Raw genomic sequence first — 72,089 nt, forward strand, 5'->3', positions numbered from 1 at the left:
ATTTAGTTTAGTCTAGTTGCAATTTTAGTTATTAAGTTGTGATATAGAACATATAGATTAATTAGTTTAGTTTACCCTTTTAGCATACGATAACTTGGATTAATTGAAAATAAAAAGAGTAAACTAGAAACTTTAATATAACAGAATCACAACAATCCACACACTGTATATATATAGCAATAAATGATTGGTTAATTTACACAATATTTTTTAAGGAAGAACACTAAGATTTTAAGAGCCACCCTAATATTCACATTGAGAATAATGGGAACCCTTGATTTCCACTTGCATGACATACATAACTGATATATGGTTTTTGAGCCAGAGAACACACAACCTGTGAGTTTTTGAGCCTATTTGTATGGTTACATTATTTAACCATAATTATTTCATTCTTGTGTGTTTGTCCTTCTTTTTTATTCTGATAATCTTTACTTTGTTTTAATCTATATGTCCAATATAGAATGTAGATACATACCAATATATGATTGAGGCCATTATTTAAATTGCTCACTTATCCCAAATTAGCCTACCTTTTACATCACTCCTGTTAGCCCCCTTGAGCCTTTTAAATCCCCTTCTGTTCTATAACCACATTACTAGCCTTAAGCAGAAAAACAAAATATGAACCCCAAGTTGAATCCTTGGTTAGCTTAAGATAGAAATTGTGATACACACTAAGTGTGGGAAAATGTAGAAACATGGGTTGATAGGAAAGAATTAAGGTAATAAAATAATTAGGATTTTGGGAGCATGCTCATGTAAAATCAATTTAAACCCAAACACCATGTGCATTGATATATGCTTATGTTTCAAAAAAAAAATTTATATCCTTTTTATAATATGAATAGATCAATAAGGGGACAAAATTACCCCAATAATAAGTTTAGTAGAGAGATCAATGCACATGGAAGTAAAAGAAAAAATAATTTTGGCACATGAGTATGTAACACAAAAGTGGAAAAATTGGGAAGACCAGGATAGTTTGGAATTTTTATGTATATGTTAGGTGAGACCTTAGCCTAATTAAGGATTCAACTTATAGCTCACTTAGCCTTATATATATACCCCTACCTTTACCTTGGCCCCATTACAACCTTTAAAAGACCTCATGATGTTTGTATGTACACATTGTATATTTGTTGATTGGTTAGATGAAGAACAAAGTCTTAGAAAGAAAGAATAGAAAAGAATAGAGTGATTAACCCCAAACACTGAGTGACTAGAGAGTAAACACAAAATCCAGTGAGGGTTCAATAGCTCATCGCCATATATCTCTGCTTAATTGTTTAATTGTCATGCAAGCTTATGAAATATTTTAACCCAACTCAATTGTGACAGTGCTTTAACATGAATTATGTTTGGCTACACATATATGATTCCTTGAAAATATGAAACAAATTAACCACATGTAAGCTCTATATATATAAGTGGATGATAATTAAAATTGCATGATTCATATAGGTAGTTTGCATTTAGAATAAATTGCATTGCATGAGATTCCACCATTCTAACTTTACCCTTTCTCTTGGATTTAGCATGAGGACATGCTATTGTTTAAGTGTGGGGAGGTTGATAAACCCATATTTTATGATATAATTTGTGCTCAAATTGAGTGTTTCTATCAATTCTTCACCCACTTATTCATGTAAATTGCATGATTTTACTATTCCTTCCTTATTTTATGATATATGTGAAAAACATGTTTCCTATGCTTTAAAAATATTAATTTTAATTACCCTTTACTATCATTCGATGTCGTGATTTGTGTGTTCAGTACTTTCAGTTCTTATAGGGTAGGAATGGCTTAAGGGACAAAAAGGAAACATACAAAAATAAAAGGAAAACAGAAAAATAGAGTTTTAAAGGAAAGGCAGCGACGCGAACGCATGGACGATGTGAACGCGTGCCTAGCGCGAAATGGCAGTGACGAGAACGCGTGGATGACGTAGACGCGTGCCTTGAGCAGAACGCAATTGACGCGAACGCGTGACAGACGCCACGTACAAAAATCTGCAGAAAATGCCCCCAGCGATTTCTGGACCCTTTTTCGGCCCAGATCCAAGCCAGAAACACAGAATATAAGCCAGAGAATGGAGGAATCAAAGACATACATAGAACAACTTCATAATACATAAATTTTAGGTTTTAGATGTAGTTTTAAGAGAGAGGGGTTCTCTCCTCTCTCTTAGGTTTTAGGATTAGGATTTCTTTTATTTTTATTGCTTCAATACCAGGTTCAATATTTTCCCTTAATTAATGTTTCTCTTCTATTTTTATTTATTCCAATGCTTTTACTTGTTAATGTTCCAAATTTAGCTTATGAACCTTTTCATATAAAGATTCGAATATTTTATTTAATATTATTTAAGGTATTTCAAATTAATGATTATTTTATTTTATTTATGAATGCTTTTAATTTAATTTAAGATATTTTCCCTTTTTGGCTTTGGTCAAGTAATTGGCAACACTTGAGTTATCAAACTCAGCTGTTGATTGAAATTGGAATTCTTTACTGATTAATTTGTACTCCAATAACTCTAGTATTTTCATAGGAATTGACTAGGACCTGAGGATCAAATTAATTTTTCCACTTGACTTTCCTTTGTTTAGCAAGAGTTAATTTAAGTGGGAGCAGAATCCAATTCTCTTCACACTTGATAAGGATAACTAGGATAGGACTTCAATTTCTCATATCTTACCAAGAGTTTTATTATTTATTTAAATTAATTCCTACAGTTTACTTTCTTGCCATTTACTATTCTTGCTTTTTATCTTATACATTAAAAAACCCAAAAATATACAATTTTCCCATAACCAATAATAAATCATACTACCCTGCAACTCCTTGAGAGACAACCCGAGGTTTAAATACTTCGGTTATAAATTTTATTGGGTTTTGTTACTTGTGACAACCAAACTTTTGTACGAAAGGATTTTCTGTTGGTTTAGAAGCTATACTACCAACGCAATATATTTTTATAAAATTCTAAATTAGCAGAAATCTAATCGTCAAAAATCAATCATAAAGTTTTCAAAAATATGAAGGAAAAAATGAAAAAGATTTTATTTTTGAAAAAGATTTGAAAAAGATAGAATTTTGAAATTGAAATTGATGAGTAAAGCAAGGAAAGATATACTTTTGATTTTTGAGTTTTTAATGAGGAGAGAGAAAAACATAAAATTGATGCAAAACACAAGAAATTATGAATCAAAACAACTAATGCATGCAAGAACACTTTGAATGTCAAGATGAACACCAAGAACACTTTGAAGATTAAGATGAACATCAAGACTTATTTTTGAAAATTTTTAAGAAAAGAAAAACATGCAAGACACCAAACTTAAAATTTTTTAAACTTTAGACACTAATAATTCAAAAATGCATATGAAAAACAAGAAAAGACACAAAACATAAAAATGCAAAGATCAAACAAAGAAGATCATCAAGAACAACTTGAAGATCATGAGGAACATCATGCATGAGTTTTCAAAAATGTTAAGAAAAATTAAAAAGATGCAATTAACACCAAACTTAAAATTTGACACGAGACTCAAACAGGAAACACAAAATATTTTTGGTTTTTATAATTTTATTAATTTTTTTTGTAATTTTTCAAAAATTATTTTGAAAAAGTAAAATAAGGATTTCAAAATTTTTAATAAGAATTCCAGGAATCATGCAATGTTAGTCTAAAGCTTCAATCCAAAATTTTAGACATGACTTAATAGCCAGCCAAGCTTTACATGAAAGTTTTGGTCCAAAAGACTAGACATGACCAATGGCTAGCCAAGTTTCAGCAGATCATTACATTCAACAGCAAGATTGATAGAAATCAACAAGCTCTTGTGATGATAAGTTGAAACCTTAGTCCAAAAGGTTAGACATGGCTTCACAGCCAGCCAGACTTCAAGAGATCATCATGAAACTCTAGAATTCATTCTAAAAAATTTTGAAGTCATAGAATTATTTATTTTCATTTTGAAAATATTTTTTTTCGAAAATAAAAATAATAAAAACAAAAAGCTTAAAATTAAAATAAAATTACCTAATCTGAGCAACAAGATGAACCGTCAGTTGTCCAAACTCGAACAATCCCCGGCAACAGCGCCAAAAACTTGGTGCACAAAATTGTGATCTTCAATGGCGCCAACAACTTGGTACGCACAATTATAATCTCAATTCCTTTTTACAATTCCATGCAACTAACCAGCAAGTACACTGGGTCGTCCAAGTAATAAACCTTACGTGAGTAAGGGTCGATCCCACGGAGATTGTCGGCTTGAAGCAAGCTATGGTCATCCTTGTAAATCTCAGTCAGGCAGATTCAAATGGTTATGGGATGTTGATAATTAAAATATAATTAAAATGGAAAATAAGATAGAAATACTTATGTAATTCATTGGTGGAAATTTCAGATAAGCGTGTGGAGATGCTTTGTTCCTTCTGAACCTCTGCTTTCCTATTGCTTTCATCCAATCAGTCATACTCCTTTCCATGGCAAGCTGTATGTTGGGGGATCACCGTTGTCAATGGCTACCGTCCGTCCTCTCAGTGAAAATGGTCCAAGTGTGCTGTCACCGCACGGCTAATCGTCTGTCGGTTCTCACTCATGTTGGAATAGGATCTATTGATCCTTTTGCGTTTGTCACTACGCCCAACACTCGCAAGTTTGAAACTCGTCACAGTCATACCATCCTAGATCCTACTCGGAATACCACAGACAAGGTTTAGACTTTCCGGATCTCAAGAATGCTTCCAATTGATTCTAGCTTATACCACGAAGACTCCGATCTTTCAGAATAGAGGCTAAGAGATACACGCTCAAGCTATTGCAAGTAGAACGGAAGTGGTTGTCAGGCACGCGTTCATAAGTGAGAATGATGATGAGTGTCATAGATCATCACATTCATCAGGTTGAAGTGCGAGTGAATATCTTGGAATAAGAATAAGCTTGAATTGAATAGAAAAACAATAGTACTTCGCATTAATTCATGAGAAACAGCAGAGCTCCACACCTTAATCTATGGGGTGTAGAAACTCCACCGTTGAAAATACATAAGTGAAAATTCTAGGCATGGCCGTGAGGCCAGCCTCCAAACGTGTACAATGGTCTCAGCTTCAAAATATGAAAACTGGATACAAAATAAATCTCTAAAAGTAGTTTTTATACTAAACTAGTAACTAGGGTTACAGAAAATGAGTAATTGATGCAAAAATCCACTTCCGGGCCCACTTGGTGTGTGCTTGGGATGAGCATTGAAGCTTTCATGTGTAGAGACTTCTCTTGGAGTTAAACGCCAGGTTGCAGCCTGTTTGTGGCGTTTAACACTGGTTTGTGACCTGTTTCTGGCGTTTAACTTCAGAATAGGGCAGGAAGTTGGCGTTTGAACGCCAGTTTGCATCATCAAAACTCAGGCAAAGTATGGACTATTATATATTTCTAGAAAGCCCTGGATGTCTACTTTCCAACTCAATTGAGAACGCGCCAATTGGGTTTTTGTAGCTCCAGAAAATTCATTTCGAGTGCAGGGAGGTTAGAATCCAACAGCATCTGCAGTCCTTTTTTAGCCTCTGAATCAGATTTTTGCTCAGGTCCCTCAATTTCAGCCAGAATATACCTGAAATCATAGAAAAACACACAAACGCATAGTAAAGTCCAGAAATGTGATTTTTATTTAAAAACTAATAAAAAAATAATAAAAAAATCCACCAAAACATACTAAAAGCTACTTAAAAACAATGCCAAAAAGCATATAAATTATCCGCTCATCACAAACCCTTGGGAACTCCCATGCACCCTAATTCAAAATTAGATAAGGGAGAAACTTAGAAAGATGTAGATGAGACTAGTTATAGAGGAATGATTGGTTCTCTTATGTACTTAACTTCCTCTAGACCCGATATTGTGCAAAGTGTTGGATTGTGTTCAAGGTTTCAATCCAAACCTAAAGAGTCGCATCTTTCTGCAGTTAAGAGGATCATTAGATATGTTCATGGCACATCCAACTTTGGTCTTTGGTATCCTAAGATTGATTATTTTTCTGCAGTTAGTTATTGTGATACAGATTTTGCCGGTGATAGAGTTGATAGAAGGAGCACTTCAGGCCTATGTTGCTTCCTTGGAAAGTCTTTGAATGTTTGGTCAAGTAAGAAACAGCTAACAGTGGCTTTATCCACTGTAGAGGCTGAGTATATAGCTGCTTCCTCATGTTGTTCTCAACTTATGTGGTTAAAAACACAGCTTGCTGATTACAAGTTAAATGCTGAAAATATTCCCCTGTTGTGTGATAATTTGAGTGCCATTAATATTTCAAAAAATCCAGTTTTTTACTCTAGGACTAAACACATTGAAGTAAAATTTCATACAATAAGAGAACATGTTCAAAAGGGGGATATTAGCATTCAATTTGTTAAATCGGAAGAGCAATTGGTAGACATTTTCACTAAGCCACTGCCTGAGGACAGATTCTGCATGCTTAGGACTAGTCTAGGAATTTTGAGTTATGATTCTTTGTTTAAAAATTGCTGATGTGCTTGCTGGAGCATTTTGTCTCATAAACAGGTATGAGACAATTCTGGGCATATGAAGGCCGTTCCCTTCAATCAGCGTGCTCTGAGCTTGTCACAAGTAAAGATTGATCTGGGCCAACCTCAGAAATTCAGATCATGGGTGGTCCAATGCGTTTCCTTAAATCCAACCATCTCTGGGCTCAAATATGAATGTTACATTTTTGTTTGGTTGATATTTTTGTTGGCTTGTGTGTTTATTTTTTTTAAAAAGGGTTTTTATTAAAAGTTTTCTGGTCCAAAAGGATTTTCAGTTTGATTTAAATTTTATTCAAAAAGGGTTTTGAAATTTAAAATTAATTTTTAAATCAAATCAAATATTTCTTTTATGAGGTCATGTCTTTTCAATTCATGTCAAAAGATGAAGCAGTTGCATGGTTTATGAAAAACTTCTTTTGGGTACGGTTACCAATACTCCCTCTCTTCCCTCCATTAACTTCTCTTCAACTCCTCGGTTACCTCCACTCTCTTTACTGCTTCTTTTCCCTCAAAAGCCTGAATCTTACCAAATGAGGAAGAAAGCCATTGCTAAAAAGCCTCCTCGTAAAAAAATCTACAAGCCTCCCACAAAGCCTTCAACTCGCTCTCACGACCGAACATTCACACCCTTACCTTCTCCTCCTACCTCTTCTCCAAGAACTGTCCCCATGGCACGGACCAAGAACACTCCTAGGTATCCTGCCTCTGCCAAGTCAACACCACCACCAAAGGCAACGCCTTCCAAACCAAGCTCCTCGAAACCTAGCTCATCCAAGGGCAAGCACCCTACTACTGAAGAACCTGTTCCTGAGACAACAAAACCTAAGCCAAGGTCTGTTCCATTGCGTTCACAAAGAGGTAACCCTCATCTCCCTCTCAAATCAGTTAGAGAACCAGACATTGATCCTTTTGCTCACAAATCTCACTTCATGACATCTCACTCCAACTATAACCCCCATCGATTCAAATATGCCATGAATCACGATTTTTTTGAAGGAGTTATTCAATACCGTACTCTGTGTCCCTCTTTTCTTGCTGATTTACCTGCTTTGAAAAAGAAAGGTTTTCCTTTTGTTGAAAGTCTGGAATCTTTAGACTGGAATCACCTTTTTAAAATAAAAAAACCTGTGTATCCTCTGCTGGTCAAAGAGTTTTATGCAAATATGACTTACCATGAAGGAAGTGTGCATTCTTATGTTAAGGGCAGAGACATTATTTTAAATAATGAAACAATCAGTGATTCTTTGAAGTACACTGATGTTGGGCCGTGTGCTTGTACATAGGGGTGGCAAGCGGGGAAGCCCGCCCCGCCCCGCCCCGCCCCGCCAGAAGCCCGCCATTTGGCGGGCTGGCCCGCCCCGCCCCGCCTAGTGAGGCGGTCCCAGAATCCTAGCCCGCCCCGCCTAACGGCGGGCTGGCGGGCCGGCGGGCTAAGCCCGCCAAATATCCTCTTTTTTTTTTTTTTTTTTACTTTTAACTATTAAATAATATATATAAAGATATAAAAAAATCTCTTTTGTTTTTTACTTTTAACTATTATAATTTCTAAAAGTATAAACAAATTATAATTTTTGTATTCACAAACATTAAAGTCTTTGTAATTATAAATATTGTTTCCAAAGCAAAATAAACATAATCCAAAACATAATTAACAATATTGTCTCTAAAACAAAACAAACATAATCTAAAACACCCAATTTTCATCTTCATTCTCTTGTAAATTGGGTTGGGGAAGTTGGGTTTTGGTAAAAAAAATTATAAAAATACCCCTTGCTAAAAAAAGACTAAGCCCGGCGGGGAAGCCCGCCCCGCCCCGCCAAAGCCCGCCAAAACCAGCGGTTTAAGCGGTGCGGGTTAAGCGGGCTTTTGCTATTTGGCGGTCCCAATTTTCCAGCCCGGCCCGCCTTTTTTGGCGGGTTACGCGGGCCAGCCCGGCGGGTTTAGGCCCGTTTGCCACCCCTACTTGTACATCTGTAAAGTGGGATGAAGGAGTTGGTATCTCTTACCATGATGCTTTGGCTCACATTTGTGAACATGTTTCCTTAATTGATGGCATCACACCCACTAACAAAGCCCTAGGATATGAACGTGCTCAATTGCACCGAATTGTCGACCACATTTTACTTCCTCAAAGTGGTTCATATCAAAGGGTTTCTTACACAGACACACTTATTTTGTATGCCCTAATCACGAAAACAGAAATTTCTTTTGCCTATTTGATGGCTAGATACATGTTTAATTTTGTTAGAAGTGAGAAAGATAAAGCACTTCCGTATGGCATGTTTCTAACTTGCATATTTGAGCATTTTGGCATTGACCTGTCAAATGAGGATTATGAAAATAGACATTCATATCTAAAAGGGGGTGGTTCAGTGAAACAGCAAAAAGGACCCACTAGATCTGAAAGGGTGGTCTTAGATGATGAAGATGATGAATTTGTCCCTGAGAAATCTCCTACTCCTTCCACCGAGTGTACTTCCATATCTACTGGAAAGAAATCTGCTCTGCTGAATGTTGTCAAGGATGTTGTTCAGGAGTTTGTCTCCCAATCTAATCACTTGATTGCTATGAGCAAAGAGCAAAGGAAGCTAGCAAGCAAGCATGAGAATTTCCTCCGTAAGTCAAGAGATAGAGTGGCTGTATTCATGACTTTCATTGGTAACCTTCAAAAGGATGAAGACCCTACCACTGATGCTGATGAAGAAGTTGATTCAGAGGGAAATGGTTCAGATGCCTAGGATTGCTACATAAAGCTGCTGCTAACTGCTGTTTTTGTCTCATGAATTTTGTTCATTTTGCTGCTTTGGGACTTATGTTTCTTATTTCTGGATGACTATAATACCTTAACAACTACTGCAATTACTTTTAATTTATTAGATATTTTGAACTGTGTTCTAACACCTTCTTGCAGGTTTAAGTTTATGTTTTTGTTGATCTTGCTTATTATCCACCCTTGATGACAAAAGGGGGAGTAATAGGTGCAATAGCTGGAATGAATGCTTGGATTTTGATAGATTTTGATTACTATTTTTTTTTTGTATTTTGACTGCTGCAGATTTTAATAATCTTGATTTGCAAATGTTGTGAACTGTTGGAAATTTGCTTTATGATATGTTGCTGTATTGACCCTGACCCTGATGTGTTAATGCTCTGTTTTGGCTATTAAAATCATCACTGTTTGCTGCATCTTTGGTTAGTATATAGTATCTGTTTGGTTCCAAATAAGCATATGTAAACAGGAAAGAAGAGAAGAGCATAAATCCAGGGGGAGCTAATCTTGAAAAGGAAAGGGGGAGCAACATAAAAGCAAATGACAAAAATCAAAGGGAGTTTCTAAACCTTACTCAAATTCATTTTCTTTTGATCATTGCTTAAATCATGTTTGTCATCAAGGGGGAGATTGTTGAGTTAAAAAATTAATTAATATAATTGATGATGACAAACATTTGATTAGTGGGCTAATCACCAAATTAGTTTTGATTGTTTTGGATAAGTGATGCAGGCCAAAATTAAGAGTTGTAGCAGCCCAACATTAAACAAAAGATATCTCCTGGTGGGCTGAATAGTAAATGAAAATAAAACAAGCCTAAGTCATTCATCTCAAGCTCAATTCTTCAAAGAAGCAAAGGCAAGGCACCAACGGGCTGAACTTGAACAGAACCCGATCCAATCCCGAATTGATTTCAAGTCCCTCTCACTTGTTTTCACCAAATCAACGTTCTCCTTCTCTGTCTCAGTCAAATCACAGAACTCAGAAAAAGTAAGAAAGAGAGCTTAGTTCCTAAGCTAGTCATGAGAGAAGAAAGAAAGAGAAAGACCAAGCTTGAAAGGCAGAAGTCTAATCATCCATTTCAAACCAAATCAAGCTTAGGTAAAGGTTAAAGGTAACTCATTTCCTTTCTCATGCATCAGATCTTCTTCACTTCTTCCCAACTCTCTGCAAGTCCAAAAATGACATACAAGGGAAAGTTGTTTTCTGCCCTAATCTGCTGTATATCTACGCTCACAAGTAAGTCTTAGGGACCAAGTAGCTTTTCAATGGCTCAGATTCGGTTGACCATTGGAAGACTCTTGTGGTTACTGCTTTATGGCTTTTGGTCAAGATAGAGAAGTTAGAAGCAAAGTTTCTATTTTGAAGATTACTGAGAAAAAGGTGATCGGTTGGGTTGGTGAAGCTCAAAACTCAAGAAGTTGACCTAGGAAGATGAACCCAGCAACATGCAAGGAGATAAAAGAGGTTTGTTGTTCATTCAGAAGCCAAGGAGAGAAAACCAGAGCTTGGTGAGTTGTGTTCTGTGAAGAAGTTCCTCTACTTGGATAATGCTTTCTTTCAAAGAGGCATTCAGCCAATACTGAAGAACTAAATCTGAGGCTTGCAAAGCTGGTTTATCACATAGCAAAGAGGCTGTTGATGAAGTCAATCTCCTTCATGTTTTACAGATTGTAATTTACTTTTCAATGTTTATATTTCTGTAATTTCTTGAGGGAAAAGGCATATTGAGAGAGCTCAAGTAAAAGCCAAAAGTGGAAAAAGGCTGAGTGAAACACTTGAGAGAAAAGCCTAGAGTTATTTTCAGATTTCTTTAGGTATGTTCATGTCTTGTATCTTGTACCTGTGAGGTATCCCTTTCTTAGTTGGGTTAGCACTAAGAGTGAATAGTTAGGTATTAGCATAGCCAATGTCGAGTTAGGTTAGACCTTGAGTGTGAAAGGATTGTGTCAATCCTGTGGAATTGGTGTATGTAATACTGTTAACTATAATGGAAATTCCTCCATTGTTGTGGAGGAGACTGGACGTAGGTTGCATAGCACAAGGCAACCAAACCAGGATATATGTTGGTGTTAGCTTTTTTCTTCTCTGCACTATTCTGTTTTCTGATATTCATGAAACAAAAATAAATTGTCTCATAAATTTCTGCTGCTGAGTTCAAACAGAATCATAATTCAAATATTGTTTGAAAGGGTTAGTTCAGAAACTTAAAAGATAGGCATAGATTCAACCCCCTCTTCTCTAAGCTTACCACAACCTTCAAACACAAATACAACAATTGAATGATAGTACGAAAATATTGATATTTTATCTCATGTAAAAAATATACTATACAAATTGTGCTCGAGATTTTCAAGAGAATACAATAGTACTTCAAACTACACTATCTACTCCAAGGACATGTACCCACTGTAATGCACGTCTATTTCACCATGAAACATTTGACATGTGTCGCAATGGGGAAAAAGTCTCTTTACCACAAGTAAATGCTCCTCAAGAATTACTTGAAATCTTCTTAGACCCTTTTGCAGAAAGGAACCATTTCAGGAAACACATTCGTGGTTACAATCATATTTTATCTTTTACTTCGTGCGGTGTACACATAGACGAACAATTAGCTACAGCAAATCATGGTATATATACATTCCGTGCTCAAGGATCAATGTACAACAGTATAGGAGGATTTCATCTCGATCAAGGGACGTGGCCATGCTTCTTGCAACTGTATATATACGATACTGAGCACGATTTATAAAATAGGATGCTGGAGAACACACAACTACATGAAAGTTTGGTTGTGAAGCTACAACAATTGTTGTACCGATATAATTCTTTTATCCATGTATTTCACCAGCTTGCACAATGACTAGATGTACAAGAGTGTAGCTTGGTGATTAGAGAGCGATCTGCTAATCAACCATAATACAGTCTCCCAACTGCTTCACAAGTAGCAGTCATAATAATCAGTGATGACATTGAAACAATGGTGTGTGGACGAGATTTCAAGGTTCAAACTTATGCTGGTAATCTTAGAAGGATTCAGGAATTTGTTGGCTATTATGATCCACTACAATATCCTCTTCTTTTTCCATTTGGAACGCATGGATGGGATATGAATACTCGAACTCAAAGTGGGAACAAAGTATCATGCCGGACATATTATAGCTATATGTTCCAGGTACAAACTCATATTTGCTACATAATTTATAGACTTCCTTAGATGATAGTTTGAACCAATACATCGTTTCACAATTTCTAACCATTTTTTAATATCCTCAAAATTTGCAGATCCGCCCCGATGATCACTCAATAATTTTCCAAGTGGGACGACTTCTTCAACAATATGTTGTTGACAACTATGTGAAAATAGAAACATGCAAGTTAAAATGGATTCGATAAAGACAACAGAAACTTCGAGCTGAACTATATCAAGGCTTACAAGATGCTTTGCACACAGAAGAGACTAATGCTGGTAAATATTTTTCGATTTAATAGCTACACGATTGATCATTATGTGTTCCTGAAGTTAAAATTTCAAACTAATAATACTTTTCTCTATAATTGGTTTCAGAAAATGTTGGCAGAAGAACGATATTATCATCGTTGTTCGTGGGCAGTCTTCGAGACATGACCCAACGGTACGAGGATGGAATGGCTATTGTTCATAAAGAAGCAGAACCACACTTACATGAGGCAATGCTAAGGCAAATGTCCATGGTCCTTACGAAACACTTAATCAATCTTCATCGTGCATGAAAAATTATCAATGTAAACGCAATTACCCAAAAGAGTTCGTAGCAGAGACACGACGAGGTGATGACTCATATCTCAATATAGGAGGAGATTTGATTCTCCAATCCCTATAAACCAAAATGTCATATAAATAAAGCTACATTAATTTTAAAATGATGAAAAAAATACTTATCTGACAAATTTAAAGGGTGAATGATATATTAACACCACTAAAATATGATATAAATAAGGTCACGTCAATATTAAAATAAAAAATAATAGTGATCTAACAAATTTAAAAAGCGAATAATATATTAAGAAAAAATAAAATTAATTTCTTAAAATATATTATTCGCTCTTCAAATTTATTAGATCACCTTTTTTATTTTAATATTGACGTGATCTTATTTATATCATATGTTAGTGTTAGTGTTAATATATCATTCACCCTTTAAATTTGTCAGATAAGTATTTTTTTCATCATTTTAAAATTAACATATCCTTATTTATATAATATCTTGTTGAGAGTAAAATTACTATAAAAACTTTTAAAATGCTAAATTATAAAAGCACATAATAAAGATACATGTATAAATTATCAGAAAAAGGTATAATTAAAAAAAAACGACAAAAATGTTATCCTAATTTATTTCTTTAAAACAATAGAAAAGTGGCTCACTACTAGAAAACTAGTTATTACAGACGGATATTTCTAACGGATTTTATCCCATTGAAATACAGACGGAATTTCAGAGGGATTTTTTGTCGGAAAACAAAAAAAAATGAATTAGCATAAATTACAGACGGAAGAGAAAATCCGTCTATAATTCTGTCAGAAAAATTAATTTTTTTCGTGAAAAATAGTTACAGACGGAAAATCCGTCTGTAATTCAATAGACGAAAATACTGTATTTTATTAAATTATTACAGACGAAAAATCCGTCTGTAATTTAAAATTTTCTGCCGAAAAAATATTATACCTAATCTACCCCGTCTCTCTCTCTCGAGCTCCCTTCACAAATAACTTTAACCTAATCTACCCCCCTCTCTCTCTCGACTCAATTTACAAAGCACTCCATGAAGATGAACACCGTCTTCATTGTGCCTCAGGAAGACGATTAACCTAGCTAACCCTAACCTGTCTTCATTGTGCCTCACTGTACCCTAACCGTCTCTTCATTGTGCCTCATGAAAAACCCCTAACTACCACGAAGAACCCCTAACCGCGACGAAGAGCCCCTAACAGCACTCTACGAAGATTGTTGCCGGTCACCGGCGCTCGCACTGCCTCCGTCGAAGAACCCCTAACCCTTCTTTGAGTTTCTTCGCTCTTCTCTCGCCACTCTCACCCTCAAGCTCACTGAGTCTCACCTCTCTCATGGCTGGTCTCGCCGTCGACCTCTCTCTATCTCTCCGGTATATCGCTTCTCTCGCGGGCGTTTCAGACTCAAGGTCATCGCGCTCTGTTTCTGTCGCTGCTCTGTCACCGTCGTTGCTCTATCGCGCTCTGTCGCAAGCGAATCAATGGAATTCGACCCAATCCCAATCGGTTCCTGCTCCAAAGAGAACCAGAGCATCTACCAGCAGTTGTTTAAATTACGCTGATTCAGGTATGCATTGTTTAAATTACGCCGATAAACCTTAGGGCTCAATTTTTCTACGCCAGTTTTAGCTAGGTTTATCATACTCTGCTTTTGTGGTTCAATTGTTTAATGGTTCCAACTATTGCCATGCTTGTTGGTTCTGATGCTCCCATTGTTCTATTGTTTCGGTAATTTGCAAGATAGAATCAGTTATAAACTATACACTAAAAGAGTTTTGATTTCAATGCTTAAACTACTTTAACTGTAGTAGGTAGATAGAATTTCTCTTCCTCTTTTGAATATTATCCGAATCTGGAAAGTGGAAGCTTGGTTCTTTTACTTGTCATAAGAAACATATCAGAGACTCAAGCTAGTTCTTTCTTTTTGCTGTTTTCAAAGATTATATCTCTGAATGTGCAAAGCAGGACAAGATGGAAAGTAGAGGGAGCAAAGCAATGGCTGCACAGAAAAATGGGCGTTGATCGAATCAAGAAAGAAAAATGGCTTTGATACAAGATGTATGTGATAATTTATTAGTGAAATAAATTTTCAGTACATAGAGTAAATTAATGTTTTCAAACTTGACAAGTTGATAAATTGAAGAGAAAGCTGAGACATGAAGAGAATGTGCATAGTATACTTAATACTTGCTTTCTTTCTTGTCAGGTCTTAAAAAAACAAACTCACTCTTACGAAGAAAGTATAATTAGGAATTTAGGATGGATGAATTAAGTTTTAACTAAAAAAATAATTTTGTGCGGTTACTAGGATCAATACAGGGTGTTTATTATTATTCTATCAAATATTCAGGAACAAAGTCGAAGTGGCTGCGCTAGAACAGAAAAGGCTAGGCATTGGCGATGGATCAGTTGGGATGTTCTCTTCACTTATTGTTCGCGCATGCAGGTAATTCGCTAGTCGATAGTCAATTCCATTCACTTTTCTCATTGCATCCCCTTTCCTTGTTCTCTTTGCTTTCCTTTTCCTTTCTCTTTTTTGTTCTGATTAAGCTCTGAATGTCAAATTGAAACATGATACTATTTTATTTCTGTAAGAAGAATACTGTTTCCTTCTTTGATTTTAGAATTTGCTTGATTGAAAATAGAAGGATTCATGAATAGAAGGATTCATGAACCTTTATGCTTGCTCTTTACTTCCTTTCTAATTCATGTAGTGCAATAACCAAATTGTGCTTTTGCTTCTGCTTGTGGGAGTGATATAATATGACATTAGGCTTTATATCAAAGTCCCTAATGAAATTATCCTTGGTTTTTGATGAATCTGATGATGATATTTGTTGATCCTCAACAACAAGAATCTCTTTGATTGCTTCAGGCATGCTTTGCCCTTTTATCATCTTCTTCCAATATTCTCCCACCAACTGGTACTATATATATAGATTAATGTTACAAGTTTACTTGTTCAGGCTTTAGTGAAGTTCCCTTTTGAAGTTTTAAACAATCTAATTGAATCTCCATTTTGATATGTTGATGCTATTTGACGTGATCAGGCAGGTGATGCATGGTTTCTAAATACTCCTGAACAATCATTGAGCTTCATCCTTGTAGATCAAGGTTTTGATGTATGGGTAGGAAATGTGCGTGGAACACGCTAGAGCCATGGTCATAGGTTTTATTCAGTGAAGAATAAGGTGTGTGGCTCTTCTTTGACCTATAGAGATGCTGACGGCATATGTGATTAAACTGAAAATAATATCAGTGCATAAAGTTCAGTGCTAAATAATTATGAGTCAAAACTAAGAACCAAATGTTCATTTATTCTGAATTTGAATTGGGGGAAAACATTTGCAATTGATATGAATAAGGTCACACTTTAGTAGGTTTTATCATTCAATTATTTAATAGTAAAAGGGTTTGTGCCGAATACTATCAAGCCTTTTCTATTTACTTTGATATGTTTGAAATAAGAATTATTAAATTGTTCTCAGTGCTGAAGCTACTTATATTCAGCACCAAATTGAGTTCCACAGCACTGTTGATGATCACTGATCTTGAGAAAATATTCTAAATTGTCATGATACTTATATTTTCATTTCACTGTCATTTTCAGTGTATATTATTTTTATTGGAATTGTTAGAGCCAGAGTTTGTACAGTGCATCATGTGATTGATTCAACTTTGGTCCCTTGATAGAAATTCTGGGATTGGAGCTGGCAGGAATTAGCCCTGTATGATATGGCAGAAATGATCAATTACATATATTCAGTAACAAATTCAAAGCTATTCATAGTTGGGCATTCACAGGTAGTTATGATTCTGGACATCATCATTTTCACTTGCTATTTGGTGGTTGTTGTAGTATGTATTTTATTCATTTCTCTTATTTCTGGGGAACAATTATGTCTGTTTGGAAATACCTATTTACCTTTTGATTTTCTTTTTTATTACACAATAGAAAAATGGTTGGTATGGTTAAGTGTGGATCTGTTGTGCTGTAGCGTGTTCATCATCCTTGCAATTTGGTTTCTTTTAGTTTTATTTGCTAGTTCATTCATTATTTATCCTGTTTTATTTATGCACACAAAAGGAATTATTTTGTCCGATGTCTTATCATTCTCTCTGCTCTCATTTATGCTCTAAATTTGTTTGTTTGATGTAATATATTTATTTTTGGTCAGTATCATGGTGGGACTAACTTTGATAGAACTGCTGGTGGACCATACATTGCCACTTCATATGATTATGATGCTCCTCTTGATGAATATGGTAAAATTACATTGATCAAGAAGAATCTCTATTTCTAATATTTTTCCATAAATGATCCTTGAGTAATTAATTAATTATTATATGTAGGCAACAAAGCTCAACCAAAATGGGGTCACCTCAAAGAACTCCACAGGGTTTTGAAGTCAATGGAAGAGAGTCTTACAAACGGGAACGTTTCCCAAATTGATTTTGGCAACTCTATCACGGTACCAAAATACATGAAAACAAAATTACAACTCTGCATTATTTTTTCCCTCTAATTGAATTAGAGCAATAATGAATAATTACTTTTCAAAAATAATTATTTCAGGTCACTGTGTATGCCTCAAACAAATCATCAAGTTGCTTCTTGACCAATGCCAACACTACCACCGATGCTACTGTCTCGTTTAGAGGAAGAACCTATGCAGTTCCAGCATGATCTGTTTAGCTTGGCTTGGCTTGGCAAATATACACGCCAAGAGATTTTTTATTCCATAAGATTTGACTACATACTCTTTTAATTAAATATTTGTTTGTGATGAATTATAGTTGATGTATCAACACACTTTGATGTATGGTTGTTACTTAATATTATAGTTGATGTATTAATACACTTTGTTTATATTTTGAATTATATTAATTTGCTTGTTTATAGTACTTTTTTTTAGTTTGATAATACGATGAATTTGTTTATTTTTTGAAATATTATAAATATTCGAATACAAAATAGATAAAAAAAATTATATTTATTAAATTTATATTTATTTTGTATGAAAATAGGTTTATTTTTGTAATAGAAAAATTAAAAAAAAATTATTTTACCTTACCGACGGATTTTCTGTTTGTAATCAGAGTGTAGATGATTTTCCAAAGTTCAAATTACAGACGGAAAATATGTCGAAAAATTCGTCTGTAATTACAGACGAAAAATCCGTCTAAAAATCCGTCTGTAATTACAGACGAAAAATCCGTCGAAAAGTTTGTCGCCTTCAAAAAAATGGATGTAGAATTTACAGAGGAAAAATCCGTCGGTAACTGGTAAAAATCTGTCTGTAATTTTCCGACGAAAAAAAAATTCGTTGGTAAATAATTTCCGACGGGACTTTTACAGAGGGACAAAATCCGTCGGTAATTTCGTCGGTAACCAAAAATCCGTCTGTAATAAAGACTAAATCCGTCTGTAAATCTGTCTGTATTAATCCATTTTCTAGTTGTGGGCTAAACAGGCACGTTAATACCTATTGAGTCGCTAATATATATAATTTAAATAAATAAAAATAAATTATTATTTTCAACAATACACAACTATAAAGAGTTGTTTGAATAGACAATTGTATCAACTTTCCAATGCGTACGTAATTTAAGGTCTATTTTGCAATAGGATATAGAAAATTGAATTTAATTATTGAACCAAGCCAGCAAATTTAGGATAAGGGTGTTGATAAGCTATAATTTTATGATTTATCTTGTATTGAAATGAGTAGATTTTATCAATTTATTTTGTATTTATTCACTGAAATAGCATGGTTTCGTGATTTTTTGTTAAATTGTTCTTAAGAGTAAAAACATATTTTTTAGGCTCTTAAAATGCTAAATTTAATTTACTTTAATTCTATTCGATACCTTGATGTGTTTGTTGAGTGATTTCAGGCTTATAAAGTAAGGATGGATTGAAGAAGTGAGAAAAAAGCATGTAAAAATGGAGAATTCATGAAGAAATGGAGTTTGGAACATTTCATGGTCATGCGTATACACAAGCCTTGTGTACGCATGAATTTCATGTTACGCGTACGCATGGTTCATACATATGCATGTTTTGGGAATTCACAAATTTGCACGTACACATGTCTCATGTGTACGCGACTATCAGCACGTGATCATTTAAGTGAACACGTGGGTCACGATTTCAAGGCTTTTTTGGGCCCAATCCAACTTATTTCTGAAGTATTTCAAGCCAAACTCAAGAAGGAACAAGGGAGGAGCAATTAGAGTAGCTTAGGAATATGTTTTAGGGTATTTTTCTAGAGAGAGAAGCTCTCTCTTCTCTCTAGAATTTAGAGTTTTTAGTTTAAATTCTTCTTAGATTTAGGTTTTGATTCTTGTTTTGATTTTTTTTTTTTTTACTTTTTATTGTTCTAATATCTCAATTCTCTTAGTTTTACTTGTTAATCTCTCTATTTTATTATTTCTAGCTTCATGAACTCTTATTGATTTTAATTTCATTTAATGCAATTTGATGTTTTATGTTATCTTGATGCTTGTTTGAGTTATTGTTATTAATTTCTTATTGATAGTTATAGATTTTACTAATTCTTGTAATTTATGATACTTTTATGTTTATACACTATAGGTGTTTGATAAAATGTTTGAATTAGTTTTAGAGTAAATTTTTGCATTCTTAACTTGTAATAGAGAAATTAGGCGATCGTGAGTCATTAATATCTAATTTGGATCGATAATTTAGAGTTATTAGTTGATCTTGTATTCATTAACGTTAACCTCTTACTAAGTTCAATTAGTAAAATCGTTATAATTTGTGAATTGAAATCAATTATACCTACTTGACCTTCTCCTTAATTTTAAATATTTTTTTTTTATTTATAAAAATAAATTAGACAATTTAGACACTACAATAAAAAAAATCATAAAATTCATCTTATCTTTTACTGGAATTCTATTGTAAAAAATTATGCAATAGATTCATTCTTTAAAAGATAAAAAATTATCTTAAAAAAAGAAATTAAACATTAATTAATACTTTAATCGAAGGGTTAATATTAAAGAATTTGTGGACTTTTAGAACTCTTCCACGGTAATAATTCACTATAGAAAAATCGCTTATCACCGTTTAAAAATCTGTCAAATTTATCATTGGGTTTTATGTAATGCTTGATGATAATTATTATTTAAAATAAATATAAAAATATTAGGTGGATATTATAATAAAAATTTATAATTTTCATGTGAAAATATTTTTTTTTTTATCCTTAAATGATGGATTGTATGGTTAGATTTTGATATTTGTAAAAGTATTGTTTTTGTTTAAAGTGTAGCTAAATAAACAAGTCACACTTTTAAACAAAGCATCTTCATAAAAAGATGTTTTTACCATCTTCATTTGAGTAGTTGTCAAAATATTATTACCATTGAATTAGTCCATATTAAATTCGATGGTAATATAAGATCATTATTTAAAAATATTTTACAAATTTTTAAATATATTATATATTGAGTAAATAGTCAAATTGGTCTCCGAAAGATAGCCCATTCTTCAAACGAGTCCCCGTAAGAAAAAGATAATAAAATTTGTCCCCGAAAAATTTAAAATTGGTAAAGTTAGTCCTTCCGTCAGTTGGATGATGACGTGTCACGTTAAGTGCCACGTGGCATATGATGACGTGGAGGGCTAATGCCACGTGTCACAATATGATTGGTTGACATGTCAGATCGGTGACACGTGGCATGCCACGTGTCAGGTCAGTGACACGTGGCATGCCGCGTGGCACTTGACATGTAAAAAAGTTATTTATAATCAAAATAGTCCTTGAAAGTTCAGACGTAAGTCATTTTCATCCCTAAAATTTTAAAAATTAATCAAATTAGTCCTTATATAATTTTTTTTATTTTTTTTTGATAATATTAAATTTAAAATATTTTTTGATACTACTAATTTTAATAGAAATGTAATTGACAATCAAAAAATTAGTAATTGTATCTTTTCTTCTTAAAATTTTGTTCAATAAAATTATATCTCTCCTTTAATTCTTGTCAAAATTTCTCTATTATTTTCTATTATAAAACATTTTTCTTACATTATTACATTTTGTTGGAATATATATATATATATATATATATATATATATATATATATATATATATATATATATATAACCTAAACAAAGTTATATGCTCAAAATCAAAATTTATGTATGTTAATCTAAATGAAAGTAATAACGTAATGAAAAAAAAGATGTATAAATTTTTATTAAATTTGTTTAGGTTAACATACATAAATTTTTATTTTGAGCATATAACTTTATTTAGGGTAACAAATACATACATTTCAATTTTGAGTATATATATATATATATATATATATATATATATATATATATATATATTCCAGCAAAATGTAATAATGTAAGAAAAAGGTTTTAGAATAAAAAAGAATAAGAGAGATTTTGACAAGAATTAGAGGAGAGAGATAATTTTATTGAACAAATTTTTAAGAAGAAAAGATACAATTACTAATTTTTTTATTGTCAATTACATTTCTATTAAAATTAGTAGTATCAAAAAATATTTTAAATTTAATATTATCAAGAAAAAATAAAAAAAATTATATAAGGACTAATTTGATTAATTTTTAAAATTCAAGGGATGAAAATGACTTACGTCTGAACTTTCAAGGATTATTTTGATTATAAATAACTTTTTTACATGTCAAGTGCCACGTGGCATGCCACGTGTCACTGACCTGACACGTGGCATGCCACGTGTCACCGATCTGACATGTCAACCAATCATATTGTGACACGTGGCATTAGCCCTCCACGTCATCATCCAACTGACGGAAGGACTAACGTTACCAATTTTAAATTTTTCGGGGATAAATTTTATTATCTTTTTCTTACGGGGACTCGTTTGAAGAATGGGCTATCTTTCGGGGACCAATTTGGCTATTTACTCTATTATATATTCATAATCTTGTGATCAAAATTTATTTATAAATTACAATTAAATAAATATGAATCTTTTCATAATAATAAATTATGGTAAATTTATGTGTCAGATCAAATTGTTCTACTAGGGTTTTTTTTAAATAGAGTTCATGTGCTATCTAGATCAATGTTTGATTTTTGTCAATTTTTTTTTATTCCTTTTTTTATGCTCTTCTCTATTTCTTTCCTTTAATTCGCTATGAGAATTCTTTAATAGAATTGTCGGGGTTTGCAAAGACCTCTGACAGTCCATAACTTTAAAGAGATATGCCAATTTCACTCCCCCGAGATTGTATTTATATGTGAAACAAAAAACTAATCTTACCTGATGGAAAGTAAGTTGAGATCTTGTCATTTTACAAATGGAAGGATTGTTAGTACGACGGGTATAGCCAGTGAATTGGCTTTAGCATGGAAGGAGGGCACAGCGGTTGAGGTTCTTGCTCAAAAAGAGTTTTTCATAGCTCTCAAGGTAACTGATCCTGCTTTGAACTGTTCTTGGGGGCTAATTGGGGTACATTTAAATAGCTTGGATAGGATTCGTTCTACCCAATACACAGAACTTTCCTCTTTTGTACAATGTTTCCTTAGAAAGGTTGTAATTATGGGTGATTTTAATTCTATAGTGAGCCTCGATGAGAAGGAAGGAGATGGTAAAATCAGCTTCATCTATTTCTAAATTTGTGAATTTTATTGATGGTGGTGGATTGAAGTACTTGAGTATGATTGGGAGAAGGTTCACCTGGACTAATAGGTGACGAGGACAGGACCAGATCAGGGAGCGGCTTGACCGTGCACTTGCAAACGGTGAGTGGATGGATCATTTTCCATCAGCCTCACTGTCTCGGCTCGCAGAAAACAGTTCAGATCATGTGACTATCCTCCTTGATACAAATCCAGTCATGAAAAAATCTAAACAAAGGTTTAAGTTTTAGGAAATGTGGTGTGGTTTAGAAGAAATTAGGGTAATTATCACCAAAGCTTGAAAGGAATTGATGAATGGCTCGACAATATTTGTTTTGGCTCAAAAATTAAAGCATTGTAAGCACCTTGTTGTTCAATGACAACAACAGAACAAATTTAATTCGAATAAGGACATTGGTGAACTCAATTCTCAGCTTGAAATCTTTAGAGAGGAGGGTATTACAGGGGGAGAACAGATTAAAGTCTTGAAAAATAAACTTGAGGATGCTTACTTTAAGGAGAAAAGTTATTGGAGGAAAAAATCTCGTATAAAGTGGCTAAAAGAAGGGGGACAGAAATACATGTTTTTTTCACCAATCATTCCAATCCAGAATTCGGAGAAATAAAATTTGGAAACTAGAAAAGAATGATGGTACGTATGGTACTACCTGTGAGAAAATTGCACAAGTAGCTGCAACATACTTCAAGGATATCTTCACATCGATTGGCCAAGTTAATCCGAAAAATGCATTCGAAGATTTTGAAATCAAAGTTTCAACAATTATGAACAGAAAATTAACTAGACCAATCAATTTTGATGAGGTAAAACGTGCAGTTTTTGTGTTCACCCCTAGAGCGCCCCTGGTGATGATGCATTTACGGCTAAATTTTTTCAATTCTATTAGAGTTTAGTAGAGGATGATGTTTTAAAGGTTGTCCGTAATTTCTTTGTCAGTGGTAGACTACTCAAGAGCTTCAACCATATACAAATCTGTTTCATTCCTAAGATTTCTAATGCAAAGGATATGACACAAGTTAAACCCATCAACCTTTCCTCAGTTGTGTATAAGATTATTTCTAAAGTACTAGTCCATCAGCTACAGAAATTTATGACTTCGCTGATCAGCCCTAATCAGAGTGCCTTCATTAAGGGTAGATTGATTTCAGACAATGTCCTAGTTGCTCATGAATGTATGCACTATCTAAAGACAAAGAAGAGGGGCCTATCAACTGAAATGGCTGTTAAATTGAATATGAGCAAAGCCTATGATTGTGTAGAGTGGCATTTTCTTTGGTTCATTTTGGAGAAACTAGGATTTGGATCTAGATGGATTTGTTGGATACAGGAGGTGGTGACTACAGTTTCTTACTCTATCGTTGTTGAAGGTCAACCTTTTAGTTTTTTTAAACCAAATAGAAGTATCCATCAAGGAGACCCTCTATCCCCTGCCTTTTTCTTTTTTGTGCAAAAGGATTATCCTTTTTGCTAAACAAGACAGAGCGAAATAGCCTCATTGAAAGTATTCAGTTCAACCGAAAATATTCTACTATTAATCATTTATTGTTTACAGATGACTCAATCCTTTTTTGCAAAGCGTAAAAAATAGTTATGAAAATGTTCTCAGTATTCTTCAGTCATACGAGGGATTTAGTGGCCAAAAAGTTAATTTGTATAAATCAGCTCTATTATTTAGTAATAATACTCCTCGTGCTGCTCGATTACTACCATCTCAAAAATTGAAAATTGTTCATATTAGTGCACAGGATAAATAGTGGGTCTTCCATCTACAGTCCAAAAATTGAAAAAAGGCCTCCTTCAGAGAAATCAAGGACAAGGTGAAGAAGCGAGTTCAAGGGTGGAGGAAACTTCTCCCCTCTGCAGGCAGGCATGTTCTAATTAAAGCTATTGGAGAGGCTATCCCAATTTATTCATTATCATATTTTCATCTTCCTGAAACTTTAATTCGGGAGATTCACAACATACACTCCCAATTTTGGAGGGTCAAAAAGGTACAGAGCAAAAAATAGCATGGGTTAGTTGAGATACTATGACAAGACCGAAATTGGAAGGTGGACTAGGTTTTAAGGACCTAGGGGCTCAAAATTTGGCGCTATTAGCAAAACAATGTTAGAAAATTGTCTCTCAGCCACAATCACTCCTATTTAGACTCCTCAAAGGTAAATATTTTCGATACAATTCTATAATGAATGTAGAGATTGGAGCAGTACCTTCGTGGGGGTGGCGTAACATATTGGAAGGGCATAAGATTGTTGAAAAGGGGCTGGTTTGGCGAGTTGGTCATGGGTCCAGTATCCAAATCTTTAGCGATCCTTGGCTTGCTCCTCCACATCTTTGTGTTGTCCCTTCATCTGAGGTTTTCAATCTGCAAAATCAACCACTATTGATAGTCAAGGACTTAATACTTTCTAATGGTTTGTTGAGTCAAACTCTAATTAGAAGTATTTTTTCTGAGGGCACTAGTCAGCATGTGCTAGCAACAACAATTGGGAGTGGAAAAGATAAAATTTATTGGGCTCTCAATAAAAATGGTTTATATGAAGTGATTACGGGGTACCATGTGGCTTATAGGTTATCGCATCCTCCCACTGAATTTTGCCCAGAGATTATGAGACAGCGAAACTTGTGGCGAGAACTGTGGAAGCTGAAAATCTCAGCAAAGATTAAGATTTTTCTTTGGAGGGGCTTTCATAAAAAGCTTCCAGTGCTGCAAAAGCTTCATCATTGCATTCCATTGATTCAACCCACCTGCCAAAGATGCTTACAATTCCCAGAAACAATCAATTATTACATCTTCTATTATGAGAAATCAATGAAGATTTGATCAAAAATGGGTTTACTGGCTGCTAGAAGGGACACCGAAGACTCTGATTTTTATATTGAGTGAAACTTGAGAATGAGGATCTTATGTACCCAACCCAATAGCTTCTCTCAAAGGATGGTGATGGTAATTTTGAGCTGGTCCTTATGAAAGACTAGAAACAGATTCATCTTTGATAATGTATCAACTAGTATGGAAGAGATAATAGCGTTGAATTTGATGCTGCAAAAGGAGCTTCAATAAATCCCCAATTCCTAATTAATGAGCATTTTATTTCCTTTTATTTCTCTTATTATATTATTATATGATGTTATCTCTATAGCAGAGCGTTGGGAGTCTTCCATTTCTTTTACTTGTCCTATATATGGACACTTATATGTTTTTATTTTATAAATGGAATTATCTGACTTTAAAAAAATAATAAATTATAATATCAATACTACAAGTAAAAATGTCAATAATTCAAATAAAGTGTATGAAATGAAAAAGGGTCAACTGAAACCATGGTTTTGAAAATCGAACCGGACCGAACGGTTAACTTGGTTAACCGAAAACCGGTCACTTAGTTGGTCCGGATAAGTTTATAAACCGTCTGATAAAAAATTGGTAAAAAACCGGTCAAACCGACGATTAACCAATGAATCGGCAGAACCGTCCAATTTTTTGGTGGGTTTTGGGTTTGAAAATAAACCCTCTAAACGGCGTGGTTTGGTCCTTTTAAAAAGAAAGAAAGAAAGAAAGCCTAAACAAACTAACGAAGTGCTAAACCCTAAATCACCCATCTTCTTCAGTCAGTACTCAGCAGCAACTCATCTCTCCTCTCTTCTTTGAGAACCATAGAAGCCACCACCACCAATCGAGCAGCCCACCGCCACCGCATCCGGCAGCCACTGTGTCCCACAGCCACCGCGTCCTGCAGCCACAGCAGCGACGGGTTTGAACACCGCAGCCACCACCACTACATCCCGCCGCCACCGCATCCTGCAGCCACCGCGCTTCTCAGTCCGCTCAATGGCTCACTCTGCTTCCCCTTTCAACAAAATCACCATCCAATGGGACAACACCGTTAGTCTTCTTTCCCTCTCCCTTTCCCATTCATTTTCCAGGTTTTTAGTTCTAGACTCGGAGTCTTTGTTTTATTGTGTACATCCACTTTATAAATTGTGTTCTCAATATCATCTTTCTAAGCAAATTCTAGGGTTTCGAATGCAATACTACTCTGTGTATGCTATGCACCTGTTCTAAGAAAATTCTAGGTTCCTAATATGCGGTATCTGTTTTCAATTATTAGACATTTGATGCATATATCGTTGGCAAAGAAGATGCTCCTGGAATTGTTGTTCTTTAGAAGTGGTGTGGTGTGGATTTTGAAATCAAGAATCATGCTGTCAAGATTTCTCAGCTAGCTTAGGTCCCGGATTTAAAGCTCGTATTCCAGAGTAAGATAATAGTGCTTTCATAATATTTGCTGATCTGAATTCTTTATCCGTTATATGATATTATAATCTTCAATTGGATAACTGATGATGAGTGATGAAAATTGAAATTGCTTCCATTTTTTTGGGTCAAAAAATTGCTTCCATTGTTCCAGTCTGTACTGAGGAAAGGTTGGTCTTAATGTCACGGAAGCCCAACATTTGATGGATGGGCTCAATTGGCAAGACGCTGTAAAGGATATAAAGGCCTCGGTTAACTGGCTTAAAGCAAATGGTTCAAAGAAGGTTTGTTACCGTTAATTTGTTTTGAAGATGATCTCATGGATATGTTAATTTTTTCACTAGTTTTTGAATTTTGTAATTTTATGATCATTCCCTAGTTGACTTGAACCTACAAAAGCATAAATTAGCCTTAGCTTTATGATTTGAAGTAAATTAGTTTGAAACTTTTGGTGGTATTTTTTAAGATGGTGGCACTTCTAAAGATGGTGGCTTTGGATTACCTGTTTATGATGGAGATATTGGAACACTTAAAGATGATTATAATTTGTGATGAGTTGCACCTTTGATTAGTTAAGAACTTGTTAGTAATTGTTTATTTTGATAGTAAAACATTATGTGTTTGTCATTATGTGCGTTTGGTTGTTTAGTTATGAACTTTGAAATTGTTTGTGAACTTCTAATATTAAATTATGGATAATTTATTACGTAAAATTTTAAATTTTATTAAGTTAGAAATTATTTAATTTATATATTTAATATTTAATTAAATCGGTTGAATTTCGGTTGAACCCCGATCGAACCATTAAACTATTAAACCAGTGTTTTCACTGGTTTATTGACAGGTTCAGTTCTCGCAACCTTGACTGAAACACAAATATGCACTAAACAATAAAACATCAAAGTACGAGTCCACATAGTCCTTAGAAGAGGAATGCTAGAGGGCCAGCAACTTTTGTGATTTGTAGCCATCAAATAGCCATCAATGATGGTTTTAATGGTATGAGATTGGTGTGAGATTTCATCTAATGGCTCACTTTTTTTTGCTGGTCAGAATTTAACAAAGTTGCTGGTCCCCTTGACTTTTCCGTCCTTAGAATCGTCCTCATGTTGATGGTGATCATCTTGCAGCGTCGGTGGTACCAGTGCTGATGACGACCCCCCGCCTGTGTGGAACTAGGTCTAGCAATGTTCTCCCACATCTTGCAGTTCTCCTCTTGGTCCCTTGGGATATCCTCACCATCCACTGCAATGACATGTCTATCCTCCTCGACCAATCGACTCGCGCTAATCAAGGCGAGCTAACAAGTCACGAATGCGGTCCTCAGCCAAAGGATCCGATCGAAGTGTGCTGGTGAAGAAGGATCCTTTACATAAATGTGGTTCTTGTATGGCTCTCCAACCGTCTCTTGCCAAAGTGCATTAGGGTCCACCATTGATCCGTTGCCTTCCTCTGCACTCTGTTGGGATTCTTGGGTCTGAGCTTCTAAGATTTGTGTATACTTGTCCTACGCAATAAAAAGATATTTGATTACCTTAATTGAAATTAATATTATATGGAGTAAAGTTCTAAATCTGACCACGAAAGATTATAGTGTTGACAAAACTAACCATACATGACAGAAAATTAACTTGTACCTATCAATTATAGCCTCCGCATTGCACATATTTCACTAACTGCGGTTGGGTTTCGTTGGTTAAGTTGCCAATGTGTGACATTTGGGGTGGTGCACTTTTGACTTGGTACATGCTGAACCAAATGCTACATATATGGAGTTGTATGCACTCATAAAGTGTCAATTATGTGCAAAATCTCCAGCTCCTATATTCTGGTAAGCCAATGCAGCACATGCATGTTTGCATGGCAGACTAGTGAGTTTCCAGAATTTGCAAGAACATGTTTTCCTTCCCAAGTGAACACTAACTTTCATAGGCAAACACTTCACCTTATACACCTCTCTGTTGTCATCTCCAGTTGGAATTCGCTGCCAATGATTACTCTCCCCCTTTTCTCTTTTAAGCCTACTTTATTGTACTGAGTTATCCTAACCATATAACCCACTAAGGCCTTCTTGTTCCAGGCAAGAATCCTTAACATATAACATCTTATCTCCTCTACCATAGTAATAACAGGCTTCCCCCTCATCTTCTTAATTCTTCCATTGAAAATCTCAGTTATTGTTGGTTATATTATCCACTTTCGAATACTCACTAAAATGGCTTCTAGTCCACTGGCTAGGCTGGATCCTATCTATAAAGGTACTTCCATGCATGTCAGCATGTGCATTCATCCTCCTAATACTTTCCAATCCATCATTGAACTCTTGTTCAATTGTGGTCTTTGCACATTCAAAGAGAGCCACCTTGAATTCCAAATCCTTCCATTACTTCTGAAAGTTTTGCCAAATGTAAAGAGAGCAAAATATGTGATGTGCTGCTAGCATTATTTCTTATAGTTTAAGACAAAATGACATTTATTATTTTAAAATTTGATAATCATAACACCATATAATCAATGAAACTGACAATAGTATCCGTCATGTAATTGTGCTTGACAAAACAGGTTTAAAATTATACCTCCTGCAACACTGCGTGTAGGTTGACCAGAGGAACCTTCTGTTGATTGTGCATCATCTTCAACAATCTCTGGGACATTGATGGGATGCTCACTATACACATCTATCTTCCTCCCATCAGCTACAGCAGCTTCATACATCCTCACAATGTCTAAATCCACCCCCAGCAATCTCAAATCAGAGTCAATTTTCTTACCATGTTCAAGCCAATAAAAAGCCGAGACCTCATTATACCCAATGTCCTTCAGAAAATCATTGATAAAAAAAACTTATTCAACGTATCCACGTTAACCCTTTCAACTTTCGTTACCACACCTCCCTCATACACCATCTTGCCATCTCGTCCTCTCTGAAACTTCCCTCTGGTGAATCACTAGCTCGATGTGCATAGTATCCATCTGTGTCAGAAATAAAAACACATTTCAAAGCTTAACCTAAAAATCAAGACATTCAGAATCAATCAAACTCATCATAACCCCATGCATTTAAACCATCTATCCAATTTATTTACTTAAAATATACAAGAACATTTCTGAAAAAAATGAGACTTAATGGAATGATAAAACCCTATAAGAACAGAGGATGGTTTCAAACAATAAACCCACACACTATATAAAATCTTTCCAAAACCAAATAATCCAAATACAACTCTATTTCTTACTTGCTATTATCAACTCAAACCATGTTATGAACTTACCGTCTCTGCGTCGTCGTTTTGAAGCCACTACGTGAAGCTCCCTTACACCAACAGTGAAGACCGACTCAGACATTGTGCCTCTCACAGCGATTTTTGGAGTTTTCAATAACTTCTCTCTTCCTCAGAGCTAGTAATGGTGATCAAGTTACAGAAAAAACTCTGCTAGAGCAAGCAGTAAAAGTGAAGGAACGCGCAAAATGAAGAGTCACATGTTTGGGTACCTTAAATCCAATTTTTTAATTTTTATTAATTTTTTAATTTGAAAATCCATGTCAGCCAATGCCACATCACCCCAAGTGTTACACACGTTGGCAACTTAACCAAAACCCAACGCCAGTTAGTGAAATATTAGATTTGCAATGAGAAGGATATCATATTATTGATGGGTACAAGTTAGTTTTATATTTTGTATGGTTAATTTTGTTAATGCTATAATATTTTATGATCAAATATGGTGCTTTATTCTATTATATGATGGTGAATTATATGGTAAAGATGTAAGTTTACAAATTTTTTTTTTAATAAAATGAAAGAGAAATTAATAAAAGTAGGACCTACATTTTGAATAATAATAAAATAATAAAAAATAACTATAAAAAAAATTATATTATCTTTATACCACTTTAATCTTTACAGTAGAGTGCCTCTTATATGAAATACCTATTAAAAACATTAAGACTATATGTAGACGCGCAAATCACTCATCGATAATTAACTATTATACCACAATAATCAAACATATAGTAGATAAATAATTAAATTTATTTACAGTAATATAATAATTATTTTAAAAAATATTAAATTCATATTTTTATACATATGCAATAGCAAACTAAATAGTGATTAATTTTTTGTATATATGTATATGAGATTATAGAATATTTGATAATCAATTTCTATTAAACTCTAATTAGTAGACTCAATAAAATAAAATGTGTATTTTTTCACTAGCTAAACCCAAATTCATAAATAATATTGATTTATTCATTTTATCTTTTTTAATACTCTATATATGCAAGCTCATATGAGATCTGTGTATAGTCTCTCCTTTTAAAAGATAGAAAAATGATTATATATATCGCCATATATATTGCTATGGATATATCTCAATAAGAGACCTTATTCCTAAAATTGAAATTATTTTGTAGTCGCTAAAACCAGCTGAGAATATTAAGTTGGCCCATTCTTCTTTATTTCTCTGCTTTCCTGTTAGGAACACCATCATCAACATGTCAAAGAAGAGTTGTGTTTCAATTGACTCATGATCACTCTTCTCATCCCCCATCACGATGTCTATAACAATAATCTTCCTTCCTTCGCCTTTGCTCATGTGTAGTGCCTCTTTGCAGTTCCTCAGTATTTTCGAACATTCCTCGTCATTCCAGTCATGCAAAATCCACTGTTTTGTTAATCAAAGTAATATAATCAGTTAAAAAGAATTTGACATATATTAATTTTTGACCCATTCATTAAGATTATCTTATTTATTTAGTAAAATCAGGGCATAAATTTGATAAGGATTTAAGCTTGTATCTCCACAGTCATAAAGTATAAATTAAAGTTATACGGTACTGTTAAAAATATAATTATTTATATATTTTTTTTTATATCAGCTTATGTTATTATGAAATTAATATTATAATATAGTATCAAACTTTCTATAATCATAAAATTTTTAATTTGATTTTTTATTGACTCAAAAAAAATTATAAAACAGATAAAAAAATAAAAACTTATGTTAGGTTCTTTTTCGACCCCTCAAAAAGCAAGCTCTTTTTGGATTGACAGCTCCGCATATATACAGTGTGGTTAAGAGCAACTCCAATGCTAAGAAATAGAGTTCCTCTTCTGACATATAGGGACTCAATTACCATTGGAGTGAAAAGGGAAAGAGGACTCTTCACGGGAATGGGAATCAAGGCTGAGAGTCCCTCTAAGTAGGGACTTACAACAACCAATAAAATCATGCAATGTAGTAAGTTAATAAAAAAAATAAAAAATATATTAAATATATATATTAAATACTTATATATCTATTTGATTAATTATTTATATTAATTATTTAATAATTAGTTATATTAAATTATAATTAATAAAAATAATTATGTTAAATCAATATCAAATATTATTTATATTGTTATATTAAATCATAACTAATTAAATTTATTTTACATAAAAAATAAATTTAATTTTTATATATTATAAAATAATTTTTAGTTGGATTATTTATTTTAATATTTTATAATATTGAATTATTTTGAATTTATAAATTTAAATAATATTATTATAAAAAAATAATAATTATATTAATTTTAATTACTTAATTAATTAATTAGGTGGGACCACAATAGGGATTAAAGTTAATTCCTTCTAATGGAGAAGAGAGAGATTCATTGAGTTCCTATTTATTGGTTATGACGCAAAATTTGATGTGGAGTCACTTTTTATGATAGGTGGGCTATAAATAGGGATTAAAATGAGTTTCCTACTAGAAATGGTCTAACATCTTGAAACATTGGGGAAAATATCTAACAATTTAAAAGAAATTATTTGATTATGATAGCTGAGTAAATGGGTATTTAACTTACAACAACAATATATAAACTAATCAACTACATAGTTATACAAAATTTAAATAAAAAAGTAAAGAGAAAAAAAGCATATATAATGATGGTATTTATGTTATTAGCATAACCTCTCTTTTAATTTAATTTTGGGTAGTTCTCTCTAGCATAAAAATTTGTGAAAAGGAGTAAGTAACTGACGGATCATTATTATTAAAACAAATATTTTAGGATTAGTGTGTTTTTTCCTTAAAAATAATAATTAGTAAACATCTTATTATAAATTTTTAAAATATAAAAAACTTAATTAAAAAATTAATAAAATTGTAAGAACTATAATTTGACATTTTATTAATTCTACAAGCAACTTATAATATTCTCTTACCTTCAACAAAATGGCATTAGAAGGAGGAATGGCCTCAAACATGTTTCCTCCAACATATTTAAGGTTCTCATTTCCTTCCAAATCAGCAACAACATGTGGAAGATCCAAAACAATGCACTCTAACTGTGGAAATGCTTTGGCAATGGCCTTTGCAACAGTTCCGGTGCCTCCACCAACATCAACCAATGATTCCAAACCTTCAAACACTCCCTTGCACTTGTCATCAAGTAAAAACTTGCTAACTAATCGTGCATCACTTGCCATGGCATCGTTGAAAAGTTCATTAAATTTAGGAGCTTGCCTAGCATAATCCCAAAACGTTATCCCATATTCCGTTTCAAATGATGTAGGATCATCATTTTTAAACCATGTGGACATCTGATGCCATGGTTTTATAATATTGGGATCTAGGGCCATAAACAAGTGAGGTATCAAACTTAAGGGGTTGTCCTTAAGCAATAGCATAGATGAATCGGTTAGAACATACCCAACTTCAACTTCGAGGTCATTGCTGGTGACATTCTTGGTAGTGAAGAAGTTGGAATGGACCAAGATTCTCATCAATCGATGGACAAAGGAGGTTTTTGATGGATGAATTTGCAATGAAGAAATGAGTTGTGAAAGTGGCATAGGTTTGCCATATTTGTGAATAGCATCAGGTATGCCTAACTCAACAACACATTTAAGAGACATAGAGTTTATAAAATTAAAAGTATGATTCCATATGTGACTTTGGGCTTTAAGAAGTTTACCATTATCCCCCTGTTCTCTACTTTGGAATTCCATAATAATATGTACTTCTGTATAAAATAGATCTCAATAAAAATGAAGATATATATAGAAGAATCAATTAAGTCATTTAAAAGATTTTGGCCACTATATAATAGTCAAATAAAATGGAGTCTTCAATAACACAATTTATAAGTTGTCATAAACTAAATAAAATCATGATAGATGCCTCAATCTGTGGGATAGCCAACCGTAAAATTATCAAAATTTTTATTAGACTTACATGTAACGTTATTAAAAAAATTATTTTTAGTGATTATTTATTTATTTTTAACGACAATAAAAATAGTTATTAATATATTTATTAACAATTGGACATTATCTATTTTATGCTTTGTTGCTAAATAAAAGGAATTAATGGTAATTATACAATTGTCAGTAAAAATAAATATATAATTGTCATTATAACATGTGATAATAACGACACACATAGAATACCGTTGGATTTAGTGTCGCACCTTAGTGGCGGCTCTACCGGCAATTGAGACAATAAATTCTTCAGGTTAAATTATTAATGGAAGATTTTCGTTTTTGAAGATAAATTCGTTATTAATAATTGGAGGGAACAAAAAAAACTGGCACGAAACATAGGGTTGAATTTATTGACGGATAAATAAGCCAGTTAGTCCAATTATTAGCGGAATGCTGCATTTTGGTAACGCGCAATACGTTACAAATCCGACGGTAAGCTTGCTCTAAATTCAAAGCGTGCACCCTCTCTCACTTTTTGAAATACCTTCTCTCACGACAAAAAAAAAAAACATTGAGTACCGTCGGATTTTCTGTTGAAAAAATGAATAAAATCCGCTGGTAATTAAGTTACAGTCAAAAGAAATCGAACAGTATAAACATTGCCGGTAAATGTTTACCGTTGGATTTTTTCGTTTGACGGTAATTACCGTCGGATTTTGCGACAGATTACCTACTCAAAAAATTATTTAGTTATCGGTGAATTTTTTCGACGGTAATATTCGTACCACAATATGTTGTTTCTCACACTATTACCGTCGAATTATTCATTCAATAAATCCGATGGCAATGTCAATTTTTTAAAAAAAATTGTGAAATAAATGGTCAATTTTAATTTTTTATTTAAATTTATTTTTCACATAATTAATGGTTAATTTATAAATAATAGAAACCTATTATTTAAAATAAATTATCAAATGCTAAATAAATTAAAAGTCAAGCAAATCAAATAAATACAATGAAACCATAAAACAAAGCACTAATCACTAAAGATCCAAGTAGTCCTCTCGTCGTCGTCGTCGTCGTTCTCATGGCCTTAATGAGGTGGTGTAGAAGGTGGTGGTATATGTGTGCCACCAGCAGGGATGATGCCAGCGGCGCGCAGCTGAGCCTGGTACACTTCCATCTGAGCCTTCATCCGCTGAATTGAATCCGCTCCATCTGCTCCCTCCACTTTAGCATGATCTCATCCGTGTTTGTCACGCGTGTGACGATCTCCTGATACCTCTCCTGATAATCATTCAACTCTTGAGCCTGCTGGTGAAGGCTGCGACTGAGTTTTTAGAATTTTTTTAATTTGAACTTTGTACTAATTTTGTGAATTTAGTTGATTGAGATGGTTAGAAATCAATAATAGTGTTTGTCAAATGGAGAGACTTGGAATCACTTTGATTGGGTTCATTCTACATTCGCGAGCAATCCTATAAATGTTAGATTAATTTTATGCTCTGATGGATTTGCACCGAACTCTAATTTCAGTAACGTATACTCTTGTTGATCTGTTGTAATGAATCTTTATAACCTAACTCTTGAAATGTGCATGAAGGAGTCATACATTTTTTTAACTTATATTATACCCAGTCCAAGCAACCCAAAAAGCAAAATTGATGTGTTCTTGCAACCGTTGGTGGATGAGTTTAATAAATTGTGGATTATGGTGTAGATGACAACATGCTATCACTAGAGGAAAACAATGATCAAGAAGAAGAGAGGTGGATAGAGATGAAGAAGAAGAAGACGAGTTTGATGATAATAAGGAAGTTATCTCGAAAGAGGGAGATGAACTTGAGGAAGAAGATGATAAATCCGAATAAGGGTAACCTTAGTATAGTTTAACTAGCTTGCTATATGTTTAAACTTTAATTAGATTGTTATATAATTATAATGCACGCTAGCCTTAGTTCTATCTTATGTGTTTTTATTAAAATTTAATTAGATTGTTATATAATTATATTGCACGCTAGCCATAACTATTTTCATTCTTGTTTCAGATAGACATGACGACAAGCAGAGGTGTCATGAGTCGGCCTCATGGTTGGGGTAGAGGGAAGGTGACTACTGGCACCCATAGGACTTTTCATTCATCATCCTCTACCTTGGATACCCCTATCACGTCACAGGCACTAGATGCACATTATCAGTATAACACCCTTACTACTCGAATGCCACGCCTCCGGCTACATCAATACGACGACTTTCATATACTTAATAATAAAATAGGAACTTTTAACTCAAAAAATCGTATCGCTGTTTTGTTTGAAAAATCAAAAGTACTTATTCTTTGTACAAACATACATAGATACAATTCACAGCACTTACATATAGATGTATATATACATACAAGACTTCTTATACAAGTAACTTACAAACATTATATGTCCTTACAATCATGACTCCTATCCCTCTTTACAAAGATATAATAATAATGGCGAGGGAAAAGATGATAACTAAGCTCATACAACAATATCGCATATATAAAAATGTAGTAATCTTTTTGTAAGCTTCCTCATCGATTTCCTGAAAAGAGAAGCCTGTAAAAGGGTGAGAACCTAACCACACGATCTCACTAAAGAAATGTCAAAATTGTCATAAGAGGATATATAAAAAGAAAGTTGTTTACAACCGCAGTGATCATCGCTTGTCTTATGAACCTTTTTGAAAATCAACAATTACTTATCCAAAATCCAAATTCATAGTTAAATTATAAAAATCTTAAGAATTACATAAATTGTATGAATAACCAACATGTTCTAAGCATACGTTCATTAAGTCTATAATAAACCAGTTTGATTTTTCATATTTTACTAAACCTCAAACATAAATTAATCAGGCCTCTGGCCCATCACATAATCAATCATGGCCTCTGGCCCAAGCAAAATCAATCAACATTCAAACCACCACAAGTCAAAGTGCATATCGAATTTCCACTAACTTACCAATCTCGGCCTCCGGCCCAAAACATAATCAACCACAAGCTCTGGCCCAAAACATAATCAAATCGTAGGCTCCGGCCCAACATATAATCAATCACGGCATCCAGCCTAAAACATAATCAAATCACGGCCTCCGGCCCAACATATGATCAAATCACGGCCTCTGACCCAACATATAATCAAATCAAGGCCTCCGCACTCCACCATAATCCAAATCAACAAGTCACAAACACAAGTAATTAAACAATCACACATAGAGAATAATTATAACAAGTAGTACAACTAGCAATTATCAGAATGTCAATTAGGCAAGTCAAAACAATTATGCAGACCCAAGTAATTTCAAACAAATGTAATATGATGCATGCCTGTCCTACTGGCTATGAGCTCATGTGTCAGTTATTCTGCCAAACCCGACACAAATCCAATTGGCATCTCTCAGATCAGTCTCTCTGTTGCACATCCCCAGGAGGAATAATTTCGAGGGAGAGTGTCCTACCACCTTCTCCTATAGGTATACTTAGGGAAAAATGTTCCGAGGAAGAGTGCCCTACCCCCTTCCCCTGGATGCCGTAAAAGTTCGTGGGATAGTGCCTAACACCTTGCAACCAGAGAGAGACGTGAGAGAAATATTCCGAAGGAGAGTATTTTACCACCTTCTCCACTTTCATCACACACAATTAAAAGAGAATGTGGGGAAAATATTTAGAGGGAGAGTGCCTTACCACCTTTTGCACTCCCAACCAACAATCAAAAGAGGATGTAGGGGAAAACATTACGAAGGAGAGTGCTCTACTACCTTTCCCACTCCCAACAAACAATCAACAAAGGATGTGGAGGAAAATATTCCGAGGAGAGTGCCCTACCACCTTCTCCACTTTTGCCATACACAATTAAAAGAAGATGTAGGAAAAATATTCCGAGGGAGAGTGCCCTACCACTTTTCCCACTCCCAACCAATAATTAAAAGAGGATGTGGAGAAAAACATTCCGAGGGAGAGTATCCTACCACCTTTCCTACTCCCAACAAACAATCAATAGAGAATGTGGGGGAAAACATTCCAAGGAAGAGTGCTGATAAACTACTATTTTACGGTTTATTCTGTATTGAATTGAGTGGATTTTATCAACTATTCTTACACTTATTCATAAAAATTGCATGGCTTTATAGATCCTTCCGAATTTGTGCTATGATTAAAAACATGCTACTTTGAATTTAAAATTGCTCATTTTTAATCCTCATTTATTAGCATTCGATGCCGTGATGTGTGTGTTAAGTGATTTCAGGGTTTATAGGGCAGGAATGGCTTAGAGAATAGAAAGGAAGCATGCAAAAGTGGAAGGAACACAAGAATTTGGAGATTTGAAAAGCTGACCTCGACGTGCACGCATGGATGACGGGTACGCGTGACCGATGCAGCAGACAAACGACGCGTACGCGTGGTGAGTTCAATATCCAGCAACGCGTACGCGTGGTGGACGCGTACGCGTGATGAACGTCATGTGCTGCAATTAACAGAATTCGCTGGGGACGATTTCTGGGCTGCTTTTGACCCAGTTTCAGGCCTGAAAATGAAGACACGAGGCTGCAGAGTGGTACTAGAAGGATCATTTGATTCATTCATTCACACACTTTAGGTTTTAGATATAGAATTCTAGAAAGAGGCTCTCTCCTCTCTCTATGTTTAGGGTTTCTTCTTTCAATTTCTCCTTAGGTTTAGGTTTTAGTCTTATTTTAATTTAGTTTTCTCTTACTTTTATTTGTTCTAGCACTTTAGTTATCTACTTCTCTCTTGATTCCTTTATTTTGCCCATTTAGTTTATGAACTCTTGTGTTACTTTCAATTTCCTTTTTAATGCAATTTTATGTTTCCATGTCTTTTTTTTATGTTTGCCTTGGTATCTCTTATTGCTTTCTTGCTTGTGTTAGTTATAGCTTTTATTAATTCTTGCATTTTATGATGTTTCTCTTTATTGTATTCTATGTGTTTGATGAAATGTCTCTTTTAGCTATAGAGTAGATTTTTCTATTCTTGACTTGGGTTGGTAACTTAGGTGACCTTGAGTTGCTAATGCCCAAGTGATTGATGGTTGATGTCCATTGACACTAGCTTTCACTAATTCGATTAGTGAGTGGCTAGGACTTATGGATTGGAATTGATGAAGCTCATTTGACCTTCCTTCAATTGTTAGAGGATGACTAAATGAGATTGATCCCTACAACTATCATATTGTGGTTAGTGACAAGGATAGAGATCTTTAACCATTAACCCTTGCCAAGACCTTTTTACCATTTGAGTTTTCTTTACTTTCTTGCTATTTACATTTCTTGTTACTTATTTCAAAACCCCAAAAAGAAGTACATCATAACCAATAATCAACACACTTCTCTACAATTCCTTGAGAGACGACCCGAGATTTGAATACTTTGGTTTATTTTTATTGGGGTTTGTACTTGTGACAACCTAATTAAATGTTGACTGAGGATTAGTTGTTAGTTTAGAACTATACTTGTAACGAGAATTTTTTGAGAAATTCTTTACCGACAATTTTCCTCTGTCAAGTGCCATATCACCTTCCCCACTTCCACACCGCAACAAGAGCGGAAATCTTTCATTCTCAACTTGCCTATCCGTGAGCGGGACAAAGCCACCGACCTCATCGTGGGTAGGACAAAACCACCATCCCCACAATATCAATCATAATTATTAATCATTTTCCAATTAGAATAATCGTAATCATAATCTAAAATCAGGTTCATTCATAACCACAGTCTTAATCAATTCCATAATTCATCATAACCCCATTCACATACAGATATATGTATAACCGGAGGCAATCCTCAACCTCTCCAATTCGTTATCAATTTATCAAACTTAGGTTCAATAATCCTAATCTTTTATCAATGATCAATTCCATTATCTCGTGAGCAAGATAACACCGCCGTCCTCACCGCGGGCAGAATAAAACCATCGTCTCCACAACAAGATCATCTGATTTACCAAGCGTTTATCCGGGAGTTAATCAATTCAATTCATTGGACTTAGCCATACTCTATCCAGAGCTTAAAAATCGATTATCAGACCTTAGACAGGGATTTACAAGCTTGCCAGAAATGTCAAACAGTAAAAAATGGGGAACTTTTAAGAAAACAAGACCTGTGCGTACGCATCACCTTGTGCGTACGCACAACTTGAAAACTCCCCTTGGCGTGCGTACGCACTTGACTCCCGAGAAAAAACACCGCACGTGTGACCACTTTTCGCGTGTGCGACCCCCCCCCCCCCCCAAAATATGGTTTTTTTTTGCATAAGTCTCAATTTTCAATTTTTAATGGCAGTTTTCAATCATTCATAACTTTCTCTACAAAATTTCATTTTTCCTTATTCTTAAACCAGTTTAAAGCTCTCATTCTTGGATTCTCTTCTCGATTACACCCAAGCCTTAATCAACGGCATCAAGCTTCCACCAAGAGTTCCGCAATCAACCCAAGCACCAAAATTCACACCAAGATCAACCAAGCACCCAAGCTATCCCATACAACCTTTTTACATCAATTATCTCAACATTTAAAACTAGAATTTTCACATAAAAAAGGAGAATCAAAGGGAAAAGAGTTCCTTAACCTTAAGCCACGTGTTCATGGGTCAAAACCCTGGTAGAAATTGTATTTGAGCTTCTCTAAAATGATCAAAATCACAATCTTTTAACACACACTCCACCAAAACACGAATTGAAGGGGAGAATCAAAAATGGCTCAAGGTTCTTGGGAGTACTTACCGCAAAACTGGTATAGAATTGAAGAGAACAACGGGAGTAATGCGTGGCCGCAAACAGGACTTCGATCAAAGCTACGGATTGATTTAAAGTTAGAGTGAATAGTAAACAAGGGTTTTTGTTCTTCCTCTTTTCTCTCTATGCGTGCCTCTCATTCAAATAAGGGGTATGTGTGCTGAATTATTGCTAAGTGAGGGGGTTTTGTGCCTTGGGTTTGGGTTTTGGGCCCAACATGGGCCCATTTTGTGAGTTAAGGTCCGTTGGTCCTATCTTGGGACAAAATCTTTAGAATAAATGTCTAATTTTCGTTCTAAATACTTTTTCTTGTCATACATAAAACAAAGTTCAAAATCTCAAATAACTCATATTTTAATTTTCAAAAATCCGGGATCTTATATCCTATCCCACTTATAAAAATTTTCATCCTCAAAAATTAACATAATATAAAAAATATTACATAGCTTATCATTTTACTAAAATATGAGAAAAAACATAATAGGATGCAATTTAACAAAGAGGTACAGACGTGGTTAGATGTGCCGAATAGAGGGCCAAATCGTATCTTAGGAAATCTGAGTCAAAGAATTTCGATAGAAACAATTAAAAAGACGGTGTCTTAGGCCGAAACAAGATGAAATATTACCATCGAATTTTTCGTTGGTATATTCCGCCGGTATAACGGTTCAATGAAACGCATCGTTTTGGTGATTTACCATTGAAAAAATCTGCCGATAAACCCGACGGTAAAATTGAGATAAAATTCAAACGCGAACCCCTTCCCCCTCACTTGTACAAATGATGTCTCTCTCTTCTCGTCTTCTCTCTCCCTCGCCGTCAAACTGTCACCGTCGGCACCGCTGAGAGCTCGTCATCGCCACTGCCTAGAGCACTCGCTGGCGCCGCCGCTGTAGGTCGTTGTCGAGTGTGTTGCTGCTATGCCCGCTGCATCGTCCCCCGCGGTTGCTGTTCACGTTGTCGTCACTGCCGCCTCTGTCACCACCACATTAAAGAGACCCTGCAGCCACTATCGTCAGTTTTATTATTGGTATAGTTATTTTATTTTTTCATATTAATTTGTGAATTTAGCTTTTTTTCATATTATTGGTATGCATCGATAAGTTCCACCCCTCACATGACCTGGCATAGTACAACAAGAGAGATATTGGAATCATGATGTATCCGTCACATGGAGAAGCTTGTAAGCATTTTGATTGGGTCCATCCTACATTTGCAAGCAAGCCTAGAAACATTAGACTAGCTTTGTGCTCTGATGGGTTTGCACCGAATTCCAATTTCAGTAATGCATACTCTTGTTGACCTATAGTGGTGACACCTTATAACTTGAGTTTCGAAATATGCATGAAGGACCTATACATATTCCTAACTTGCATCATACCTAGTCCCAATAATCCAAAGGCCAAAATAGATGCCTTCTTGCAGCTCTTGGTGGATGAGTTAAAATAGGCACTACGATCCTTTTATTCTACCTCAAAATGGACAACAGGTATACTATTTGCCCTATCCGGGTTCATGCAAGTCTAATTGGGTGGTTGTTGTTAAGACTAAGCCAAGAGGTCACATTGAGTCTGATGATAGGACAAAGGGTCAGGAACCTTACCAGATTGATGACCTAACTCCTTCGAAAATGGTGGTTAATACTAGTGATCCGATCACCCTTAGGTCGGTTGTTATGGATGATGACATCATTGACCTTGAAATAGATGACAATGCACTACTACCAGCGGACAACAATCTTCAACAAGAAGACGGGGTCGATGGCAATGAAGAAGAGGAAGATGAGTTCGATGATCAGAAAATTATCTCGAAAGAAGAGGATAGTGAACCAAAGGAAGAAGATGATGAACCTGAATAGGGTTAATATAAATATAGTTCTATCATATGTATTACTTTACCAAACTTTGAGAATAATGTAATATAATTAGCATTGTTTCAGATATTTCAATTACCATCATTCTGTATTTTTAATTTGTATATTTGATATTTTACATCAGGTTTAAAGCACTATTTCAATTATTAATTATCAGGGTACATTATAGATGGACAGAAAAAGATTATTAAAAAATAAAAAACTACCGTCGAAATATACTGACGGTAATAGCGCAGCCAATTTTCCAAAAAAAAAGTTAAAAAAATATTTCCGTCAGCATTACTGTCGGATTAATCCGCCGGTAAGATAGTGCGAAGCCATATGCGATGGTGGCAACGTTATCGTTGGAAAATTTCCGCCAGTCAACAAATTTCATTTTCTTGATAACCATATTCCGTCGCTAAATCCGACATAAATTACCGTCGGTAATTTTGTTATCGACGAGGTCTATTCCGTCGGATAAATACCGATGCAAAATCCGACGGTACTCGACATTTTTCTTGTAGTGAATATCGTATCAATCTGAAGGAGTCTTGCTTTGTTAGATATGTGTTTATAGTTTCTTTATTTCTTGATGTAGTTTATTATTGTTTGTATGTTGCTGGAGTATTCTATTTTTTGTTGTGTTTTTGACAGCTCTCACTTCCCTTCCTAGGAGCCAATAAGTTATTAAGTTATTAAAAAAATGATATAATTGCCTAAATTGAACTGTGCATAATATGTGTTCAATTTCAAACCGTAAATTCTTTTTAATTGAACTGTGCATGATATGTGCTTAATTTCAAGTCTAAATTTTTCAGTTTGATATAGTTGTATTTATACATTTTTTTGGTTATTTTCAAACACTTTAGGCCAAGGTTCTGGAAATTGGACTGGACCAGACGGTTTGACTGGAAACCAGTCATCTGGCCAATCCGGTTGACCCTCAAAACCATTTTGTAAAAAATAGTTAAAAAATCGATCGAACCAGCGGTTAACCGATAAACTGGCCAAATCGGCTAGGTTTTGTAAAGATTTAGTTTTGTAATTTGCATCAGAAATGGCATCGTTTTGACACCGGGAAAGGAAAAAAAAAAGAACCCACTAACTAACACCCAGTCTCAATTCCCTTCCAACCCATTAACATCCAGTCCCAATTCCCTCACTACCTAACCCTATCAGAGCAAACACCGCTGCCACCATTAGTCCCAGCCTGCCTGCTCGTCGTGAAGCCCCACCAGCCACTGTCAGCCCCCCAGCCGTTGACACTCTTTTCTTCCTCACCTTCTCTGTGCTCGTCGCAAAGCCCCACCAGTTGCCACTACTCTTCTCCTCATCACCATCATGAAGCCCGCCTCTGTGATCGTCGTCATCGGCAATGACAAAGGGTGTCGTCATCGGCCTTGTTCTTGTCGCTGTCCTGGACGTCTCTGCTTGGCTTCTCTCTCTTCAAGCTCGCTCTCTCTCCCCCTCCGATCTCACTCTGTCTCATGCGAAATGCGAACGTCTCTGTTCGCTTGTCCTCCTTGTCGTCACCTCCGTTTAACTGCTTGGCCATCACTTTCTCTCGGATGTCTCTGTTGTTCGGCTATCTTGTCTTCTCCAATGAGCACTCCTCCATTTCTTCTTCAGTCCTAAATTTTTTTCTGAAATTAATTATGATTACTATATACTTCTAAGTTAATTATTCTTGTTAATTTTTTTAGATTGATAATTTTTTTCTTTTAAAATAATTTTGTTGACTGTTGATGGTAATTGTTAATTCTGTATTCTGAAGATGTATGTATCATTAGATTGTTGCTTATGTGAATAGAAATTTTGTGTAAATTTGTGTTCAATAATCAACACTTAGTTATTGACCATATGTAATTTGTGTAAGTTTAGGTTCATTAATTAGAAATTTGTGTAAGTAGTGTTTAAAACTAGTTTGTTCTTTTAGTGGTGGAATATAATGTGTTTATTAATTATATGTATTTTGATTTTCTGTAATGGTAAATTTTAATGTTTGAATTTGTGAACTTTCAATAATAAATTATAGACATTTTGAATTTTAATGTTTGAAATTTTGAATTTTGAATTTGATTAATTTTAAAGTCATTAAATTTAAATATTTAAAATTTTATAATAAATTTATAATAATTTTATTTTATATTACTTAAACCGATTTAATTACGGTTCCATTTCAGTTAGATTTTAATAACCGATTCGATTCTCGCAACCTTGCTTTAGGCACACTAAGGTGCATTGGATTAAGGATTATTTGTCATTGTGAAAATTTTCAATTCTTTCACTCACTGTACCTCTTAAAATTCACAAATTTCTGTTTACCTATTAGGTCACATACTTGATTCAATTCAATTTTATTTTAGTATATTTTATCTTGTTTTACCGTGATCAAACTTTATTTGTATACTCTCTAATACTTTCTTGGTTATTCATAGTGTGTTTTTTTACTTTTAATTTTAGAATGAGTAATCGGACTCGAAGGCACAATAAAAAAGGAGAATCCTACAACAAAAAGGCAAAACATACTATCGATAAAGTCTTAAAGCAAGTGAAAGCTTCATTTTGGTCCATGAGACGTTGATTGGTATAACATATACGTAACTATTTAAACGAAGATAGTAAAAATATATTTTTATGAAGATGCTTTGTTTAAAAATATTGTTTATTTATTTAGTCACATTTTAAATAAAAATAACACTTTTATAAATATCAAAATCTAACTATACAATCCATCATTTAAAAGTCAAAAAAAAAAATATTCACATGAAGACAATTATAAATTTTTATTATAATATCCACCTAACATATAAATAAACATCATAAGCTAAATATATCAAATTAACGGAAAGTACTTTAACATGATTTAATTTTACTTATTAGCTTAGCTTGTGTTCTTTTTTTTTTTTTAATATTAATGCCTTTAAAAGTGTATAAGTTAAGGACTCAATAAGTTATTTTACCCTCATATCCTCTGGATTGATTTTTTCAAAATTTGTCTTATCCTTACCTTTCCAAATCTAGCCAACGTTTGTGTATATTTGTTAAGTTCAAGTGATTTAAAAAATTCAATTCCATCATATTTTGTGGCTATGTAAAGTAATAATAACTTTTTTTTATACCTACTTTATTACTTTAAGTATGATGTTATATTTTCAAATAGTTGTGTGATTAATTTTGCCAATAATTTTAAATAAAAGTGAGTGATGAAAATTATAATTAGTATTATATGTTGTTTTTAACTTTTGTTTTGATTTTTTATATTTATAGGAGTGCTAAAATAATGACAACATACTAGTTACAAGATTTAAGGATATTTTGATATATTGAAGACACTAATTTATGTAAAATTTCTAACTTATAGTTGAACTTGTAGAACTAACTTTGATTTTATTTTGTTTTAAAACAATCTTAGATAAAATAAAAGATATTTGTATGTTATTATATATTATGTAAATGTTGATGACTTGCTCAGTAAATTAGTTATATATCAATTAATTAAAAAATAATACGATTTGACAAATTATGTGTGGAATTTGTCTTAAAAGAATTGTTACAAAATCAATAGTGTTTTTGTAACTAAAGAAATGAAAAATGTTACAACATCAAGTTATATTTTGTAATAAAATTTTATGATAGAAAAAATTATATTGTTACGAAAAATATTTCCTAGGTCAAACATTGTTACTATTTTGTAACAAATTTTAGTTTTTGTATTAAAAAAATTGTTACAAAATATTACTTTATATTGTGTAACAATTTTATTTTTTGTTACAAAAATTTTTTGTAACGAAACATATGGTAACAATTCTATAATAATTTTTTTTGTTACAAATTCATTTCATTATAAAAGTCAGATTTTTTGTAATAAATATTGTATTTTCTTGTAGTGTGTATATTCATTTTCAATTAATTGTCGTCCTAATCACTTTTGCATATAATGTAGTACGCATGAATCCTACACGCAGAATTTGGAGGTTGCGACCCAACAATCTCAATAGAGTGGGAGGATGGCAATAACTTCTCTTCTTCTATCGTCAATAATCCTAATGGCGGTGTGGCACGAGACCGCATCCAAGTCGTACAAAAATCGTGTCAATAGGTTATGGTCGTTCTTCATCACCAGCAACGTAACCTCCGCCTTGAGGGCTTCGTCTATCTTAGTCACCAGTCCTGTCGATCCCGAGAATGTCAATTTGCGGGGGCAGATTTACAGCCTCACCCAAAACATTCAGAACCAAGGTTAAGCTAATAAGAGAAGGTGACATGAATGGTTATATCTCTAGCATTAGAGTTACCAATGTAGAACACAGTTGAGTTTCTGTACCCAGAATTTGCTGTGATCTATGAAGCACGAACACTTCTTTGATTCGTCATGTCTGTGTGTGGAACATATTTTGGACACGACACTAGTCGACACTCGTTCGATACATCTGACTTTTGTGTCTAACCGTGCCTTAATAAAAATAATAAAAAAAAATTTCAGACACGCTTGGACACACCTAAATACAATTACATATCAGTGTATCTAGTCTTATTCTTAACATGTATGATTAAAATGAATTTAGAAATAGTTTATATTATTAATTATTAAAAAAATATTAAATATTTTATATAACTAAAAAATATTTAAAATAATTAAAAATTAATTTATAATTTAATATTAATAAAATACTAAAATATCACTACAATTTATAAAAAAAATATTTTATATATATATATATATATATATATATCATACTTTTGTATCTTATAAAATTTTAAATTTATACATCTATATATTCCGTATTATATTGTATCATGTTCTGTATCTGTCTCAATATAAGTGCATCTTAGTGATTAATGGATCTTTGTGATGCTGCTCGACCTACTCGTCTTTGTGGAACCTCTCGGGGAAAGTATATGTGGCTGCTGATGGATGAGGGGAGTAGATGAGTTCTTTAATAGCATTCATTGTCATTATGAAAGAGTTGTTGAAATTATCTTTACTTGGTGAATTTATTTCTTAGTTTGGTATCCCAATAGCAAAGTGGATCATAGATGCCCCATTTGATATTTATGGCTACCTGTTTAAAATAAAACAAATAAAAGGTTCAGATCCTAATTCCCTGCATATATTTAAAATGCAAAAATATTTGGTAACCAAAAAAAATTAATAAAAAATAATTATAATTTATTTTATTTAATATTCATTAATTGTTACAATAATTAATAAATATTAAATAAAACAAATTTTGATAATTTTATTTTCTCCCTAGCATTACCATTTAAAATGATCCCAAACAATTTGTGTATATTATAAATGCATCATTTTTTTATAAATTATTAAATTTTATTAAATAAAAATAAAAAAATGTTATAAAAAAATATTAATAGACTATAAAAAATATAAAATATATTAAAACACATACAAATAAATATTTTTTAATATAAAATATTTTATAATGACAAGTATAATTTTTTTTCTTTTAAATAAATAAATATAAAATATATGAATACATAATTTTTTTCATTGAGATCAATCGCAATAAATTTTTATAATATTAAAAAATTCATGTTAAAATGATATTTTTAGTTACATCATATAAAGTATAAATCATTAAATTTTATTTTATATTACTTTTGACAAATAATTAGATTGATCCATTAAAAAATTAGAAACGTATTAAAAAAACAACTACTTCTCTTAAATATATTATAAAATAATATGACTTTTTTTCTAAATATTAGTAAATATGTATTTTATTTAAAATATTATCTATAATATATAGAAATGTTGAGAATTTAATTTTTTCGGGTTTTTTGAAAAAAACAAATTCATTTTGAATTTTTGTTTTTACTTTAAAATAATAAAAATAAAAAATAAGCAACATTGTTGTTTCTAATTTTGTTTTTAAATATAATAAAAATTGTTTTTTTTAAAAAAAAATTAGAGATGATACAAATACTTAAATTGCAGAAATTTACTATGCTCTAACTAAATCATGATGGTCTCTGAACGAAATAGAGAAAATTTTTAACATATCCAACCTTTTATTGTTAATTCGGTTTAATCAAAGTTTATGTGAGACACAAGAGCCAAATCATATTTCAAACTCATACTAATTTCTTAAAAAATAAAAAATAAAAACAGTACATATAGAAATATTTTCTCAATGGAGGATTCTTATTATTCTTAAGTCAATATAAAAAAGTCTTGCTTCTCTAACTAATATTTTGGCTAAATAGATTTTTGCCACTTTGAGCGTTAAAGTTATTTAGCACTATCCAAAAAGAGTGTACAAATTCGAATTTGATATATGAAATCGTGTTTATAGGTTGGAGTCGTTATTCACCATCAACGTAACTTCCGCCTTAAGGTTTCGTCCACCTTAATCACCAGTTGATTCCGAAAATATCAATTTGCGGGGCAGATTTACAGCCTCACCCAAAATATTCAAAATCAAGATTAAGTTGATAAGAAAATGTAACATGAATGGTTATATCTCTAGCATTAGAAGTACCAATGTAAAATACCATTGAGTTTCTATACCCGGAATTTGTTATGATCTATGAATCACGAACACTTCTTTGATTTATCATGTCTACATGTCGAACACGTTTTGAACACGACACTTATCAACACTCGTTCGACACACGTGATTTTTGTGTCCAATTGTGTCTTAATAAAAAATAAAAAAATTCTTCTCCGGACACGCTTACACACACCTAAATACAATTACATATCAACATGTCCAATCTTATTTTTAATATATATTATTAAAATGTATTTAAAAATAGTTTATATTATTATTTTTTAAAAAATATTTTTAATATTTTATATAATTAAAAAATATTAAAAATAATTAAAATATCATTATAATTTATTTAAAAAATATTTTATATTATATATATATATATATATTATATTTTTATATCTTATAAAAATTTTAAATTTACATACCTACGTATTTTATATCATATCATATTTTGTATCCGTATCAATATAAGTATATAAGTGCATCATAGTGATTAATGGATCTTTGTGATGCTGCTCGACCTACTTGTCTTTGTGGAATCTCTCAGGGAAAGTATATGTGGCTGCTGATGGATGAGGCCAGTAGATGAGTTCTTTAATAGCATTCATTGTCATTAGGAAAGAGTTGTTGAAAATTGAAATTATCTTTACTTGGTAAATTTATTTCTTAGCTTGGTATACCAAAAATAGCATAGTACTAGTGGATCATAAATGCCCCATTTGATATTTATGGCTACCTGTTTAAAATAAAACAAATAAAAGGTTCAGATCCTAATTTCCTACATATATTTTAGAATAATTATTTAAATCAGTGTCTAAGAATTTTTAAATTGGACATTTTAATCTTCAAGAAAAATTAATACACAGATCAATCTCTAAAATTTTATTCCGGCAGACAAATCAGTCCCTAGTTTATTTTCTGGCAAAATAATTACTCAGATCAGTCACCAAGAATTTTAAAAACGGACATTTTAGTCCCAAAAAAAATTAATATATAAATTAATCCCCAAGATTTCTCCGTTAGACATAATAGTCCTCCGTTCAAAAATAAAATAAATTAAAATAATTATTATTATTATTAATTGCATAATAATATTGTACTATAATTTTTTATATTTTTGGGACAAAAATAATAATAAATTTATTCATTAGATTCTTATATATATATAGTCACTCAATAATAATAATAATAATAATAATAACAATAATAATAATAATAATAATAATAATAATAATTAGAGAATATTCTACAAAAAATTTAAAGTTAAAACCATTTGATATTTTTGTATTTAATATAATCAAAAGATGTCCTATGTAAAAAAAATATGTTTGTATTAAAAAACATGTATTTTAGTTTGAATTTATATTAAATACATGTTTCTTTTAATACAAACATATTTTTTAAAATAGAACATCTTTTGATTATATTAAATACAAAATTATCAAATAATTTTAAATTTATTATTATTATTATTATTATTATTATTATTATTATTATTATTGAGTGCAACACATACATACATACATACATACATACATACATACATACATACATATATATAAGAATCTAATGAATAAATTTATTATTATTTTTGTTTAAAAATACAAAAAATTAATACAATATTATTATGTAATTAATAATAATAATAATAATAATAATAATAATAATAATAATAATAATAATAATAATAATTTTATTTTTGAACGGAGGACTGTTATGTCTAACGGAGAGAAATCTTGGGATTGATTTGTACATTAATTTTTCTTAAGGACTAAAATATCCGTTTCTTAGGGACTAAAATGTCCATTTTTAAAATTTTTGGAGAGTAATATGTGTATTAATTTTTCTTGGGGACTAAAATGTTCGATTTTAAAAATCTTGAGAACTGATTTGGGTAATTACTCTATATTTAAAATGAGTCCAAACAATTTGTAAATATTATTAAATGCATCATTTTTTATAAATTATTGAATTTTATTAAATAAAAATAAAAATATTATAAAAAATATCAGTAGACTATAAAAAATATAAAATTTATTAGAACACAGACAAATAAATATCCTTTAATATAAAATATTTTATAATGACAAGTGTAATTTTTTCTTTTAAATAAATAAATATAAAATATATGAATACATAATTTTTTTCATCGAGATCAATCATAATGCAATAAATTTTTATAATATTAAAAAAATTCATATTAAAATTCTATTTTTAGTTACAACATATAAAATATAAAGTCATTAAATTTTATTTTATATTATTTTTGACAAATAATTAGATTGTTCCATTAAAAAAATTAGAAACGTATTAAAAAAACAACTACTTCTCTTAAATATATTATACTATAATATGACTTTTATCTAAATATTAGTAAATATTTATTTTATTTAAAATATTATCTATAATATATAAAAATGTTGAGAATTTAATTTTATCGGTTTTTTTGGAAAAAAAAATTCATTTTGAATTACTTTTTGTTTTTACTTTAAAATAATAAAAATAAAAAATAACCAACATTGTTGTTTCTAATTTTGTTTTTAAATATAATAAAAAATTTTCTAAAAAAGAAAAATTAGAGATGATACAAATACTTAAATTGCAAAGATTAGATATGAGTTTTATTGTTAACTCGCTGAGTTGTTGTTTTTGCGTGTCGGACACATTTTGGACACGACACTTATCGACACTCGTCCGACACGCGTGTCTGCTGTGTCCAAATCGTGTTTTAATAAAAAATAAAAAATTTTTCACTGGACACGCTTGGACACACCTAAATACCATTACGTGTCAGCGTGTCCAATCTTATTCTTAACATATATTTTTAAAATAAATTTAGATATAGTATATATTATTATTTATTAAAACAAAAAATATTTTAAATACTTGATATAATTAAAATAAAATATTAAAAATAATTAAAAAATTAATTTATATTTTAGTGTCAATAAAATATCAAAATACCATTATGATTTATCTAAAAAATACTTTATATTTTATATATATGCGTATCCCCATATCTTATAAGATTTTTAAATTTACGTGTCGGCGTGTCCTGTGTCGTGTCGTGTCCCATGTCAATATCAGTGTGCATTATAGGCATCAATAGATTTTGTCCATCAATTTGGAAACGTGGACTCTTTTAGTTGAATTATTTGATATTGTGTTTATCATAGAAAAAAAAGCCAAATTACTATTATAACAATCTACTAATCACTAATATAAGAAAAAAATTGTGAAAAATACAAAGTGATTAGAAAACATACATATTATGAAGATGGTCATTATTATTGTCATGAGGTGTATTTTTATGGTTAGTTTTTTCTACTTTCAAAATATATATATATATATTGAAGGATATCAACTGATTAACACTATCAGTATCAATAAGATTTATAAACAGTCAATAATTAATAATAGATAACATTCATAAATTTACTTAACTAAAATCAATAATCAAGAATCAATAATCAGAATATATCAAACACTTTTAGAAATTTAAATCTACAATCTTAAATCTACTAAAACCAGAATCAATAATCAAGAATAACTAATCACAAATTATCAAACATTTTCAGCATATAAAAGACTTAAAGTAGTACTTACGTCGTTCCACCATCAGGCCAAATCATCATCCGTATGATGGAAGGTGGTAGAGGAGAATTAACTGGCTAGCTTCCGTGAAAGGATTCTGGTGCAGATTTTGAATACCACAAACTAACCGACAAGCAGGGACGGACCCAGTAAGAGCCATGAGGGGGCACTTGCCCCCACTGGGTTTTCATTTTCTTTTTTACAAAAAATAGTTATATATAATAATATATCTCTACTTTAAATTTTAAATAATCCCACTACAAATAAATTATACTCAATTGGCTAAAGTCCCATATTAATTTTTTTATTTTGACTATTATTTAACCTAATTAAATTTAATTTTTGTACCGTCATTCTTTTTTTCCCTTAAACTCTTTTTTTATTTTTATATTTTTAATATTTTTTTATTCCTTGTCTAGTAGTTATTTTCTGTTCATCAAAAAGTAAATTTTAAATTCTCCATTTATTTTTATATAATTTTCTATGACTCTATGTATCTTCCAATTTTATTATTTTTTTTTGTTGATATTTTCAATTACAAATTTTAATTCAAACAATTATAGTTTAGGTATTAATCTAATATTTCTCTTCATGACTTTATATATTTTATTTTATTCTCAATCTATTCATCTTTATTACTTATTTTTTTATCTTTTGTTCTATTATATATATCTGTGATGCATATAAAATTTCAAAATAAATTAATTAATTTACTAATTTAGAATATATTTTTTATTTTTGAAAATAATAAAGACAAAATATTTTAATTACAATACATAATTAAACAGATGAATAAAATATTTTATCTAACATTATATCAAATTAAATTAAAAAATATATAACAAATTTAATTATTTTTAAAAAAAAGAAAGAAAAAAATTGTAAATTAAGGTTATATTATTTTATATAAACATACTTTTATATACAGATTTAATTTTTCTAGTATTTATATATAATTCTAGTTTTAAATTATAAATATTAGTATGTCATTAGTTGTTAATATGTCAATTGAGTCAGTCTTTTATTATTAAATGTTATAAAAAATTAGTGAAAATAACAAGTTATCTATAATTTAATTAAAATATTTTAAGTTTAAATTTTAGAAATAAAAAATATTTTTTATAAATTATATATAATGAATAGTATTTTAAGAATAAAAATATTTATTAATTTTTTAATTTTTATATCTTTATATAATTAATAATGTTCAATAAAATTTATTTTAGTGTATATATTTTTGCCCCCACTCCTAAAATTTTCTGGGTCCGTCACTGCCGGTAAGTGTACCAAGTCGTACCAAGTAATACCTCAGGTGAGTGAGGATCGATCCCACAAGGATTGATGGATCAAACAACAATAGTTGAGTGATTCACTTAATCAGACAAGCAAAAAGGAGTATTTTTTAGTTCAAATTGCATTAAACAGTAATTTAGAAGAGTTAAGAAAGCAAACAGTAAATTAGTTGCGAGAATTATATGAGAAAACAGTTAAGATTTTGGAGATGTTTAGATTTCAGGATTAACAATTCTTATTAACCACTTTGATTATGCAAAGACTCAATTCACATCAAACTTTAAGTGATTAAATTCTAATTTCTTGGTAATTTAATCCTCCTCTAACTCGATCAACTGTCAATTCCTTAGTCACTTAATCTAATTAAAGGGTTTAGGTTCGAATCCTAGTTTATAAGCCATATAAAACCCTAATAATCCAAAGATGGTATGATTATATGTCACGTATCACATTAAGTTCAGACAGGTAGAGAGTTATGAGAATTCAATTTCAAGCTGTTATTCAGGTGATATAACTTTTCCAAGATTCAACAAGAATTCAAGTTAGAAAATAGTTATTTTTCAATATACTCTAATCTGTAGGATGAAGATCGAAATTGATTCTTGAATGTAAACCAATGCAGTAATCAGAAGTAGAAAATAATAGTTATTAAGCCATCTAAATAAACAGAGCTCCTAACCTTAACAATGGAGGTTTAGTTGCTCATGGTGCGGAAAAACCCTAACAGAAAAAGGTGTAAAGTGCGGAAGAGGAGAAGCAGAAAACTAGGTCAAGATATCTTCTCCTTTTATATCTAATCCTAATAAATATAAAATATAATTTCTAAAACCTAAAAATATCTTTTCTTAAATCAAAAGTTATTTTAAAAACTAAATTAAATCAAAAGATTTGATGTGATTCACGCGGAAGCCCTTCAAAATCAGTATTATGGAGCCAAACTTGAGCTACGTGAAGTTTGGCACCACGTTCATGTAAGATTGCACGCATTCCCATGTTTCTGGTGCCAAACACCGGGATGTGGTGTTTTGCACCACTATGGCCGAACAGAATATGGAGTTTGTTGTGATCCTGGCGCTAAACTTGAGCTGAGTGAAGTTTGGCGCCACCTTCAGCATGAAATTGACTCCTTTTTTTTCTTTCTGAACTTCGCCAAATTTGCCCGAATGCTACCTGAAATAAATCAAATTGTAAAATAACTCAAAGTATAATTCATTGTAGCTTAAAACACCTAAATCTTGATTTAATTCACAAATTCAAATGCAAATTTACTAAAAAAAGATAAGAAAAATGCTCACGCATCAGATTCCATCTCTATGGTGTCCGTCCCTGGAGGCGGTGTCACCAAGACAGTGGGCTGTTGAGTGGATGGAGGTAGTATCGTCGCTGTAGACGTAGGGACGTAGTTGGGGTTAGGCACCATGATAAACGACTGTTCCGATGCACCCACAACCAGTGATGGATCCAAAAAATTTTATCAGTGGGGGCAAAATATATATAGTATAATAAAATATGATTATTCCTCAAATTATTTAACTAACAAATTAAAACAATAAAATAATTTACAATAGTAAATAATTTAAAATTTCATTCTTCTGGGTTTCATATTTTGAAAAGATTGAATAATCTTTTCATTGTCAATACAATCAAATGTCTCTCTTTCTATATATGTCACTAAACAATCATTTAAAAATTCATCTCCTATACGGTTGCGAAGCCGACTCTTTATGATGTTCATAGCAAAAAAAGTTCTTTCAACTGATGCAGTTGCTACAGGCAAAACTAAAGCTAACTTCAAAAGAAGAAACACTAATGGATAAACAATATTTTTTCGAGTCTCAACCAATTTCTGAGAAAGAGCACCAATTCCATTTAAGTTTGAGAATTGATCATCAGAACGCACATCTAATATGAAATTCTCAAGTTGACTATCAAGTGCCAAAAGTTGAGTAGAAGAAAATTCTAATGGATAGAATTGAGCTAACTGGATCAACTTCTCCTTATCAAATGCAAGAAATGAGTGTCTTGGATTCAGACATGCTATACAAAGAAGCAATTCAGTATTCACCTCTGTAAAACGATTGTTGAGTTCTTGAAGTTGTCCTGGATTTGCTATGAGACTCTCTACTTCAAATTCTAAAAACCTCCGTCCTCTTGTTAGAAGAGGTCGATGAATTTTTTTGGGATCCAATCTCCAATGATGAAGTTCTTTTGAAATATTTCTCCATTACTAATAGAATAAAATTATAAACTTAAATTAATTAATTAATAAAATTAATTTACAATTCTTATTGAGAAGTTCAGTATAAAAATATAAATAAAAAATTGATCTATTAACAACAGCAGCAAGCTAGCAACTAATAATATCCCAAATTTCTAATTCAAAATAACTCAATACACAAAAATAATTAACAAACAAATTAATAAAACTAAAGTATCAATTACATCAGAATAAATTCAATCACAAATTCACAATTTCTAAACCAATTATATCAAATTATCATTTATCAAACAATGAAACAAATGAGCGAAAAAATGAATGAAGCAACTAAGTGAATTAAGTATATGAACTATGTGCTAACTATTGATTATTATTCAATCACATAAAAATATAATACTCCAACAGAACTTGAATCTCAATTAACATAATGAATTTGGTTAGTTGCTCATAATTTCTTGTTTCAACTTAACAAGAAAACCAACAGTCCAACACAACCACCTGACCTAAGACCTATTGATTCTTAACTATTGATTCTTATTCAATCACAAACCATTCCTTTATTCTAATTTTCCACCCCAAAAGATTATTTATTTATAATATACATATCACATATGCTATAATTAATTGGTTACAGGATAGACTTGAAAATTTTTGTTGTTTACCACTCTTGATAAGTTGATAGGTTGATTTGGGTTTCCAATCAAGTACCAAGAGGCAAACTAAACTCCAAGAGGATGACCCAATAGGCAGTAGCGGTGTGGCACCAGCGACAACAGAGAAGAGGATTGTAGAATAAAAAAGAAGAACTAGTTAACCAGAACTCCAGAAGTCTAGAAGAAATTGATGTTTGTTGAAGAAGAAGAAAGAACTGCAGAATCAGATGCCAAATTGCTGAGTGCCAAAGGAAGAAATGCAGAAGAGGAACGCAGCGGCAGATCCACACAAATCATAAGTAGTGACGGAAAAGAAGGTAGAACCTGAGAAGTGAGAATCACTAGACGCGGCGTGGCGGCAATGCAAGGAGAAATCGACGGAGGATGGAGCCACGCGGGAGAATCGCGACGATACAAGGAGACACGGAGTCGCGGGGAGCAGAAACGCAGAGTGACAGGGAGCTAGTGACACTGCCACACTGGCAGAGCCACGGAGCGGCAGAAACGCGGAGTAGCGCCATAGCGGTCTGGCGGCAGTAATTTTGGGGCTTAGAGGTTGGAGGGCAGAGGCTGGAGTAGTTAGGGATTTGGGGCTTTGGGCTAGGGCTGGGGGCAAAAGTAATTATATAATGGGGGCAATAATCTTGACATTTCACTAAGAATTACTCTCTATTATTTGAAATTTGACTGGGGGCAGTTGCCCCCACTGGCTTATGCATAAATCAGTCCCTGCCCACAACCTATAACATCACTGGGGTAGTCGGACTAGAGGGAGATGATCCAAAATTCCCAGGGGTACAGACAGAAATCTTTCCTCTACCACGACCATGACCATAACCACTAGGCTGATCTGCAACACCTCTGTTTGTCGTCATGTCTACAAAGTGCATACCAATTAAAAATGTGCTAAACATATTCATAACATCATTTAAAATGCTTAATCAAAATAAACTACGTTAACTTTAGTTAAAGAAATATATTATCCATTGAAATCAAATAAAAAAAAAGAGCTAAGTGCACATTCTAACTTCACAAACATTTAGCAATATATATTACATGTATAATTTTGTCCATATACAAATAAAAAGTCATCCATAAGTCATTTAAAATGATCTCATATTTGATTTTTTTTAATTTACTGTAATTTTCACTCTTAAAACATATTGAAAATTAATGTGACTTATTAATCGGAGTCTTTAATTAACTTATTAACTATTGACTCATGCAAGAAATAATAATAATAATAATAATAATAATAATAATAATAATAATATACCTTGACACAATAAAATATACATTCTAACAAATAATATAATATAATTAATTGCACTGACTATACATAAAATAAAGAACTACAAGAATGATAGAAAATTAATTATTTAATTATACAGATAAAATTAGTTTAACCAAAAATTAACCCGTATAAAAGTAAGTTTAACCAATTTTACAAACATTTAGCAATATGCCTATTTGAATAGAATAACTTGAACTATGTGAAATATATACTTTCAAGCTTGAGCATCACCAATTTACTAAATTCAATTCCAATTCAAAACCAACAACACAACAACAATATCACATCATTACAGCATTAGAACTCACAAAAGTCTAATAACCTAATCTAATCCCATCTTAACCACGTAAATTCACTAAACAGAAAAATTATTTCTAACTAAATCATAATACTAATTAACAACTAAAACCTAAACTAATCCTAAATTTAACGAGAAGAAAAACAAAAATTTATTTACCAAAAAATGCAAACACAAAGGTGGACGGGAGAATGTTGGTAGTGGTCGGCACTGTTGGTAGCGGCTGGCAGAACTGGATCGCGGCGAGAGGGAGAGGGGTTTCCAGAGAGGATGCGGCGGCGAGACTGACACGTGGCGAGGCTGACGGAGTGGCGGGGTGGGAGAGGGTTAGAGAGTGGAAGAAGAAAGGGGAGAGAGAGAGAGAGAGACGGATTTAAGAGGTGGTAGCGAGGCTGACAGCAGGGCTAACTGGTGCGCGAAATTGAACTCCGCACAACTGAACCGGCAAGTGCACTGGGTCGTCCAAGCAATACCTCAGATGAGTGAGGGTCGAATCCCACGGAGATTATTGGATTGAACAAGCAATGGCTATCTTGTAAATCTTAGTCAGGTGATTAGAAAAGATTATTGTTTGTTTGAAAGCCTAAATGAAATAGTAAATAACAAAATACAAGATTGATTGTGAAAGTGGTGATAAGGATTCAGTTAAGACTTCGGAGATGCGTATTCTTTCCGAATTAACTTTTCTTACTGTCTACTTCAATAGTGAATGATTTATTCATTGGCAGCCGTAATTGACTAACTCATGTAGCATCCTCATCAAGTTAGAATCTTCTAAACCATAGCAGTCCACCATATCTGACCAACTCATGTAACATCCTCATCAAGTTAACTCATGGCTTCTCACTATCGCCGAAGGTGAAGACCTAAGCAATCCACTCTCCTTCGCGATCCTACTCAAAATGCCACAGACAAGGTCGGATCTTCCGGAGCAGGGAATGTTGCTTCTCAGACTCTAGCCTTAACGCCACAGAGGCCTCAGCAACCCACGGTCAATGGGATTTTATGTCACTTATCCAAAGTCACCCAAGCACTCTCTTGGAATTTACAGTGCATTCTCTAGCTGTGGTTCAATGCTATACGGGTCAGGACTCGCACGGAACCCATGTAGAACAAGGATGAATGTCACGATTCATTCTCAATTCATGAGATGAAGAATGAAAATGCACAAGTGAATGGAATCAAATGAGTAGTGAAATAGAAACAGTAATATTATTAATCCATGAGAATCAGCAGAGCTCCTAACCCTAACTTAGGAGGTTTAGTAGCTCATAGCTTACAGAAAGTAATAGTAAAATGTGAAAAAGGGCAAAGATCCCTAACAGTGGTGATCTTTGTTCTATATATAATAACCTAATAACTAAGAAGTACAAAAAGTATGACAGACTAAACTAAAGGTGCAAAAATCCACTCTTGGGCCCACTTTGGTTGAGTACTTGGGCTGAGCTTGGCGTCCAACTTGAGGAATGGGCGTTGAATGCCCATTGGGGGGTGATTGACGTTGCTTTGTGCCTCTTGGTGGCGTTGAACGCCAGGAATGGGGTGGAAAGTGGCGTTCAACGCTGGCTTAGGTTCCTTTAGGGCGTTGAACGCTAGAAAGGGGGTAACTCCTTGGAGTTCAACTCCCAATATGGGCATGCTCCTTCGAAAAAAAGTATAAACCACTATATATTGCTGAAAAGCTCTGAAAATTAGCTTTCCAACGCCGTTGAGAGTGAAACATTTGAACCTTTGTAGTTCCAGAAATGCTCGTTTGAATGCAAGGAGGTTAGAATCTGACAGCATCTGCTACGCTTTCCTTCCCTCTGAATCGGACTTTGCCAAAACTCCTCAATTTCAGCCAAAAATTATCTAAAATTATCAGAAAACACAACAACTCAAAATAGAATCCAAAAATGTGAATTTAGCACTAAAACCAATGAAAATATAATAAAACTTAAACAAAACATAACTAAAACAATATGAAAATGATGCAAAAAAGCGTATAAAATATCCGCTCATCAGAACACCAAACTTAAACTATTGCTTGTCCCCAAGTAACCAAAAATAAAGTAGGATTAGAAAGAAGAGAAGGATACAATAAATCTCAGAGTTTTTAATAAAGCTTTGTTCCAATTGATGAGCAGGGCTAGTAACCATTTACTTCTAAACAGTTTTGGCATCTCACTATCCTTTGAAGCTCAGAAGTGTTGGTGTCTTTAGGAATTCAAAATCCGGATGATATTATTGACTCTCTTAGTTTAGTTCTTTTTTTATTCTTGAACACAGCTTCTTTTTTAGTCTAGCCGTGACCTTGGGCGTTTTGTTTTTCCGTATTACCACCGGATACATAAACGCCATAAGCACTTAACTGGGTGAACCCAATTAGATTGTGATTCAGCTTTGCTAGAATCCCCAGACAGTGGTACCCAGAGTTCTTAGGCATACTCTTTTGCTTTTGGGATGACAACTTTAACTGCTCAGTCTCAAGCTTTTCACTTGACACCTTCACACCACAAGCATTTAGTTAGGGGAAGTAGCTCATTTGAATTTTTTAGGCCAAGATTTTGTTTCTTTAGACCTTCCTAACCATTGATACTCAAAACCTTGGATCCTTGCTCTTGCCTTTTGGTTTAAAGAGCTATTGGCTTTTTCTCTTTATTTTTTTTCTTTTTTTTTTCGCAATTTCTTTCTCTTTTTCTTTCTTTTTGTTTTGCTGTTTTTTCTTGCTTCAAGAATCAATATTTGAATTTTTCAGATTACCAATAATACTTCACCTTTTCCATCATTCTTTCAAGAGCCAACACACTTAACTTCAACATCAAATATGCACTGTTAATTCATGCATTCAGAAAGTAAAAGTAATGCCACCACATCAAATAAATGGACTATTCTTATTATATAACTCGAGTTTCTTGTACTTTACTTTTAAAAAAAATTCGAAATTTTTATTCAAATTCAATGGAATGATAAGAGGAATATTTTATATCTAATTGACAGAAGGAAAATAACAAAAAATTAAAATATTAATAGTGATCATGCAATTCTCAAATTAAAAGACAGAAAATTAAAATACTAGAGTAGGACTTAGATAGGATGAAACTCAACCACCTTAGTCATGGTGATCATTATTCTCTTGAGAGGATAACTTCTATCGCTTTAACTCTTCTAGTTCACGCCCCTGTTTCTCTTGTTCCTTAATCAGTTTGCAAAGCATGCAAGTTTGGTCCTTTTGCTCCTCTCTCAATTGATTCAGAGTAGTTTGCAATTGTGCAACAGATGTTGCTAGCTGAGTCCAATATTCCATTGGAGGGTTATTCTGTTCTTGCTGAGGCTCGGGTGTCTTTCTTTTGGGATGATCATCTGGTGTTCTGGAACTCTCCATCACTTCCTTGGTAATTGGGTTGTCTGTTGGGATACTTGAGACTTTGTTAATCAGGACTCCAGCCTCATTACACAAACGAGAGATAAGGTTAGGAAAGGCCAATTTGGCTTGAGTTGACATCCTGTTTGCAAATTTGTAAAATTCAATGAGAATCAATTAGTGGACTTCCACCTCATTCGCCATCATGATGAAGTGAATCATTACAGCTCTTTTAATAGTAACTTCAGACCGATTGCTAGTGGAGAGGATGGAATGCCCAATGAAGTCCAGCCAACCCCTAGCAACTGGTTTGAGGTCCACTCTTCTCAGTTGGCTTGGTTTGCCTTTTGTGTCATTGATCCATTGAGTTCCAGGTAGACATATGTCCTCTAGGACCTGATCCAGCTTTAAATTGGCTTGTACCCTCCTATTAAAGGATTCTGGGTCATCCCTTTGTGGGGATAATTTAAAGATCTCTCTCACTTTGTCAAGATGAAAATAGTGAGTCTTTCCTCGGACCATGGTACGAAATGTATGAAATTCTTGTCCATCTTTCTTTTGCTTTTCTGTCATCCACAGATTTGCATAGAATTCACGGATCATGACTATTCCAACATTGGTTATGGGGTTGGCCAGAGTCTCTCAGTCTCTTATTCGATTTTGCTCTTGGACCTCCGGGATCACCGTCCTCTTACACATTATTTTATGATAATATTCTTCATGCTGCTTGGTGTAGAATCTGTAATGTTTGAAGATAGCTATTGGTGTTGGTAGGTCGTCTTTTTTCTTGCTTATTGAAGTGGATTTCCCACTCTTTGGAGCCATGGAGTTCGACTGAAGGAGAAAGTAAGGCTCTTTCCACACCAAACTTAAAAGTTTTGTTCATTCTCGAGCAAAAAGAAAAAGGAGAGGAAGACGAAGAAGAGGAGAAGAATTCGAATGGAGAGTGGATGAGGGAGGCAGTGGTACGAATGGTATATATATATAGGGAGGGTTGGGGTGGTTTTCGAAAATTAATTAGATAAAAGATAGTAAAGATACGATTCAAAATCTGTTAAAAAGATAAGAAAGATAAGCTTTAAAATTGTTAAAGCATTAAAGATATGAGAAAGATAAAAAAAATGTAAGGTATTAAAAGATATGAGAAAGATTTAAAAGTTTAACAAAAGATTTGAAAAGAATTGCAAAAGATTTGAATTTTGAAAAAGGATTAAGAAAGATTTGAAAAGATTTTAGAATTTAAAAGAATTGAAAAGAATTTGAATTTAAAAGATGATGTTAAAAAAGAATTAGATTAAAAGTAGTTGACTTTGAAAAAGATAATTTGAAAAGATAAGATTTGGAAAATATATGAATTGAAAAAGTCAAACCTCCCTATTCTGATTGGGGCGTTGAACGATCAGAATACCTCTATTCTAGCGTTCAACGCCAGGCACATGCTCTTTGTGGTAGTTGAATGCCCAGCCTTGCTCCCTGGGTTTAGTTCAACGCCAGGCACATGCTCTTTGCGATCGCGTCACCCCCCATTTCGCACCAGCCACGCGACCGCGTGCCCCACGCGGCCGCGTGGATTCAAATTTATACCCCCCAGGTCATGCGAAACCCTATTATCGTGCCCCCCTGAACCCCCTCCCCTCCCTTCTCTCTTCTCCAAACCAACCACCACCACCGCCACCCCCAAACGCCGCCGACCTCCCAGACGCCGCCGCCACCTTTCCCCCCTTCCTCCCTCCCCTTCTTTCTCCTTCTTTCTTCCTCTTTCCCCCCTCTCCGCCACTGCTCCTCTGCGCACCACCACCCACCGCCGCCGCCCGTCCTAGCCGCGCCCCCCATCCACCAGCACCACCACCCCTTCCCCTATCCCCCTATCCCCCATTACCCCTTTTTCCCCTTGCCCCGAATAGCCGCGCCGCCACCGTCCCCACCATCGCCAACCACCGCGCCAAACGCCATCACCACCACCGCCAGCCACCTTTCTGCCCAATCTCATTCTACGGCCCCCCAGGTTCCGCAAAATGTTACCCTTTTATCCATTCGTAGTTAGTTCTTAATTTTTTTCTGTTTATGTTCATATTTAGGCTAGTTAGATATGCATGTTGTAGTGGATTTTAGATTGTTAGGTAGCCTAGGCTGTGGTTAGTGGATTTAGGTCTGTTTATTTGCGCTGTTCATGTTTATTGCTTTATGTTTTTGCAATCCTGCTGCTGATGTAATGTTAGTTCATATGCTGTACTCTCCTGTATATTGCTGCTCTTTACATTGATTTTTCAAGATTATAGTCCTTATATGTAACTGCAAGCTTTAATTTTAATTCATATGAACTATTTGATTGCTGTTTATTTTCCGGGACAATCCAATTTTAGCCGGAATGCTGCCCAAATTTCTGTAAAATGTTTTCATTCATGTTCTGGTTTTGGTATTTTGAACTCCGTTTTCCTCTGCTTTATCCAAACCATTTCATGAATGCTAGGGCATGCTTTCTATCCCTTTTGATTTACTGGTTCATAAACTGCATTTGTGATGTTTTGATTCCAATTTTTGCTTTCTCTATATCTATTTGAATCAGCATCAACCTGTTTTCCTTATGTGTTTATGAGTTACCTATAGTTTCTAACTGTGAATACTTGTTACTTGGAATATTTTCATTATGCCACTTACTTTAACCCACTTTCTACTAACTCACTAATGTTAACTTCCTAAACTCTTTTTCACTTCTAACCAAACTAACCTTTTAAAATCTTTCTCCTGGTTTTTCACTTTCTTTTAACCTTCTAACCATGGCATAATGTTAATTTTTCTATTTAACATGAATTCAATTACATTTTGGATTGTAAATTCTTCTTTTCGAACTTTTAACTCCTATACAATCCTTAGTGCATATTCACTTAACTCATTTACCTCATTCTAATTCTCCTTTGCCACTTTGTGTTTCTTTTGACTATTTGCCTATTTGTTTTCCTATTTTTATTATATCCTGGTTTTCTATTTTTCAAGATGTCTGACTCCCAGAGAAAGGGAAAAGAAAAGGCTACCACTGGCAAACGTAAAAGAGGAGAACCATATTTGTCTATTATAGATCTCATGCATGATGCCTCCTGGCGGGAGAAAAACTTCACCCCGCAGGAGAAGGCCGACCAGCTACTTCCCGCCACTGATCCGATTAAATTTGCAAACCGATACTGTGAGCTTAAGTATCCGGTGTTTGCAACATCCAGGAACCTATACCTGGAAAGAACTCTGAAGATCCCAGAAGAACTCCAGCAGTACACCTCTGATCAAATCAAACAAAGAGTCTGGTTCTTCCTGAAGAGACCTCTGACTGAGGTCAATGCATCTTGGGTTAGGGAATTCTACTACAATTACTTCAAAACCTCTCTAGATGCAGTGAACCTCAGAGGGAAGCAGATTCTGGTTACTGAGGAGGCGATAGAAGATGTTCTGAAACTTCTGCCTAAGACTGATCAGACAGATGGTTATCAGAAAGCTGAGGAGGATATGCGCTATATGCGATTTGACTGGGATGCAGTAAAGGCGAGGATCGCCTTTGACCCGACAGTTCCTTGGATCATGGGTCAGAACACCACCATGCCCAAGGGAATCAAGCGGATTTACCTGAACGATGAGGCTCGGCTATGGCATCAGATATTCAGCAACTACATTATGCCGAGTACTCACGAGACTGAGATACCAGCCGCTATGATCACCCTCCTTTGGTGTGTGATGGAGGGTAAGGACCTATACCTGCCACGCTTTATCCGGTACTATATGGCTAGGGTCCACGTCCGAGGCACTCTCCCCTTTCCCTATTTGGTTACACAGCTGGGCCGTCGAGTTGACGTGCCATGGGAGGATGCTGATGAGAGGCCACCTGCTGCAGAATGCAAGAAGATTATCCCGCACAGCAGGAACTTTCTGGCCTTGGGCTACAGACCTCCATTCCTGACTGTCACTGTTGAGACAGCCACACCTTCTGCCGGCCGCTCTTCCTCCACAGCCACACTTGCCACCACCACTGCACCTCCACCTGCCCCAGAACCCATCTATCATCTAGTGCACCGCTTGTTTCGACGACTTGACCAGATGGAGCGTCGCAACAAGCGACGCTATGAGCACCTGAAGCTGATGATACGATCTGGCAACATCCCCTTCGAGCCTGACACACCATCCGAGTCATCTGAGGAGGAGACAGATGCGCCCGAGGCAGAGACCATCCCACCTCAGGAGGCCGAGAAGGCAGGCACAGAGCAGGCCGCATCACAGCAGGTGGCTGAGCATCATATTCAGGCTGTAGATCCTGAGATCCCTATCCAGACAGCACCTCTTCTACAGCAGCCAGTTCCTCAGCCAGTCACCTCCACAGAGACCCCAGCTACCATCCCTTCCAGTGATGACACCCCTTCACACCCTGCTTGAGTGAGCATCTGGGACGATGCTTCATTTTAAGTGTGGGGAGGTCGCCATCTCTGGCGTATTATTTTGGTGAACCACTACAGATTCTTTTTCTTTTATTTTGGATATTTTTCTGTATTTTTTCTCTTTATTTTTATTTTTATTTTCTGAGTACTTATACACTGCTACTTTTATGTATTTTTACTCTATTCCTGCATTCTGCATTTTTAGTCTATATTTTAGTTATTTAGTTTAGCTTGCAATTCTAACTTAGTAGTTATAGAAATTGTGGATTAATTAGTATAGTTTACCCTTTTAGCATAAGATAGCTTAGTTAAAATTGAAAATATAAAAAAGAAGTAAACTAGAGACTTTAACAGAATTAAAACAATCCACACACCTTGTATATATAGCATTACATCTTAGTTAGTTAACAACATTTCATCAAGGAGAAACATTAAAACCTTAAAGGCCACCCTAAATAATTTTTTTATGAGAATAATGGGAATTTTTAACTAAACCTGCATAACATATATGAATGATATATGATGTTTGAGTTAGAGAACACACAGCCTGTGAGTCTTGAGCATTAATTGTATGATTGCATTCAAACCATAATTTCATCCCTGTATGTTTCGCTTCTTTTTTATTCTGATGTTCTTTACTTTGTTTTAATCTATATGTCCAGTTGTAGAATATAGATACATACCAAGAAAGTGATTAAGGCCATTATTTGATTTTAACCCACTTGTCCCAAAAATAGCCTACCTTTTACATCACCTTTGTTAGCCCCCTTGAGTCTTTAAATCCCTTTTTTTTTTCTATAAACCACATTACTAGCCTTAAGCAGAAAAACAAATAAAAATCCCAAATTGAATCCTTGGTTAGCTTAAGATAGAAAATCTTGTATAGTTTGAAATGTGGGAAACCTATTGGGAACATGGATGATAAAAACAAAAGGTAGCAGAGTGAAAAGAACAAAAAATAAATCAAAATGAAAATTTTTTGGGAAGCATGCTCATGAGAAATCAAATTGAAAGAATTACCATGTGCATTCAAAAAAAAAAAAGAGTTATTTATTTTTCAAGCATATGAATAAGGGGATACAAAAGAATTCCCCAAATGTAAAAAATAAAAGAAATGCACATGGGATAAAAATAAAAATTGAAACATGAGCATGTAACATCAAAAGTGGGAAAAGATGGGAAAATAGGTAAAGTAGCTTTGTTTTACTAAGTATGTATGTTAGGTGAGATCTTAGTCTAATTGAGGATTCACTTATTAGCTCACTTAGCCTTATACATATATCCTTACCCTTACCTTGGCCCCATTACAACCTTAATTAAAGACCTCATGATTTTTGATATGTTTATATTCTATAATTGTTGATTGGTTAGATGAAGAACAAAGTTATAGAAAGTAAGAATAAAAAGAAGAATATAGTGATTAAACCAATAAACACTGAGTGACTAGAGAGTAAACACAAAATCCAGTGAGGGTTCAATAACTCATCAACATATATCTATGCTTAATTTACTAATTGTTTTGCAAGTTTGTGAAATATTTTTCTTTCCCATCTCATTTGCAAAAGTGCTTTATTATTTAAGGGTTGGCTATATATATATATGATTCCTTGAGAATGTGAATTAATTTAACTACATGTAAGCCTTATATATGAGTGAATAAATTAGAATTGCATGACTTATTTAGGTAGTTGCATTTAGAATAGGTTGCATTGCATAACATTCCACCACTTTAATCTTACCTTACTCTTTACCTTGGATTTAGCATGAGGACATGCTATTGTTTAAGTGTGGGGAGGTTGATAAACCCATATTTTATGACATATTTTGTGCTTAGTTTGAGTGATTTATTCAACCCTTTACCTACTTATTCATATTAATTGCATGGTTTTACTTTTCCTTCCTTATTATGTGATGTATGTGAAAAAAATGTTTCCTATGCTTTTAAATTAATTATTTTAATTACCTTTATTTCCATTCGATGCCGTGATTAGTGTGTTGAGTAGTTTCAGATCCCCTAAGGCAGGAATGACTTAAAGGATGGAAAGAAAACATACAAAAATGGAAGGAAAGCGCAAAACGGAGTTTCTGAAGAAACTGGCATCACGCGATCGCATGGGCGACGCGGACGCATGCCAAGCGCGTATCAACAGCGACGCGGTCGCATGACTGACGCGACCGCGCGCCTTAAGCAGAACACATATGACGCGGCCGCATGACCGACGCGACCGCGTGACAAGAAAAGCTCCGAACTGACGCGACCGCGTGACCCACGCGGACGCGTGACAGAGGCCACGCACTAGAAATTGCAGAAAATGCTCATAGCGAATTCTGAAGCCCTTTTTGGCCCAAATCCAAGTCCAGAAGGCATAGACCAGAGGTTATGAAGTGAGGGAATGCATCCATTCAGAGAGAGCTCGCCAATTTTTACTTTCCATGATTTAGATTTAGTTTGGAGAGAGGTTCTCTCCTCTCTCTCTAGGATTAGGATTTAGATTTAGGATTTTTATTCACTTTCAGGATTATCTCTTTTGATCAGGTTCAATATTCCTTTTATTTACTTTTGCAAGCTACTTTATGAATCCTTTCATGTTACAGATTATTCTTTTATTAATGCTATTTGAGGTATTTCAGTTTAATATTGATTTCTCTTATTTATGCTATTGTTGCTTTTACTCTGAAGACATTTTTATTCCAAGTAGACTTATTTTTCTCCTTTTGGTCTTGGTTAAGAAATCAGTAACTCAGGAGTTATCAAACTCAGTGATTGATAATTGTTATCTTTGTTAATTGAATTGACCTTCCATAATCCCAATCTTTTCTTAGGAAATAAATAGGATTCGAAGATCAAACCAATTAATCCCTTGACCTTCCTTTATCTTAGTAAAGGTTAACAAAGTGGAATTAAGATTCAACCATCATCATCATTGATAAGGATAGCTAGGATAGGACCTCCAATTTCTCATACCTTGCCAAAAGTTTGCTTTACAGTTATTTATTTATTTTAATTGCCATTTAATTTACTTGTCATTAAATTACTCGTTCCTCATTCTTGAAACCCCAATTTTACAATCTCCATAACCAATAATAAGAACATACTTCCCTGCAGTTCCTTGAGAAGATGACCCGAGGTTTGAATACTTCGGTTATCAATTTTTAAGGGGTTTGTTACTTGTGACAACCAAAACGTTTGTACGAAGGGATTTTTGTTGGTTTAGAGACTATATCTACAACGCGACTGTTTTTATAAAATTCTTTACTGGCAAAAAACCTAACGTCAGTAGTACTTTTAATTTGGATGACATTTTAAAGTTTATATTAGGATATAATTATGTTTCAGTAGCTAGAACTATAGTTGAATTGGATGACTAGTAGCTAGAACGGTTTGATAACAAGTTCAGTTTTCATAACCTTACCCTAAACTCACTAACCCTGAATACCCCTCTCTCTCTCTCTCTCTCTCTCTCTCTCTCTGTGTTCCAGCCCAGCCAGCAGTTGCTAGAAGCCCTAGCCATCACCTTCTTCATCATTCTCCTTGGCCAGAGGGTGCCTCGACGCCATGACTGCGACAAAAAGCGTGCCGTCGTTGCCAAAAGCGGTCTCTATAGATTGACCCTCTTCTCGCCATTACGAAGGTCTCCGTGGAGCTCTTCTCGCCATTGCGTCTATCTCTTCAAGCTCTCTATCTCTCTAAGCTCACTCTCACGGCAAACGTCTCTCCTCATCGTCACCTATGCACCTCCGCTCGGTCGTCACCTCTGTAAGGTCTGCTTGACCCTCTTCTCCTCGATTCTCTTCTCCTCTATGTCACTCGAAGGTCTTCGCGAAGCCCTTGGCATCGCCGTCGCAAATAGCTACTCGGTTTCGAACAGTTGCTCGTTGGCCTTGCTTTTGTCGATCGCGAACTGTTGCTCGATCCTCTTAAAGCGCGTCCTCTCTCTCCTTGAATCTCTTCCTGGAGCCTCGCCGTGGAATCTCTAGTAGGGGCCTCGCTGTTCCAAACTGATCCTCTTCCGCAGTTCCACCCTCGCCGTGTATCCAGTAAGCCACTGCTTCCCCAGTTTCAATTTCTAAGATTTTGAGTTGAGTTTGTGTACTAGATTCTAAGTTGGGATTGTTAGGAAATTATTTAATTTTCTAACTTATTTGTGGGCAATACATATATTAATTATAATCACAAATTATGCTATTTCAAATTAAATGACTTATATAATGATGATCTCATTTATTGTTATAAATGCTAATTGAATAAGTCATTGTTACTTTTGATTTGAAATTAAATGAGAATAAAACCGGATATTATCTTTTTAGATTTTAGATATATTATCTTTTGGGATTTAGATACTATTTTATTTGGGTTTAAGGGTTTAATGGGTGCCATCCTCAAATCTAAATAGGCCTATAGGATTTCGGTCCCCAATATGTCAAAGCCGCCTTTGTTACTCTTTTCCCATCAAAAGAGTTGCAGTTCAGCCTCCTAGGAATACAGAAGGTTTTGGTTGAGGAAGATCGAAAGAACCACAAGATCCAAATTCTTCCATCAATTTCTGACTCTTATGAGTAAAAGTACGCTTTTGCATTATGTTATATTTTTGGTAATTCAATATGGATGATCTGGATTATTGAAATTAATTTATTCTAACAAATGGTATTAGAGCCATCCATAATTGAGTTATTGAGAATATTAAATTTTTTTTATTTCACTGAATGAAATATGTTTGCGTTGTTACTCTCTGTTTAGACTTTGGATCGAATTTAATTATATGGATCCGGTGAATTTATTATTTGTTTTAACGAGCATACAGACTTTATATATATATTAATTTATTTGATCATCCAGTAATATATTTCATACATGTAAATGTATTGCATTCTTAACACATGATCAAGCAATATATATGTGCATTGTCGCTCATCGCCATTCATATAAGTTGTTGCTTATAACGCATTTGGTTTTAAAATATATACACATATCGCTATATCAAAATTTTTATTTGATATATTAATAATTGATTTATTCTGAAACATTAATATGGAGTATTATTATAATTGTTTCGAATTTAATTATGTTTGCCATTAATTTGGTATAAAAGTTAATTAAATAATTCCTTTTAGGATATAAGGATTATTATGTATATGTCACTTATGCGAATATTGATCTATCCAAAGGAAGATCTATATTTGGCCAAGTTATGTATATATATTAATAATATTTGAATAATAAAAAAATATTATTTAATTGTTACATAAGAACACTAGTAACAATTTGGATTATTATACCCACCTATTTTATAAAGATTTAGTTTTAGAATAAATTGAATGAACATTATGCTGCTAAAGTAGCATCTTTTGTGAAAATTGATTTATCTAAAACATTAGGAATATGGTGATATGTAATTCATGCGAATATTGGTCAGCCCAAAGGAAGGCCTATATTTGGCCGAATTATATACACATATTAATGGTAAATAAATATTTGGGTAACTGATTAAGAATAAAGTAATACTTGTTATTTATGCGAACAATAATCGGCCCAAAGGAAGTTTATTGTTTGGCCAAGTTTATTTTCTATTAATTATGCGGTCAATAATCGGCCCAAAGG

General features: G+C 33.5%; 2 protein-coding genes and 1 long non-coding RNA gene across 3 annotated transcripts; 1 reads left to right on the plus strand and 2 right to left on the minus strand.

The window, feature by feature from the left end:
• The first annotated feature begins 24,952 nt into the window (after nt 1–24,952).
• Nucleotides 24,953–25,591, plus strand: LOC148550579 (uncharacterized). Its single transcript, XM_088494542.1, has one exon. It carries the CDS (start codon nt 24,953–24,955, stop codon nt 25,589–25,591), a length of 639 nt encoding a protein of 212 aa, XP_088350668.1.
• Nucleotides 25,592–27,891: 2,300 nt separating this feature from the next.
• On the minus strand, nt 27,892–30,799 carry LOC110264906 (uncharacterized). Its single transcript, XR_002351239.2, has 4 exons — nt 30,298–30,799; nt 29,602–29,998; nt 28,663–29,414; nt 27,892–28,532 (listed from the first exon to the last, which is right to left on the minus strand). It is a non-coding gene; the product is annotated as an uncharacterized LOC110264906 (long non-coding RNA).
• Nucleotides 30,800–31,259: 460 nt separating this feature from the next.
• LOC107608105 (trans-resveratrol di-O-methyltransferase) lies at nt 31,260–34,082 on the minus strand. The gene is made up of 2 exons (XM_016309995.3): nt 33,247–34,082; nt 31,260–31,696 (listed from the first exon to the last, which is right to left on the minus strand). The coding sequence occupies exons 1-2, from the start codon at nt 34,030–34,032 to the stop codon at nt 31,391–31,393; spliced, it is 1,092 nt and encodes a 363-aa protein (XP_016165481.1). The 5' UTR covers nt 34,033–34,082; the 3' UTR covers nt 31,260–31,390.
• Between the last annotated feature and the right edge of the window lie 38,007 nt (nt 34,083–72,089).

The sequence above is a fragment of the Arachis ipaensis genome, chromosome B7 (assembly GCF_059453495.1).
Source record: "Arachis ipaensis isolate K30076 ecotype BB chromosome B7, ASM5945349v1, whole genome shotgun sequence".
Classification (NCBI taxonomy): Eukaryota; Viridiplantae; Streptophyta; class Magnoliopsida; order Fabales; family Fabaceae; genus Arachis; species Arachis ipaensis.

Bases quoted from the DNA above. Each gene is read 5' to 3' on its own strand.
- LOC107608105 (XM_016309995.3), bottom strand. From the start codon at position 34,032: ATGGAATTCCAAAGTAGAGAACAGGGGGATAATGGTAAACTTCTTAAA. The intron at 31,697-33,246 runs GTAAGAGAATAT...TTAACAAAACAG, and splicing joins CTAATGCCATTTTGTTGAAG to TGGATTTTGCATGACTGGAA.
- LOC148550579 (XM_088494542.1), top strand. From the start codon at position 24,953: ATGAATGTAGAGATTGGAGCAGTACCTTCGTGGGGGTGGCGTAACATA.